At 38.8% G+C, this 72089-nt stretch overlaps 1 protein-coding gene across 1 annotated transcript; it reads right to left on the reverse strand.

Moving 5' to 3' along the window:
- Positions 1 to 29654: 29654 nt before the first annotated feature.
- mrps21 (mitochondrial ribosomal protein S21) lies at positions 29655 to 47867 on the reverse strand. The gene is made up of 2 exons (XM_028791708.2): positions 47724 to 47867; positions 29655 to 30146 (listed from the first exon to the last, which is right to left on the reverse strand). The coding sequence occupies exons 1-2, from the start codon at positions 47804 to 47806 to the stop codon at positions 29966 to 29968; spliced, it is 264 nt and encodes an 87-aa protein (XP_028647541.1). The 5' UTR covers positions 47807 to 47867; the 3' UTR covers positions 29655 to 29965.
- Between the last annotated feature and the right edge of the window lie 24222 nt (positions 47868 to 72089).

The raw sequence follows: 72089 nt of genomic DNA on the forward strand, positions 1-72089 counted from the left end.
ACTGTTTACTTTTGAATAGTCTTTCTGCTCACAGTAACAACTGACTGCAACAAGACTAAAATCAGTATTTATTCTTTACAGTACTAGTTATAGTGTACACCAACACAAGATATTTTAGATAGCAAAAAAGAACATAAACAGTAAATGCAAGCACTTTCAGTGCATGTTATAGCTCTAGGTATAAATAGTATATAAGTAAAGAACAACAGAACAGTATATTGGAGCAAATAAGTTGGCCATATAGAAGAATCAGTAGAATGTTTGTTACAGAAGTATAGAATTATGCCTCCTCCCATCATGCCTATCTTCACCAGAGCCAGTTTTAATACACATTGGTATATTGACAGTACTACTTATGAGACACTTATTCATTAAATATCCACAGGTATATTGTGTGTTTAGTTTATGCGCTTAAATATTGGTTTTTACTTTTTTGCACAATACTGTTATGTTCTGTGTTGCTGATAGACAGCTGAAGCAGAATCAATAAAGTATTTTCTGCCTATCTGAGAATATAACATAGTTTCTGTTAAGTTCTTGAAAATGAAAGAGAGAAAAGGTAAGTCTTTAAGTGTCATTTGCAGGAGATACACCAAAAGACCTACGGAGAGAGAGAGAAAGAGCGCCAGAGAGTGCGTAATGCAAAGCTCAATGAGGGCTCATCAAAAGTTGAAAAACAGGTGTTTGGAATTATGAAAAGGCAGGCATCCGAAAATCTCAGTTCTATATCAGACTGTCAAACTGCCAGTAACAATAACAGGTAGTCTGGGGATTTGGAATTGATAGCCTTTTAAGTCAGAAAAAGAGTTTTGATTATAATCATATCCTACAGGCAGCCAGTGTAGTTGAAGCAGATAGAGGGGAGATGTGCTTCTTGTGCTTGTGTCAGAAGTCTAGGAGTAGCATTTTAGTCTTGTTGCAGTCAGTTGTTACTGTGCGCAGAAAGACCATTCAAAAGTAAATTGCAGTAATCCAGTTGAGAAGTATAAGAGTGTTTCTGCATCAGGTAATGAAATTAAGGGTCACATTCTTGCAAAACTGTGGTAAAGAAAGATGTCTTGATGATTGCAGAAGTATAATTTTCAAAACTCAGCGCAGTCAGGAATAACCATAAGATTGGTGATGGTATGTGAATGTGAAAGAGTAAAGCTGCAGTGAGGAGGAAGCTGAAATAAGCCCTTTAATGTTCTCTTAGCCACTGTTATAGATCAACAACACCTCTTTTCACATTTTGTTATAGATTACAGTGCTATGCAGTAGAGTTTCTCATAATATACTTTCTCAAAATATTTGAGAAAGTTGATCATTTGACTCCGTTACAAAGGTCTCTTGTGTTTGTCAAGTATTCCCCACTCTTAAATTTTCTGCAGTCTATTTCAGATATTTTTTGCACCTTCTCAGCAAAGGCAGCTTGAAACACATTAGCACAATGTGTGACTTTTTGCTCTTACAGAAACATGATGTAATAATCCTGAAGTTAAGTTGAGAACAAGCTGTTAAGTGGATTATGATATACTGTACTGAGTGAGCACTGCAGTACTTGAAACATTTTTGTAATGATTCTGCTTTCTTTGACTAATTCATTATCTTGTATGTAAGTCCTAATCAGATTGATTTCTGAACATTACCATTGTGATAATTTAACTAAAAGTAATAGTAGTGTAAACTAATTTGACAAACAGACCTTAAAGTAAATGGTAGTTGTCTTTTCCATAAATTTATATAACCTTGTTCAGAGTGCACCATCACCAGAAAGTGTTTTGGATAAAGAATCTGTTTTTCAGACCCACTCAGACATTATTCAACTTATTTATTGCTAATCATTATATTTTAAGACCTAACGTATTTATTGCTAATCATTATATTTTAGCTTCTTCTTCCATTCAAAGAGCAGCACAGGGTTCATCTCACTTAATGACCCAATCATAGACTGTGATTTTTTCTTGTTATCCTAAAGACATGTATTGTTATGGTGATTGTCATGTCTAAATTAAACATTAAACACAGATAAGAGTGCGTATAGAGATGTGTCTGAATGTGCCCTGTCATAATGTTGTGACACATCCCGTATAGTTTTACGCCTTGGTTTTTATTGCCCTCAAACCACTGCTATATACAGCAGGATCAGAAAATGGAAAATGGGACAAACAAGTAAATGGACAGAAAACTATGATAAAGGAAATGGAGACTATGGAGAGTAAATGGAAAGAAAACTATGATAAAATAGACTTAAGTTTTGGCAGTATTCTGAAAAAATTAAAGTTGAATATGCTGTATACTGAATTTAACTGTGCAATGAATGATTGGTTATTGTGGTGGATTTATGGCAAATTGGTCAGTAAAGGAAAATATGTTTTCCTGCTTTGCTGTGAAGCACTTGTCATTATTGTCACATGTACACAGTCCAGTGAAATTCTTACTTTTGTGTGCTAATCAACATGTAACATATTGCCTGTCTCTGACATCATTAATTAGTGGACATATCTATCTATCTATCTATCTATAATAACCTAACCTGCAAATGTCTGTCTTCATTAGCTGAAATAATTAACTACTTATTAAAATTACAGGTAAAGCAAACTCCTTCAAATTAAAGCAAGTATTTTAAAATGTTATTTATCTGCTTGTCATACTGTTTTGATCCTTTTTACACTTTACTCCTTAATATTATATCATCTTAACAAATGTTTAGGACTCTGTGTAAGCAGGACAGCATGACAGAACTTTAAATTAAATGTGTCTTTATTTATGCAGCTGCAGTTTTCAATATGTTGCCTGTTTGGAAAGATTGTAGAGTGGTTTAGGAATGTGTGTATTTTTGTTAAATCTCTTTTTCATTACTAGTTTTTTATATTTTCAGTTGATACAATGAATAGGTTTTATTTTTAAATTTTAAAGTTATATTTGTTAGGGATTCATTACTTACTGTATATATGGTGGTGAAAATTACAACGTGTTTAAAAGAACTCTGAAAGGTGTGATTTAAAACAAACAAACAAAAAACAGCCAACCCACTAGTCACTAAGCAACAACTAGAAAGTTCCAAAAAATTTCAATGTGTGATATCCAGCTTATGAAAACATGAATTATGCATATCCTTACTTCATACTATTTGCTTTATGGTGCATTATATCATGTGTCTGCTTTCAGCACATAACTTTTAGATACAAGATTCAGTTCATTTGAATTTATTGTTGCCATACCTTTATTGTGCTGTGAAAAGCATTTGTTGTTAGTCTCACTAGCTGGCAGCAACAATTCAGTGCATTGTAGAATGACACATCATATACAAATGTCATTTAATTTATTCTTTGGAAAGTGTTAGTTCATAATAAAACCAGAGCCAGTTTCATTTTTCAAAACTACTTTTTTATTTGCTTCCAAAAGTAATATACTTTATTTAGTAAAGCTACCCTTTTACTCGAACGTGGTGTTCATTATGGACAAACTGTGACTAGCAAAGAAGTCTAATGATGAAGCAACACTCAGGTTCAGATTGTGTGTGCCATTCCTCCCAATCACACCCTTCCAGGTTTCTCACTTGTTAACCACATGAGCATTAGAGTCCCCAGCGGGAGGAACTTCCAGCACAAATCCCCTCCTCCTGGTCTCCAAGAAGGCCGAATACTCCAACCCAATTATTGGAGCCTAAGCACAGACAAGTGTCAGAACCCTAAATCCCCCCCAACCCAGGTGGCTACCATCTTATCCACTGAGGTAAACTCCAATGTACATATGCTGAGCTGAGCGGGGGGGTCTATAATTAAGCCCACACTGACCTGACGCCCATCACCCTGGGCAACTACAGAATGGAATAGAGTCCAGCACCTCTCCAGGAATCTGATTCCCAAACCCATGCTATATCTAGATAATACCATTCTACCTCCCACACTAGCGAGGATTCATTTCACATCAGAGAGGTCACTTTCAGTAGCCTTTCAACCACCACTCAAGCCAAAATGCATCAGACCTTTAAGGCTCCTCCTGCAGGTGGTGGGCCCACTGGAGGAAGGACCCATGATGCTCCTTCAGAATGTGCCCGGCCAGGTCCCATGGGTAAAGGCCCAAGTACCCCAATGTTAATTTTTCTGTGCAGTTTTCTTCCTTACTTGTATTCAAGTAATGACAATTAATGTCAAGTGGAGTAGACACCTGGGCAAGTGACTGCAGCTAATTCAATATTAGACTTACTGGTTTGATCATTAGTAACTATTGTGATTTTCCTCTGAAGATTAGTAGAGTTTATCTAATCTAACCTAAATAATGGATTAAATAAGCAGAAGACCTGGAAAAGTTGAATGGAAATCAGTGATGATAATGATGATGAAAATAATAAAAAAACAAGATTAAAAAACTATAAAGTATCTCCATGGGGCACACATAAATGCTTGCTACATTTTAATTCAAAGTTTTTATTGTCATTTTTTTTTTATTTGTCCTGATGTCTGCTTTGTTACTAGTCTACACCAAGGGTTTTCAAATTCAGTCTTAACATCTCTATGGCTGCAGGTTTTTATTCCAAACTGTTTCAGAATCAGTGAGTTATTTTCACCTTGAACTGAATTGTTTTATTAGCTCATTTTTTTGTATTTAGTATTTAAGAAAGTGTAGTAGAGATTTACATTTATAACAAGAGTTTTTGTGATAAGTGCTTAACTCTGTTTTGATATTTTTTTAAATTCAGGTTTATGATGAGGTTGTTCTCTTCATCGTATCCAAATACTGGCAACTAATAATGAGTGGAGCAAACACAGGTACAAATGACACTGAACACTAATGGGGCAGCAGCTGCTTCAATGTTATCCAGTTGTGTACTTCCTGGCAAATAACATCTCATATAACCTAGCATTGAAAAAGAACAAAATAGTAAACAGCAAAATACAAAGAATGAGTTCAGCCCTGTCTAACACACATAACTCCTTGCTTCACTCAATAATAATTTAGAATTACCAGTTTATTATTTCTGGATTTACACAAGAAAACACAGAAACTCCTTGCTTAATTAGTAGAAGTCCAATTAAAATAATAACTGGTTAAGATGAAAACTTGCAGACATGGTGGGAGGCAAAGCTGAACTTGAATATACCTGTGTCTAGAATAGCAAAACTAACATCAGTATTAGTTATAATAAGCCTATATATTAAGAAGAGTAACCTATATATTAAGATTGTTTTAAAAAACAATAAGTCACACAGCTGCAACACACACAAGGTGCTGCTGTGCACTTTAAGGAGAAAAATATGATTATTCAGGATTAAAACTGTGTAGGTGAGAAATTAAGATAACATCCCACCTGCCAATAAATAAAGTGTACTTATTAAAGCTGAAACTGTGAACTATGATGATTGTAACAATCTATTTTCTTTTTAAAAGTTTTTATACCCTGTAATTCATTTAAATTAACTGTCAAGAATCTCTCACAAGGCCTGACTGCAATTAGTTAGCATAAATGGCAGAAGAACAACAATATTATTAATAAGCTTATACTGTATACTCTATAATAAATGAGAAAACTTTAATGAAGTCTTAGATATCACAACAATGGATGCTTGTGTCAATCAGAGTAGCTTTAAGAAGAAACACAAAATTACAAATACTTTGGCTGTATGTGACTGTAAATAAGCAAATAGTTTAAAAACCGTTGCCTGCTTCATTTGCAATTGATTGACCTTGTATATTTGTAGCTCCAATACTGAGAAGACAGAGTGGTTAGCACTGTTACCTTACATTTCTAGTTTCCCATGTTTGAATCTCTGTACCTGTTGTTTTCTGTGTGAAGTTTGCATGTTCTCCCAATCTCGCCACCCTGAGGGATTTTTTATTATCGCTGGGGACTTCAATCAAGCGAATTTAAAGACTGTTCTGCCTAAACTCCACCAGCATGTTAAATTTCCGACAAGAGGAGACAATATATTGGACTTGGTATACACTAACACCAGGTCTGCATATAGAGCAACTCCCCACCCTCACATTGGACTGTCCGATCACATTACAGTAATGCTTACTCCGGCATATATGCCATTGCTGAAGAGAACAAAGCCGGTAATAAAGCAGGTCAGAACATGGCCAGATGGAGCTACTGAAGCCCTGCAGGACTGTTTTGAGAGCACAGAATGGAGTATCTTTAGAGAAGCGGTGACCATTGATCATCACATTGACATTAATGAGTATGCCGAAGCAGTGACAGGATACATTGACAAATGCATTGGAGATGTCACCGTCATCAAATCTGTCTCAACACGCGCTAACCAGAAGCCATGGTTCACAGCAGAAGTTCACAAGCTGCTGAAAACAAGGGATGCTGCCTACAAAGCCAACGACGAAGTGGCACTCAGAGCAGCTAGAACCAACCTGTCCCGAGGCATTAAGTTAGTAAAGCGGGAGTACTCAAAGAAAATTAGTGATCACTTCGCCTGCTCAAGAGATTCTCGTCGAATGTGGCAGGGCATCCAAACCATCACGGATTATAAGGCCCCACCGCATATGTGTGTTAACGACACCTCTCTTCCAGATGCTCTTAACACCTTCTATGCCAGGTTTGAGACACAGAACAATAAACCAGCATGGAAGACTATCCCCTCATCAGACAATCAAGTTCTGTCTCTGTCTGCAGCTAGTGTGAGAAGGACTCTCATCAGGGTCAACCCACACAAAGCTGCTGGACCAGATAACATACCTGGACGTGTGCTCAGAGCTTGTGCTGACCAGCTGACTGATGTCCTAGTGGACATCTTCAACATCTTCCTGAGCTAAGCTGTTGTGCCACAATGTTTTAAAAACACCACCATCAGACCTGTCCCAAAGACAGCTACAGCCTCGGAACTCAATAACTACTGCCCAGTGGCACTCACTCCAATCATTATGAAGTGCTTTGAGCGGTTAGTTTTGAGTCACATAAAGAATCAGCTGCCCCCCAAACTGGACCCTCTACAGTTTGCATATCAATCAAATCGATCAACTGACGATGCAATTTCAATGGTATTCCACCTGATCCTGTCACATCTGGATCACCGCAATGCACATGTAAGAATGCTGTTCATTGATTTCAGCTCAGCATTCAATACTGTCATTCCCAGGCAGCTGATCAGTAAGCTGGATCTGCTCGGACTCAACACCTCCACCTGCAACTGGATTCTGGACTTTCTCACTGAAAGACCTCAAACAGTACAGATTGGGAATATAAGATCTAACACCATCACACTGAGCACAGGTGCCCCCCAGGGTTGTGTGCTGATTCCGCTACTCTTCACGCTGTTGACCCATGATTGCACCTCCAACTCTGACACAAACTACATTATCAAGTTCGCCGATGACACTACAGTAGTGGGACTCATTGAGAACGACGATGATGCGGCGTACAGAGAAGAGGTGGAACGGTTGGCACTTTGGTGTAAAGATAATAATCTGTCTCTTAATGTTGAAAAGACAAAAGAGTTGATCGTTGACTTCCGGAAGACAAAGGCTGTCCATCTCCCTCTCAACATTGATGGCATCACAGTAGAGAGAGTGAAGAGCACCAAGTTCCTCGGTGTACATATCACAGAGGACCTGTCCTGGACCAAAAACACCAACTATCTTACAAAAAGAGCCCAGCAGCGTCTTTACTTCCTGCGACGACTGAAGAAGGTGCACCTCCCTAAACCCATACTTACCACCTTCTACAGAGGCACCATAGAGAGCGTCCTGACCAGCTGTATTACAGTCTGGTATGGAAACTGCTATGCCTCCGACCGCAAAGCCCTTCAGAGGATTGTGCGGACTGCTGAGTGCATCATTGGCAGCTCTCTACCCAGTCTGCAGGAGATCTACACCTCACGCTGCCTTCATAAAGCCACTAGCATCATGGCTGACCCCCACCACCCCTCCCACCAACTGTTTACTCCTCTTCCATCTGGAAGATGACTCTGCAGCATCAGGAGCAGGTCTGCGAGATTGTGCAATAGTTTCTTTCCCCAAGCAGTCCGGCTCCTGAACACCATGCTGCCCTCCTTCACACTGGACTCTTTACTCCACATAATATTACTTAATACTGTATATGTTTTTAGTTACATATATATATATATCTTGTGTACTGCACCTTTTGACTCTGGAGGACGATATTTCGTCCCACTGTGTAATGTAAGTATATTATTAGGATGACAATAAAGCTCTACTTGACTTGATTTGACTTGACTTGATATGGTAAAACAGTGATCCTGACTTAGCCCTGTCTGATTGTTTATGTGTGGGTGATGAACGGGCACACAATTTTGCCTTTCTTGCGATGCTTTTCTGCAGGAATAGACTTGAGCCCCCAAAACTTTGAACTGGAACAAATACGTTTGAGAATGTTTTGTAGAACAACAGAGGAATGAACTGAGGATAATCAGTAAATTTGACTTAAGTTAAAACAAAAAATGGAACTCCCATTCTTTCTCAGAAACACAAGTCAGAATTATTTCACTCACTGTTACCAGTGATTGGCAGAATATACTCCCACATTCCAGAGATGCACAGGTTAGACTGACTGGTGACCTTCAGTCAGCCTGGTGTGAGTGAATGAATGGTATATCATACACTGTTGTCCAATCCAGGGTTGGTTCCTGCCTTGTGACACGTGCTTCCAGAGTAGGCTTCAGCCTTCCTCAAAACTACACAGAAGAAGCATGTTTAGAAAATAAACAAATGACTGTAACACGTGAGAGGGATCAACATAGAAAGAAACAAAAAATACACAAAAATAAGAAAGTGAAAAAAACCTTTGTCTCTCTTGATGAGGCTTCATGGGAATTTGGCCATTTAGCGTCAAATATTGCCCACCACTTACAGTAGTGCCACAGAAAAAGCTTTCTCTCTCTCTCTGTCTATCTCTCTCTATGACCGTCCATTTTTACTTTTGTTCACTCTGACCATCTTTGCCCCCAGTTTTCCTTCTGACTCGTGACTTATTGAATCTTGGGTTCAATGTAGATTAATACTCCTTTCTGCCCAGTATTACTTCCGTGGTCAGGAGTGGCCCTCTGTGACTACAGAGATGAAAGGTGAGATCTATCCTTGTTAACCTGGAGCCCTGTCTGCCCTACATAGTGCCTATCCACTTTCTTAAAAGGAAAACATGGTCCGATATTTTTCATCTCTGAGACATGTTCAGACTGGAGGTTTCTGAGGCCTTTTGCCTAAGAGCAAAAGACTTATTCATATAAGCAATATAGCCTGCCCTTCAGGGTGTTAGTGTAATACTGTATTACCGCCTTCCTACCAGGGTGCTGCTCAATCACTCACTCTGGCACTTCTAGAGCTTTCTCTTCCCTAGAACACATGATAGATTCTGTCACTGTCATTTTACACTGAGATGCAGAAGCACACTGTTATTGCCAATGAGGGCCTCTGTCTCTCTCTCTGTGTCATTGTTTTAAACCAAGTTAGTTTCATTAGGTGAACACTCAGTAGTCTTTCACCAGATACATACACACACATCCACACTTACTCATACACAAACAGTTGTAATTAAATTGAAATGAATTCAATGAATGTTAAATTTGAAAAAAAAAAAAGATTTTGAGGAATGCCATACAGAATCAGTAGCATCCTCTCTCCTCTTAGTGACACACAGAGGTAAATACATTCTATTTATCTGCAGATATTTGTACATTGTAAAGCACCAAAGAACAGTGATTTTATTTAAGGAATATTTCTTTGTATAACTATGCTGTGCATAGTTTGCATAATCATATAAAAGGACCAATTTATGTGTCTCTGTAATTTTGCTGTCTTTATTGCTTTCTTTTTATAGTAAGTAATGCAGGCAATTTAGTTTCCACTTGTGGATTAATAGAGCATATTGAATTATATAACACATCATCAATGACGAACTGTCAAAAGCATTATTTTTCGGTATAATTCTCCCTACTCCCAAACAAAACTCTTCCAATGTTTTACCAGTTTTTATATGCATTTATTTATATGCATCTTCCTTCATCTCATGGATGTTGGAAAAATAACTACCAAACAAATGACAGTCTGTATGGTAAATATTCATGTGTTGTAAACTGGACATAGTTCAGCAATGAATTTACAAGTATTGCTGGGCTCCATTTATGTTAATCAGTTTCAAAACACGTTGTCACCTGCTTGGTTAAACAAAGCTGTGTCTTTAGGTGTACTCATTATGTAATTAGTAATTTGTAAAGTTGGTACTTGCATCTACTTGTGAACTTGTCACAGCACTCTGTGCCTATATTCAGTGAAGAGCGCTACACAAAAACAAACTGAATTGAATAAATAACAACTTGTGCTGGTTGTGTTTAATTTTTAATTCAAATTGCATTTCACATGTAATAATATGTATTTGTTGCCTCACCTTCTTTCAGAATGTGCATAAATTAGTATCTTTAAAACACAGCAAACTGGGTTTGACTGCACGTTGCACCTTTGCACTACATATATATGCTGATACACTGATTCACTACTTGTTGAAGGCATCTGTCTGATTCAAGATATTGCTTTAATATGGGGATACTCCATAATTATTGCAGTTTGCTATGACGGAATACATTTTACAATAAGCAAAAACCATACTTAGAAAAACAATAATTTTAAAGGCAGTCAAAAAAATAACCACATACAGTAGTCAGTATATGTACACATTCTTAAAATTGCTGAATTCAGTTCAGGTTCATTGAAGGCCCGAGTCTGTCCTGTCAACAAAGGATTAAAATCAGGAAATAATCCTAAGCAAGGCATCAGAACATTGCACGGCATAGTTCAAAACATATAAAGAATTAGATTATGATAAAACAAAAATGGGATGAAAAATAAAACATCACTATTGTAAAGATAAAAATCAATAAGTGGAATGGCAAGAATCTAAAAATACAAATTATTGTATTAAAATATATTGCTCAAATTATTGCTCATATAAATGTAATATTTACACTGTTTCAACACTCATGTAAATTTAAAAAAGAACACACGATAAGCAATTATACAGTTGTGCTAAAAAGTTTGTGAGCCCTTTAGAATTGTTTGAATTCCTGCATGCATTTGACCTAAAATGAGATCAGATCTTCATCAAAGTCAGGGGTGTCAAACTCAGACCTTGGAGATCTGCAGTGGCACCAGGTTTTTATTCTAGCCATATTCCTAATTAGTAACTAATTACTGCTATTAATGAAATGCAAAAGTATATGTTCACCCCTCCAAATTATTGAGTTCAGGTGTTTCAGCCTCACCCATTGTTAACTGGTGCAAAGAAATCAAACACAAAGCCACACAACATCCATTGACAAACACTGGCAGTACAATGGGTCACACAGAAGAACTCCGTGACTTTAAACTCGGCACTGTCTTAGCATGGCAATTTGCCACAAATTAAGTACATGAAATTTCTGTATGTGCTATTATTGTGAAGTGGAAGCTTCTTGGGCAACAAAGACTCATTCATGTAGTATCGACACTAAGTCAGAGAGTGGGGCCAATGAGTGCTGAAGTTTGTACCTTATAAAAACCACCTATACTCTGTTGCATTACTCATAACAGAGTTCCAGACTACCTCTGGGATCTACATCAGCTCAAGTTCTGTGAATCAGGAGCTTTGTGAAATAGGTTTCCATGGCCAAGCAGCTGCACACAAGCCTAAGATCACTATTTACAATGCTTTTGTACGTTGTAAAAGCACACTGCCATTGAACTCTGGAGCAGTGGAAACAAGTTCTCTGCAGTTTTGAATCACACTTCACTATCTGTCAGTCGGGTGTATTTCTCATGATTCCTTGTTTTTAGTACCATTTTCTATGTTGGTTCATGTTTATCTGTCCACCATCTGATGTTTTAATTCAAAGGGAACTTGATATTGTAGTTCTGCAATAAAACATGCTTATATTTAAATGCTTTGGCAGATTCCAGGAGAATAATACCTTCTAGACTGCATAATGCCTACTTTAAAGTTTAGTAGAGGACAAATAATGGTCTGGGGCTTTTATTCAGGGTTTGGGTTAGGGTCCACTTGGTTCCAGTGAAGGGTACAGTTAATGCTCCTGCATACAAAGGCATTTTAGACAGCTGTGTTTCCAACTTTGAGGCAACAGTTTGAAGAAAGCCTTTTTCTGTGTGAGCATGGCTATGCCCTTGAGCACCATACCAGGTCCATAAAGACATAGTTTGATGAATGAGTTTGGTGTGGAGGAACTCAAGTGGTCTGCACAGAGCAATGACCTTAGCCATGTCAAACAGCTTTGGGATGAATTGGAATGCTGACTCCAAGCCAGGTCTTCTTGTCAAATATCAATACATGTCCGGTCAAATTTTCTTATGGGGACAAATTCCTACAAACTCCAAAATCTTGTGGAAAGCCTTCCCAGAAGAGTAGATGCTATAATAACCACAAATGGGGGCCAACTCCATATTAATGCCCATGGTTCTGGAATGGGATGTCCAACAAGCTCATATGGGTGTGATGGTCAGGTGTCTACAAACTGTTTGTCTTATAGTGTACTTATTTTGTCATAATTTTAAATGACTCCATTTTTAAAATTGAAATGCTTTAATTGTTTTTTTCTTCTTTTGCTAGAAGCACAACATTAATGAGCAATATTTCTTCTATGTGTACTTTTTCATTTCCAATGTTTTAATGAAATAGATACTGTATGATGGACACATAGATACAAATAGGATTCACTTAGCTGGTCATCTGCTGGCTTGCTTTTCATTTCATTCTATAAAAGTCAAATTAAGACAAAATGTGTCTATTTCATTAGCACAGCAATTGATTCCTTATTAAGAAAGTTTCTGAAACACAAATCTGCTGACACTGCTACCCTGTTGGATCTGAATGTGATACCTGTGATCTAAGTCATAAATTACATATAGAAAACACAATTAAACAAATAACACACAAAATGTTATACTTTTTCATTCATTTATTGATTAAAATGATGCATATTAAATGCCCTTGTCACAAAAAGCATGTGAACCTCTAGGATTATCAGATCAATTATGGGGATAATTAGAGTCAGGTGTGTTGATCAATGGGGTAAAAATAAAGTGTGAGTAAGTTTGGGTTGCACTGCCCTTTTGACAAACATAAGCGTGAGTCTTCATTACCAAAGTCTGGTTTGCATCACACAGGTTTATGAATAAATGCCATATTTCGTTAATAGAGATTTTTAAGAACCTCAGAAAATAAACTGTCAGTGATTATCAGGCTGGAAAAGGTTCCAAGATAAATTCTAAAAGTTTTGGGATTTACCAATCAGCTGTCAGGAAGATTGTGTACAAATCTAAAACATGCAACACCATTGTTACTGTGGTGGCTCTGAGGCTAGGGATATGCCCTGGCAATCGGAAGGTTGCCGGTTCGAATCCCGTAAATGCCAAAAGGGACTCTGCTGTGTTGGGCCCTTCAGCAAGGCCCTTAACCTGCAATTGCTGAGTGCTTTGTGTAGTGAGAAAAGCGCTATATACATGCAAAGAATTATTAAAGAATTATTACTGTCCCCAGGAGTGTTTGTCTAACAAAAATCACTTCGAGAGCAAGCCATACAATATACCCTAGGGTAATATCTAAGAATCTGAAGGCCTCTCTTGCACTGCCTAATGTCAGTGTTTATGACTCTTCTATTAGGCAATCACTGAACAATAAAAGTGTGCATAGGAGGTTAGCAAAGAGTAAGCCACTACTCTCCAAGAAGAACACTTTTGTCTGTTTAAAGTTGGTTAAGTTGTATTTGCTAGAAGGTTGTTAGAAGAATGTTCTGCTGGTTGGGTTACTCAAAAATAGAACTTTTTAGCTTAAACTAATATAGTTAGGTGAAAGCCAAACACTGTATTCCAATATAAGAACCTCATTCTGAAATCTGAAAAGACAGTGGTGGCCATGTCATGGTTTATTTTGCTGCATCAGGACCAGGCTGGCTTACGATAATTGACAGAACTATGAATTCTGCCAAACGTCAGGGTATCTGCGAAATCAAGTTCAAGAGGAAGAAGGTCTGTGGTGCCCTGTGCAATGGCGCCGTTGCATAGTTTCAAACTCCAGGCACCTGGTGCTGTATCTGAGTGACGAAGGGCTGGGAGAACTGAGAAACAGACAACATCAACTGTTCAAAAACAAAGATTCTGGTTTATTCCAGATGTCCCAAAAATTATTTACAAAAATGTCTTGCATATGGATATGCAGTTCAATGCAAGAACATCAACAAAAACAAGGAAAATAAGTGCAGGTACTACAGTACATAAAATATGTACAGTGGCTCCAAAGCAAAAAGAGATGAAAAAACATCAACAACCAAATAACTTTTCTTCTTCCTTCTTCTTACAGATAGTTCAGGAATGACGAACAGAAAAATAATAAATATCAAAATGTGAAAAGTGAAAAATAACAACGAAGTCCTACAGTTTACTTCCACCCAAGATATATACAATCAGAAGTAAATTATCCTCATTAAAATATACTGTACAACATTCAGCACGTCTGAAGTACATCCTAGTCCGAAGAGACCGATCAAAAACCGAGAAGTGTCCAGCTGCAGTCAGGACACTTTTAGGCCTCTGACAGATCCAAGCACTTCAGACACAATGAGGCCTGGGACCTTTGTATCTGATAAACACGACAATGTTTATTTTTACCTCTTGCATAAGTGTACAATGAAATTATTTACTAATTGGATTCAATAGATACTTTTAATTCGATGCATCGCTTTACCTAGAAAATCTTTTTACACAAAAAAGTTACGTTGCCTTCTGAAGACACACACACACACACGTATATATATATATATATATATATATATATATATATATATATATATATATATATATATATACTGTATATATTATTTATTTAAAACCAATAACAAACAATAACAAACGACACATCAGTTCTGTGGTTTGGCTTCATGATGCAGAACTGGGAGATCACGACAGTTACAGTGGAATAAATGCTGAATACAAAGGCCTTAAAACTACCGAGTCCACTTATTTGAGAGCAGGAGCTAAAATGATCTGAAATCGACATGAGGTGCATGTAATGCAATAATATCCACTTGCAGGGCCACATCACCACCGGCAAAACAGGGGAGTAGCTCCTGGAAAGTGGGTGGAGTCAAACGACAGGGGAGTCATCTTATGGGACTCAAAATATCTCGTGTCACAAAGTCTGTCTCATGCTTCAAACTGACTCGCCTGCAGCTGGACTCTGTTGGGGTTCAAAAAACCCACACACTGCTAGCCCTTTGGCTAGCCAATACCCGCTCACGTCGTCCTGGGTTCCCCAATAATATACGACATTTGCACGTACACCACTTGTCATCCTCTGATCAGGTGTAATGCCACCTTTATGTGTATTCAAACTCGTCGCGCGCTTATCTGATTGCAAGCAATATTGCGCCTGCACCACTACGGTAAGCTACACAGTGAACTTTCACTCTGCTTACTTTATCAACCCATCGTATTCCTCTAGGCGGATGTTCTTTGCCGACAATTTTCTAAACTCAGCGCCTATCTCTTGTTCTCCCGCCACAGCTTCGGGCACACGTTTCGGCGTCAACCCGGTATGAAACACCGACGTGCAAATGAGTAGCTAGTAGGTCTCCAAACAACAGCCAAGCGCCTTCGAGCCCGGACGCCGGTACGACTTCGCTCGTCACTTTTTTATCCTTCGATGGAGCGCTAAAACAGCAGGTACATCACTTTACTTTTATAACTATGTTTGTAATAAGCTGTAAGTACCTACTTAAATCTTTACTTTTAAATTGTCTCAATACTCCGCTTATGACAGGGGCTTTGCTGCAAAACGACAACAATAAACATACAAATCAGTCTTCCAAAGAATGGTTGACGCAGGAGAAATTTTGCATTTTGCAATGATTTTCAAACCTTAAATCAAAAGAAATATGGTGGCAGGGCTAAGTGTGGGGAATTCTTGCATGAGGAATAAGCAGTTCTGTAAGGTTGAATGGTTCATAACTCATTTAAGCTGAAGGGTTAAAGTGATAAACAGTTACCATAAACGTTTGGTTGAAGTCATTGCTGCTCAAGGGGTTATGGAATGAATAGGTTTACATGCGTTTTCCAACAAACACATTTAGTGCTAGATGGTTTTGAGCAATAAAGGGATGAAAAAAGTGTAACATTTTGAATAACATTTATGCTCAGATTGACCAACTGGAAGGATAGGATTTAACCTGGGGTTCACCGTCTGTCATTGGCTGTTATGATATAAAAAATTAATTAAAATAGCCATTTAAATCAAAAGTGTATCTTTAATCTATGAAAAATCGAAATGTTTATTAAAATATTTACTGTTAAACATAAGCATGTTGCTTTGTGGGACTACTGTACAACATCAAGTTTCTTCCAAATTAAAACTTAAGTTTGTCGAGAGATAAACAAAAAAAGAAAAGGTGGTACTAAAAACAATAGATCAAGAGATTGTAAAATTTGTAGTAAAATACACTAAAATGAACAAAAATAACTGCTCTGTTCACCCCAATACTGTCATCTCCTTATACGCCAGCTAGTGCTAATAAGACGAAGTGAGAGCAGAATGTGTGATGGCAGCAACTCTAGCCAACCACAGCAGATGAAAGTGCTAAATGCGGGCAGTAAGGATTTGGAAAATATTTCAGTGCAGATTTTTTTGCCTTTCAAAATCTCATCCAGATGGGTTAACCTTTGTTTTTTTCCAGACACCATCCACACCAAATGTCTTCAGCTGCTGTTAAACACTTTTTCCTCAAAAAAAAGAGTAGACCACAAAATGGTGGCATTACTGTGAGGAAACGTCCAGAATTAAGCAAGAAGGACTTAGGAAATAAAAAATGACAGAGGAGTCTGCGTGGATACTTACCTATGGTCAAGCCAGTCAGAAATAGTTGGTTAGCTAAGGGACAATAAGCTCATACGTTATAATGTTACAGTGTATTGTTGGCACTATTCAGGTTATTGGGAAGTGACAGTTTAGTTACTGGCATACCTGGCACATTTCTGATCTGTTTAGAGCAGCAAAAGACCAGTTTTGTGTGTGGCATTAAATCTGATGCAGACATTTGCCTTTTGGGACTGTTGTGATCTAGGTGTCCCAAACACAAAGAGTTCCAAAGCATGTGTTCCCAAAGAGTTGCAATAATGCCAACTTGAGGGGCAAAATGGTGGCAAACCCTGGCTTGTAATAAGTGCAAGCACTGAATCTTTATAAAATACATGTTTATTCTCACAAAATGCACTTCAACAACAATGAAGGTCTTTGGAGTACAAGAAGCAAAGAAATTGTCTGAAAACAGTAAGGCAATCATATGCAAACCAAGTTACAATACAGTAATCCAGAAATGTAGTCAAACACAGAGCACGAGGGTCCAGAATATACAAAAAGCACAACCACAGCAAAAACATAATTGATTCGCCAACTCCAGAGCACATTCACAATGAACTACCAATAACTGTGGAAGATCATCCAGATTTATTAAGTAAGAGGGCAGTTTCTAGTAGGAGTTGAGATAGTCAGATTGAATTTTCACTCAAGTAAGTGGCTTGATTATGTCATTTTTTATACAACATGCAATATGTTCAGACAGTCATGGCAGATGAAATAAATAGACATTGTTAAATAAAGTAAACCAAATTTTAATTCACATATTTTCAAATATTATTCATCTCCATTGAGTATGATCAAAGAAGCAAACAAGATAGTCCCTGCACCTTTGATCCCTGGAGTGTGTGTAGATTTTTCTCTGAAAGGAAGTGGATGAAGTCATGGCAATAAATGTTAAGAAATATAATGACATAAGTGTTCTGTGCTCGCATACCATTATTAGAAAACAGGGTCTGCTTATAAAACATAGAAAATCAAAGAGTATTAGCAGAAAAATGTGGGGTTCCATGTTTATGCCTTACCTTCAGTGTACATTACAACACATGCACAACACATACTATATAAGATAAATTTGGATGTAAATGCTCAGGCTACATTCAGACCATGTCAGATCAAATTTCCTTAACAATTCCAATTCCGTCATCAAGACCTGATAGTGTAAAACTTGGCCTTGAGTGTGACCTATGTTTGAAAGCTTAAATTTGAACTGTCTGGAAATCTTTACTCCCCAACTAATTTCACCTTAGTGTTTGTTAGTTCTTTGTCATGATTCTGTTTTGTAATTTAAGATGGATAACAGTACTGATGCAGTGTGCCAAGGTAAAAGAAAGCAAGGTTGTGTACTTAATATGCTTTTGTAGCAGATGTCACCATCTAATACCATCCAACCAATCAGGTCTATTTATGCACTGGCCTCTTAGCATATGTACCCTAGTAAGTAGTAGTCCAATTGGTTACCGGAATCCTTAAATTTACTAAATGTAGAGTCCTAATCCAACCATGTTTGTTTCATTATTAACCATGTTTGTTTTATTATGTTGTCTATCTCTGTTTCTATGACCTACATGAATATTAGGTGAAAATGTATCAGGAATTCAAAATATCTAAAGTGTACATGAAACATTCTAGCCATTTTAGGTGCACAAATCCAAAACATTGTTAAAATGATTATTCATATCAAACATGAGTGTGTGTAGCTGGTAAATACTGTGTCAGTATAAAATGTGATCCATAGATTTTATTACAATATCAGCCATTGGTCATGCAGTAGATATACTGTGTCAGCAGAAGAAAAAAAATAGCTAAAAAAAAATCCATCCTTATCCTGTCACAAGTATATAGACACAATATACTGTATACAGACAAGATATGGTGTAAAAGGGTGCCAACAGAATAGAAGAGCAACACACAAATGAGTTTCACAAAGCAGTGACGTTGTCCCTGTTTCACTAAATGATTTAAAATTGACAGTCCATGACACTTTTTAAAATTTTTTTTTATGTACAATCAATAAGTACCAGTACGTACTTGTGGGCATGAATGGTCAAACCGGGGTTCCTCCTTTGGGTCATGTTTAAAGTGTTTTTTTATCTTCTTGATTTTTTTATTAATTGTTTTCCATTTTATAATACTGCGCTGTTAATTTAATGTTTGTTTAACTACCGGTATATATTTTCTATTAATTTTAATTTTCTAATTACGTAGTTATTTAGCTTCTGTATATGCCAGTTAATTCTGTCATGTTCCTTGTATTTTGTCAGTGGATCCCCAAAAGGTGAAGCTACCAGTGTATTATTGTTAAGGGACTGCCCCAGCCTTATAAATACAGACTAAAAATTGAAGACAGGTTCATTTTTTGTATATGTTTTGTTGTTTTGAACCCTTTGTTGTGTTTTACCTTCTCATTCAATAAATCCTGCTTCATAAAGATTTCTTGTGGCTTTGCCCTATACACATCAGGGGTTAGCAGCGATTCTCTCCCTCTTGTACCATTTTGAGTGTTTTTGGACATTACAGAATTCATTTTTGAACTTTGAGAGAGAAGCCAGCTATTTAAGTGGAAGTAAGGTTGCCTTTTGGTGTACCTCCTGTAGGCAGGCTTGTGGGATTCTTGCCTGCTTCCTTGGGTGTTTTTGAAGGCCTCAGACCAGTTTGGCACCTTTAGATTAAATCACAATGGATTGAATTAGAAGACCTTCAGTGTTTCCTATAAAATTTTTCTTCACCCTTCTACTTTCCTGTTGGTGGATTTCTATCACTTGCAGTTGTCGTGTTGTGTCCTGGGCTGAGACCATGACTTGTGTATTTTCATTTCCTGTGATATTTATTTTTCTTTAGACCTTATGATTTTGTGTATTATGTAATTAATTATGGTTTTGTCCTTTTGTATGTTATGTTTTTAATATTGTTTTGTTTAGTATTGAGTATGCATGTATTATGTTGAATTAGTGTGTTTAGTTATATTTCAGAGGGCGCTGCACCATGACCTTATAGCTTTCTAAACAGAAGGTCAGCTTCTCAAGATTAGCTTTTTGATTGATATTGTAGTCTGCATTTGTAAGTACTGTGTGACCGATGGACAGCCTGTGAAAGAGCCAGCAAGAATAGTTGGAGCAACAGCCAGGCTAACCTGTTTATTCGTCAGCATTTGAGTTGCAGAAAATTATACAAAAATTACATTTATTTCTTTTGTGCTCACAAGCAGTAGTGAGATAATGGCCAAATCGGCCAACATTAAGAGAAGAAATAACATGCTGAGTCAAAGAGAGCTTCATCTCCTTTGCTATTTGGTTCCAGAATGAGCTTCAATCCCTTGAGGGCATCACATTTTTATTGTGTCCATGTATTGCTTACCTCAACAGAGCCAGGAAGATGATCCCCAAGTGCACATGCGTGACAACAGCAGTACCTTGCTTAAGGAAGCAGATACATTCCAAGAAACTAGAATATTGTGAGAACTTCATTTCCCGAGGTAAAATTAAAATGAACAGAATAGGGGTGTGTTCTTCCATCCATCCATCCATCCATTTTCCAAACATGAATACAATGAACAAAAACTAAAATTTATTCTGAATGAGGTAAACATTAATTTTGTGTTGATTGTTTGGATTATTGTTTTCTTTCAAACAATAACTGCATATGTATGTGCATTATTGTCAAGTAATTTTGCAGGAAATTCCATTGTTGCTTCGACATCAGCACTTAAAGCTTCACACTTTAATTTAACACTCTAAATTCTAGCACTTTTTAGAACCAACCAAGAGATAATACAAAGTTTTCTGTAATTTCTTCAGTTTCTTATGATTTTAAATGATTAAACAAACTTCATGCTTTTTGTTGAATTATTGCCTGAGACAGAGGCATATGTCTGCCACATATCATCAATCCCAAGACTTAGGATTTTCTCCTTTTTTTTCTATTACACAACGTGAAATTATACACTTTTTATGGAAACAGTATGTTGCGACATTGCACACCATCTGAGTAATGGTGCACAAGTTTAGCAGTAGTCAGAAGTTAGCCTCGTTATAACAAAATTAACCTCCTTAGTGTTAGACCTGAGTGTCACTTGGACTGTATAAACAGTGCTAAAAGCATTAGTTCACTTTTGTAATGGTATAGATACTTTTCACGTAAGACCTGAGGTTTACTCAGGCTGTATAAGTGCCAATAGAGTTCGAGCCGAGCATTACTCGGACAACTGTATAGGCATGACTTCCGTAAGTGTCGGGCCCGAGTGTTATTGAGCGCTTTGAGTAGTGAGAAAAGCGCTATATAAATCTAAAGAATTATTATTAAAGAATTATTATTATCTGGGCAGCGGTGTAGATTTGTCTTCTGCTAGCCTTATAATTGCGTCTCATAAGAAAATCCTCTAATTAGCAGAGATGATGAGGTGAATCTGTCTTCAGGCAGTGAAATTGAAACGGACAGTGAAACTGAAAATGATTCTAAGAATCCGTAAGTGACACTTGTGGCACTCACATGTGCAGTTCATATTATTATTATTGCTCAGTATTTTTTGTATGATTATTATACTTTCTACACTTCTGACTTTGCACTTTTCGTGTTTTGCATGTTTTATAGTAGAAAGATGGGATTTAATAAAAATGTCATTTTTCAAGCCAAAAAAATGCAATACTTTTTACCTGCTTTTTTGAGAAAAAATCTAATGCTAAGGGTGTTAAGCAGGGTATTACTGTATTTGATTTTTTTTTCTGGTTGTCTTGATCTTTTGCTATTGTCTTGTGGTTTATGACTTTGGGATACAAAGTAGTTTTCATTTGTCCATGATTGCCTTTTAGGCACACCCTGTTTTGATAATTTTTTACATTGGCTTTATTTTTGAAAATTTTTTTCTTTTGTAATAAACTTTCAGAATTTTTAAAGAACTTTATTTTTTGAATGAGAGGTTTTCATGGTTTCCTCTCTTTCATATGAGTGTTTCTTAAGTATTGTTAAGGACTGTTTTGAGTCTGGGCTTTTCCCTTTTTCTGTCTTCTGGTTTAGAGAAGTTAGGCCTAGGATTAGAATTAAGAGGAATAAGTTGGGAACCTACAGGCAGGAAAGTCCAAGGTTCTATTTCAGAAAGTTAGGCCTCATTCTTACATTTTATTGTGTATTTTGTTGCATTCTGAACCTATAGCTTATAACACCTCTGGGGTACACTGAATACATTTCAGTGTAAGGAGAGCCTTTACACTTTTATTCCACTGATGTATTTATTTACCTTCTTCTGGTTTAAGAACCTACGCCCTTTTCATTTGCAATAAAAATGTTGTTTTCTTGAATATCTACATGTACTTCATGCTCCAGTGTGTACCATTGGAAAAATGAAGTGTGAAATGGAAGGGGTGCTCCTGTAGTGGTCCGAACATAGAATGGTGCTAAGTTAATTCATTAGGAAAAGCAAAGGACAGTAAGCAGCCAAAGTATGTACAAATAAACAAAAATAAACCAAAAATCCAAGTGCTTATCTGGACCTACCTTAACCTGTCTATAAGCCCTGTCTCACATGTGGGGTGGCTTACCTGCTTTCCGACCACAGTGCATCTCATTCAAAGACGTAGTCTCCTCTTGACTGCATAGTCTCTCACTAATGGTAGACCTTAAACTCAATCCCTGGGTCATCTCCTCAGAACCTTTCCTATTCTTGCATTTGGAATTAAAGAGCCAGATATCCAAGACAGCTGCCTGAAATATTTGAGTGAGTGTATGGTCCTGTGTATTCTTTCTGGAATTTTGCTCCCTCTAGCAACAAGATGGTTCCATTTTTTGTGTTTCCTCCTTACTCTCACTATTTATCTCTTAACATTCAGTCAGGCCAACCTGGCAATGGTGCATGGTTGTCTGTGTATTCTGTTTCTTTTTTTGACATTTTATTGACATTTATATCAGTTTTAAAGTGTTTTTGCAAAATGTAAATTTGATTTAATTTGTTCCTTCATTGTTTACATGAAGTGGGAGACTAGTCATATACCTGCGATAGTCGTTCTCCATATGTCAAAGGTGGTGACATTATAAAGACAAAGGCTTTTCCATGTTTTAGTATGTCTTGGTTGGAGAAATAAACAAAGACTTTAGCGTTGTTCGTTTCTAAACAACTACACCAAATGTTAAATTTCATTTCGGTTTTTGAGTTTCCTTTGTGCCACTGACTGTCGATTCTGCTGTTTGCTCTTGTGTCTTGTTTACTTAATCTCTCTGGCTTTGACCCCTTTTCTGTTCCACACTATGGTTAAACATATGTTTGCATCTCCCAGTTATCTATTCTTTTCTCACTGTAATACCTGGAGGTAAATGTCTGATTACAGGCAACTGCTGGGTCACCTGTCCCAAGTATCCTGGGAGGGCATTATATGCTTTCTTCCAGTTTGCTCATCTCCCTCATAAAAGTTGGAGCCTAACCTATGACTTTCATGGGTCAATACTACACTCGGTGGGTATAATGTCCCCTGCATATGTCCTGCTTTTTATACTGGCATGAAGCCATGTGTTACCAATGCTGGTGTATATTCTTTCTCACCTTGTATGGTCTTGTCCCTGTTTGGTGCCACTGAAGTGTTATTGGTAGGTCCAAAATCACAACTTTCTAAGGCATCCAATTTCTCTGTTTCTGTTGATGGTACACTTGTCAAACCTGCTCCCTTTGTTAGAAATCTTGGTGTTTTGTTTGATTCATCACTTAACTTTGAGCTACACATTAGGTCTCTTTCCAAAATTTCATTGTATCATCTCTGTAACATTGCCCGCCTCTGTCCATGTCTGTACTTTAATGATGCTCAAACTCTGGTTCATTGCTTCATAATGTCTCATATTGATTACTGTAATTCCCTCTTCATTGGCCTCACTGCAAAATCTATACAGAAGCTACAGTATATTCAGAACTCTGCAGCCAGAGTCCTCAACCACACAAAGCGTTTTGCTCACATCTCCCCTGCTCTCTCCCAGCTTCACTGGTTACTGGTTCCATCAAGGATTAAATTCAAGATTCTGCTCCTCACCTTCAAAGCCCTACATTATCTTGCCCCCCTCTACCTCACTCAGCCACTAGCTCCTTACACTCCTTGTCGCTCTCTCAGGTCTTCGAGCAATAATCTCCTTACTGTCCCACGCACCAGACACTCCACCTTGGGAGGCAGGTCCTTCAGTGCTATGGCCTCTCAACTCTGGAACTCTCTTCCTCAGTCTCTCTGAGTTTGCTCCTCTAACTGCACTTTTAAATCTCAACTGAAAACTTTCCTCTTCTACGAACTTTTGTCATCTGTGTAATTTTTTTTTTTTACTTTGTATGTAAAGCGACCTTGGGTTTGTGAAAGGTGCTCAATAAATGTTAAGTTATTATTATTATCCCACCCAAACCTATCCCGTTTTATTCCTTTGCAAAGCCTTCAACGTAACGAAAGTGAATGAGAACATGCATTCTCAAACTCAGTTAATCCAATTCAGAGTTGTAAAGGCTGATGCTCTACCTAGGGACAAAAACTTAAGTGTTTAGCTTTTGAATTGTTTTGTTCAGACATAAAAGTTGGCAGTTCTTTGAGAGTGACCCAAAAACATTCCAATATCCTGCTTTTTCTGAGCCACCTAACATTATTGTGGAGAAGAAAATCATCAAATGTTGCAGTAACTTCTGTCAGGAATGTGAGCAATAAACTCTACAATGGCAACTGTTTGTTTTATGACAAAGTGCACTGTTTTTTTTTTTGTTTTTAATAATGAGGGCATACTTTTCAGTTCACTCATCCCTAAATATGTGGTTTTCATTGTCAGCTTTCCTTTCTTTTTGAGCTGAACATTTTTGTACATACTATTTTTACTTTTGTTCCCATGAGTTTTAACTGTTGTCAGTTTACTAAGAATACTCTTGTTGCAACCTGCAGAATGTCAAATTTGGATGTTTAAGGCAGAGCTTGATGATAGTGTCTAAGGGCTATCGAAATCAGTTTATACTTCTGCATTGTGCCACACCTTAGGCACATCCCTGAACGCTAGTTGGTGGTGTTTGTAGTATGCAAGAAAAGCAATTTATCTATTAAAGTTCAGGCAGTTTTTACACATTGTCTTCAATAGGCAAACATATTTGTCCCTCCCATTTTTCCACTTTTTCTATACATTCACAGATTTCTAAACCGAAAGATGAACAGAAAACGCATTTCAGGAAGTACATCAGTTACCAAAATGGCCAATCTAGGTCATAGTCGTCTGCATATGGTTTGAGTTGATGCAATGTGTAATCCAAGCTTCACCTTAGGTATACAAAGGTATTAGTGTAGGTTCAGCGTAAATATAAATCAAATAAATATACATAAATTGATAGAAGTATAAATAGGCCTTAAATTGGCAGGGTGAGGTCTCATGCACTGGTCATTAGATTCATACACATAATATGGTGATACAAAAGCACCAGTAATGAATACTTTGAAGATAGTTTACAGAGCCCTATTTTTTTGTACTTACAACAAAAAAACAAAACTGAATTGTTGTTTTCTTCACAGACCAGATTAAATTGTGTTTGGGTCTGAGTCTAGTCTGCCTATTGAGTAACACTCACTATTGTGTTGTCTGTCACTCTAGTTTAATTTAAAATAATAAAAAAAGTCAGATTAGTGTGGCGGTATAATCCTCGTGAACTCCTGCTGTCCACTATTTAGTATATTATTTTCTTACAAGTAGCTTTCTAAATTATTTCTGATTATACTAAACTCCAGATAGAAGAAGGGCATATTGATTAAAGCATACAAAAGAATTCACTTAGACTTTTAAAAAGCCATTGATACGCAGTCCTACTTGAGAGTCATTCTCATGCTGGAAACCACTGGCATTAGAGATGATAAGACTGGATTTCAAGTTAGTTGACAGGATGCATACATAAGAGAAGAATTCTTCACTTGAAAAGAGGTCATCTGTGAAGTCCCTCAGGAGTTGGTAAAGTTTTTAAGAAAAATGAATGCAACTGATTCTGATATTGAGTACTTGGTAAACATTGTCAGATGACACAAAAAGAAGGATATCAATTATTGAGAAAGCAACAAAAGAAATATAAATTCAAAAAGAAATGGATAATCTCCAAAACATCTGAAAAATGCAGTTTAATGTACACTTAGTGTAAAGTGCTACACAAACATAAAAAGGACATTAATTATAAATACATATGGTGTTTTGTCATGGTGGGGTCCTAGTGTGACTCTGCTTTCTCTTTTAGACTCTTTATTAGGAGGACCTGAACAGAATGCCCCAAATCAGTCAGGAGAAAAAAGTTACACTTTTTATTAATAGATTATCTGAAGATTTCGAGTAGTGCCTAAAACATAAGCAGAATAAAATGACTTTGACAATAATATTAGTGAACCCTTGATAATAAGCAGTTTCATCAGGTGGTCCACTGTCTTGGTATGTTAATTGCTGTCTAGTCCAACATGGTCCAGGATGGCCCTTGGGTTAAATGGGAGAGACACAGCATGGTCACTTCATAGATGTGATAGCTGGGGCGGCAGCATGGTTTGTCTGCAGGAGTGGAGCAGCAGAGATCCTAAAAACCTAAATTTTTGCTAGTCTGGCTTCCTTGATGTATCTCCCTGACCAATGGAATGTTGTAATGCAGGAAATATCCTGTTTCATTCCAGTCCTGTTTAGGCACGACTCAGTCCCATTCCATCCCCGGCCTTTCATATTGGCCTCTTATATTCCCACAGACTGTCTTCCTGGAAAGGGAAGGGCTGTTCATTCATCTAAAATCTGATCTCCTTCAGGAGGATCATAAATTCTACTTGTACAACTAAACACATGCTTTAGATGTTCATAGGTAGAATATCAAAGCAACAACTTTGCACTCGGCTAGGGTGCAGGTTATAGCAAAACCCTCTTGTGAAATTGGTAATGAAGAGCTTTCAAGTCTTATGCCACAAATTGTGCACCTTCGAGAAGAACTTACCAAAAGTTATTTGTTCTAGTTTGGTCATAAATGTGCCTGAGCAACAACTGGCTTATCCAGCTTTCCCTTAAACATTATTTTTAAAATAAAAGTATGGCTAAAACTTATTCAATAAAGACAATTTTACTAAATATTTATAGTCGTATATGGTAGATATTACCAATTTTACTCTCCACTGCAGATGAGTAATGTTAACCTACATGAAGCAGTCTTGAAAGGGTATAGTAATTTACATTGCTATCAAAAATATGAGGTTATATTGTAAAACTAAGGCATGTTATACTCATACTCTATAATGCTTAAGTGAGACAAAACTACATAGGAGGGGTGAATGAAATGTTTTAAACCTGCATCTGCACAGTTTTGAAATGCATCATTGTAAATCGGAAAAGCTATTGTTCCCAGTGTTCCTAAATACTTTTCCTGAAATTCCAAATACATTTTTCCAATTTAATGGGTCTTTTGAGATATATAATGGGTATTGTTTACATCCTTGACATCATAAAAATTGAGCGTATGATCTTGCCAGCACTAGCTTAAATATTGAATTAGTTTGATGTAGGAGACTTGCACTATTTCCACTGTTTCATTTGTTGTGTGGTACTCCAGGTCATAGTAACATATTCAAACTTTATCACTTGAAATGTTTTTTTAAATTTCTTTCAGTTTTAATACATTTGCTTGCAGTTCTCCATGGAACACTAGATGCAGCCAGTAATGCCTCATTGTAGGAGTCAACATTCTGGACACCCATTTTGCGCAGACCTTGCTCCTGGTTAACTGTTCATTAAAAAAAAAAAAAAAAGTGGATTTAGCTAAACCAATCAATTTGTTTGCTGCTTCGCCCTCAGTCACTCATCGAGTCAATCCGCTGTGGCAAGATTTTCTTCTGTTGATGTCAAAGTGCAGTCAGGCATTGGAGACACTCCGCATGGTTGAATTGTGGAATCCATCTCCTGACTGCACTACATGAACAAGACTGGTCCTAATATACAAAAATTAATAGTTTCCAATCCAAGTATTGGGTGACACCTTGAGCTGCAGGTTTTTGTTCCCACCAATTTTTTAATCGGTAAAGTCATTCTGCATTTGGAAAAAAGCAGTATTGTGAGATTTACCTTCATAAGAAATTTTGAAATATTTGTATTTTTGAAATAGTTTTAAGTTTTAAACTTTCATCATTTTTCTATTTATGCACCTTTTTTGTGGTGTCAACTGACTTATTGTATCATACAGTGACAATTAACAATGACCCAAGTAAAAACTGAAGGCTGAAAGACACCAGGAATTCCAAAGCAGGGTTTGCTAAGTTTTATTTTATTAAAATTCAGCATACATTGTTTTTTAATCCTTCTTTTCTAGTTATTTTGGGTTATTTAATCCATTATTTACTACGGAGCACATTATTAGGGCTGATGCTGAAGTTGATGCAGCCTTTTGGTATTCTGTGTCATTTGCTTGGATGTCTGCTCCAGTTTCAAATAACTGTTAATATTTGGAAACAATTTGGACAGCAAACTTCAGAGAAGGTGAATTAATAGGTAAATAAGTATGACTGTTAGGAACTGAAAACTGTGACAAAAATACAAATGTTTCTAATTTTTTTTATTATAAATCTCACACCAATGCCCTATTCTAAATGCAAAATAAAAGACAAGTGAATTTAACAATAAAACAACTTCAACAGAAAACTGATTGGGAAACTGGGTGAAACAAAACCTGCAGCTCTGGGGGGTCCCCCACTACTAAATATGAAGACCATTGGAATAAATGTAATCTCTATAGGCATATTGTTTTCCAGTGTTCAGTAGCAGTGCAATATTTGATTTTCTCGTTTTTAACCTTAATGACTTAATATACACTACAGACCACAAATGGTAGACACTTATAATTCCTGTATTTTAATACACAGGAGTTAATATTAGGGAACTTACAAAATCAGCACTTCAGATAGGAAGCTGTATGAAACTGGGGGATAAGGGTAATCATACAGTATTTTGTATGTGTTACTTCATTGGTGCAGCAAACTGTTCTTTCAGATTATAATGACCATGAAGGATTACGTTTTTTTCTGGATTTCTGTTCTATGCCTCCTCATTCATGTAGTTTCATCAGGGTTGGAAGCCATCGTCTACATAATGTGCTCCAACAATTGCATCACGAAAGCACAAACTTTACATTTCTTTTAGGAGGCTGTCCACTGGAGACATTTTATTCATCACCATCACCTGCACTCTGGTACTAAACTGTATTTGTGTTTGCTGTTTATGATTAGGTGTGTATCATCTTGTAGCCTTTTTCATATCAGTGTTTAGTTAATTAGTTATCACCTGTGGGGTTTATTTGGGTGAATTTCTACATGGGTGTTATTTGTATCTCTTTCATTGTGTATTCAATATTGCCATTCTGAAGCAGATGTCTACACTACTAAGTACATAACTAAAAATAGTTTTGATAAGTGGTCTTATGCTCCTCATCAATACATTACTCATCAGATACAATTCTGGTAAATTATTCAGCTTAGTCTTGGCAAAAGGTGTAAAAGCCAAAAAAATAATTGTTTTAATCAAGCACAATTATATTTTTTTCTAAAATACTTTTATAATTGTAACATAGTTAGTAACAGTTTGTACTGGGCTGAGTGCCGTCTTTTATGCCTATGAAAGCGAAAGCATGAGCTGTGTAGAGGGGTAAATTGTTGTTTTGCTAACAAAACATTTGGACTGCCTTGACCAAAATGCTAAAAAAGCAGAATATAATGATCAACATGAATAAACTGAGAAACAAAATTTAAGCTGCTGGTGATCAAGAATAAAAAAATTTACCCATTCACAAAGTTCTGAAAAGAAAAAAAAAAACAAATGACAGGAAACCTTGCTGCTGTTTTATGTTTATTTTCACTAGGATTAATAATAATAGTCAATGCATCTTCTCCTTTCTTGGATTCTTGGTGAAATGGGAATGCTTACAGAATCCTGAAGCCACACAGACATTTAAAGCACTTTTTTTACGAAAGCAATGAATTATCATTTCAACTGAAGTAGATTTCTGTTAGCTATCCTTTGTCCCTTCAGTAGGCTTGGACTTCCAAAGGCATAAAAAATGACAGGTACAGAAAATGAATGGATACACAGTTCAAAAACAGGCAGGTCACTATGGTCATTTCATCTGTATTACTTCCACAGCTAGCAGCCCATCCAAGGGTCTGGTCTATTCTTCCTCATTAGAAAGGCAATCTTCCTTCCCATTTCCATGTTATAGATACGCCGACAAGCTTCATAGCTTTCCCTTTGCCGTTGTCGACAAGGCTTCTCATAATATCTCCTCCTTTTTGCTTCCTCAATGATTCCATCTGTGGTTAGAATCCTAAAGTGAAGCAGTACAGAAAGTAGTAAAAACAAATGTATTCTGTTTTGACATACTATAACTATTAATTTTTAATCAATATTTAAATTTTTCAATAGGCAATCTGCTTAAGGGATGTGGAAATTAAAAATGAAAATAAACGTGCTGTAAAAGGGAGACGGAAAAGAAGCCAGGAGTGCAAACTAATACAATGAAAAGAAAGCAACAGAAATCAAAATATGTGCCATTCACACTGAAATGTGTGGATAGATACATATACAGTAGCTTAGAAATAAAACCTTTCCAATGCACATTCATGTTTGATTTTTTCACAATACCATTGTATTATTTTGTTTACTGTTTTGTACTATATTTTATGTTCTGTGTTCCTGCCTTGTGCCCTGTGTTGGCTGGGATTGGCTCCAGCAGGCCCCGTGACCCTGTAGTTAGGATATAGCGGGTTGGATAATGGATGGAATGGATGGATGGATGGATGCTGCTGCTGGAGCAAATGAATTTGCTTTCGGAGATGTATTACGTTTTGTCTATCCATCAGTATCGTAAAAACATGTTTTCCCCCCTATGAAGAAACAGCAACATACTGCAGAAAATGGACATTTTTAAAAAATTAAGATCAAGTACAGTGGGGCAAAAAAGTATTTAGTCAGCCACCAATTGTGCAAGTTCTCCCACTTAAAAAGATGAGAGAGGCCTGTAATTTTCATCATAGGTATACCTCAACTATGAGAGACAAAATGAGAAAAAAAAATCCAGAAAATCACATTGTCTGATTTTTGTAGAATTTATTTGCAAATTATGGTGGAAAAAAAGTATTTGGTCAATAACAAAAGTTCATCTCAATACTTTGTTATATACCCTTTGTTGGCAATGACAGAGGTCAAACGTTTTCTGTAAGTCTTCACAAGGTTTTCACACACTGTTGCTGGTATTTTGGCCCATTCCTCCATGCAGATCTCCTCTAGAGCAGTGATGTTTTTGGGCTGTCGCTGGGCAACATGGACTTTCAACTCCCTCCAAAGATTTTCTATGGGGTTGAGATCTGGAGACTGGCTAGGGCACTCCAGGACCTTGAAATGCTTCTTACGAAGTTACCCGGGCGGTGTGTTTGGGATCATTTTCATGCTGAAAGACCCAGCCACGTTTCATCTTCAATGCCCTTGCTGATGGAAGGAGGTTTTCACTCAAAATCTGATGATACATGGCCCCATTCATTCTTTCCTTTACACGGATCAGTCGTCCTGGTCCCTTTGCAGAAAAACAGCCCCAAAGCATGATGTTTCCACCCCCATGCTTTGCAGTAGGTATGGTGTTCTTTTGATGCAACTCAGCATTCTTTCTCCTCCAAACACGACGAGTAGAGTTCTTTTCATCTGACCATATGACATTTTCCCAGTCCTCTTCTGGATCATTCAAATGCCCTCTAGCAAACTTCAGACGGGCCCGCACATGTACTGACTTAAGCAGGGGGACATGTCTGGCACTGCAGGATTTGAGTCCCTGGCGGCATAGTGTGTTACTGATGGTAGCCTTTGTTACTTTGGTCCCAGCTCTCTGCAGGTCATTCACTAGGTCCCCCCGTGTGGTTCTGGGATTTTTGCTCACCGTTCTTGTGATCATTTTGACCCCACGGGGTGAGATCTTGTGTGGAGCCCCAGATCGAGGGAGATTATCAGTGGTCTTGTATGTCTTCCATTTTCTAATAATTGCTCCCACAGTTGATTTCTTCACACCAAGCTGCTTACCTATTGCAGATTCAGTCTTCCCAGCCTGGTGCAGGTCTACAATTTTGTTTCTGGTGTCCTTTGACAGCTCTTTGGTCTTGGCCATAGTGGAGTATGGAGTGTGACTGTTTGAGGTTGTGGACAGGTGTCTTTTATATTGATAACGAGTTCAAACAGGTGCCATTAATACAGGTAACGAGTGGAGAACAGAGGAGCCTCTTACAGAAGAAGTTACAGGTCTGTGAGAGCCAGAAATCTTGCTTGTTTGTAGGTGACCAAATACTTATTTTCCACCATAATTTGCAAATAAATTCTTTAAAATCAGACAATGTGATTTTCTGGATTTTTTTTCTCATTTTGTCTCTCATAGTTGAGGTATACCTATGATGAAAATGACAGGCCTCTCTCATCTTTTTAAGTGGGAGAACTTGCACAATTGGTGGCTGACTAAATACTTTTTTGCCCCACTGTACATTAAAAGGGGCATGTACAATGTAAACAATGATGCAGTAGTCCCATATGGAAATACTGCAAACTAAAAAATGTATAAAAGAGAATGTCAGAAATAGGATCAGGAGGATTAGAACTGGTTTAACATAGTTATGTGCTGAAATGCCTTTGGAGAAGCCATCCTCATCCTTTTTAACTCTAAGTGACAGTGAGGACGACTACTGTGACAGCTGAAAGTTTATATCATTCCTAACTGTTGCTTTACCCCATTCTTAAACAATTTTGCTCTGCTCATCTGTCATGCACACAGCATACATATGTTGTTGAAAACAGCACAGTAGATTAATATGCCTGTTTTTCTACCTATGTGCTAGTTTCGACCAAAACCATATCAATATCCATTTGAATGCTGTTAAGGAATTAGCTTTATTATTTTAATGCCTGACTCTAAATGCTTCCAGATGGCAACACTGTTTGAGTACTGGAATTCATGGAAGAATTAACAGTAACAGTTTTAAAGAACCAGCTTCCACCAGAGTCACACAGAATTGAATATACAGTATGAGAAAAAAGTTTCTCAGCTGCTCAAACATTAGGATAGACAATAAAAAAAAAAATGGTACTAAGAAATGCTGCCTACATGAAGAGAGTAGGACTTTGTTTTATTTTTTGGCATTTTCTCATTGTCAACTTCCCCCTTTTGTTTAAAAAAATCCTTAGCATGGCTGTGACCCACATACAGTCAGTCATCCATCCATCTTCCAAAATCGCTTTGCCAGAGCAAAGTCCTATGAAAGCTGGAGCCTATCCCAATAAGCATCAAGCACAAGGCAGGAACAATCCCTGGATGGTGCAGCAGTCCATCAGGGCACATATTGGCCAATTTAGCATCTCCAGTTCACTAAATCCGCATATCTTTTGAACTGTGGGAGGAAATTGGAACAACTTGAGGAAACCAATGCAGACACAGGGAGCACCTGGGGCACAAACCCGGGTCTCCTTTCTAGGAGGCAGCAGCAGCATTACCAACTGTGCTAACATGTCGCCACTTTCAAATAATAAAGATACAGTACAAATTTTAGAATTCAATATAAACATTTTTAAACGTGATCTTAGTGAAACACCACCTAAGGTGTTAGTATATTTAAAGGTGAAACAATAAAGCCAAATTAAATTCCTGATGCATGACACTACATACATACATTTATTTACTTTTACCACTACCTTGCAAGTGCTCTTTAAGCAAAACAGAGTAAGAAGATCTTGTTCTAAGCACTTCTTTGCAAAGATATTGCTAAATGTGGCTATAGAACACTTTCTCAAACACAAACCAAGATTTATTATGTTATCATATTGGTATCTGATTCTCTCTCCGAACCCTCCCCTTTTTTTCAACCCAATAAATGCTGCTAAATGTAAGGTGCTAGCTTGTTAAGGACTGTGTAAAGGAGCCTTTGTCAAGTGAGCTTATTAGGGCTTTTCATGGATGTACTGAAACTACTTGTCCCGTGTTCTGTACCGTATGCATTTAGCTCAGAGACCCTCTTCTAAATTATTTTCCTACTACCTGTACAAAAGTGTTCTTCTACTGGGTGAACAGTATAAGCTACAAAAACATAATTTTGTCTTCAAGGGCTGCAGCAACTATTAATCTAAACATTTGTAAAGTAAGCCCAGTTAATGAAAACCCATCAAGCATCCCTAACTCTTAAGAAATTGCATATACTAATCGCTAAACCTGAACCTTAAAGCTGTTGCACTATATGAGGAAGGACTATGAGAAGGAACTGAGGTGCATTTGACAAATAGGGGACAGAGCAAATCTTAACTCACATTTCAAAAACGGTTTCCCTATTGCACTTGCTGAATGTTTGAAAATTCCTAATACACTATGTAACAGGCAACATATTCACTGACAGGGTCGGGAATCCTTTTCGGGAAGGGGGTTGGTTAGCTAGGACCACAAGGTTAAATCAATCAGGCAGCTTAGAGCGCTGCAATCCAACTGAAACTTATATGCACTCTGACGTAAGCAATGATGGGTGAAAACAATGAATGAGAGGCCTGGATCACATGATTCAAGTAGTGTGGCAAACACGTGTTAGGACTTTATGCTGCATCAACCACAACAGAACATGACATGTGCAATTGTGTGGAGGAGATTAGACACTAACCATTTCAGAACTGCAGACAGCAAAACATGGTGTTAATAAACACATGTTGCCCACAGTTTCAGTAGGACTGCTACACAGTATTGCAATATTTAATGTGCACCCACATATACACACATACTTATTTTTCAGCTTAAAGCAGATATCCAGAAGCCAAACTACTTCAGATAAACAAAATTGGACTACTTTTGGCAGACATTCTTGGGATGGCTCCGTGTTTATTGCTACTATAAAATATCTCATGAGACCAAAGTAATTACTGGCCTCTTTTTCTATGTAGAATTTGACTGATCTCTTCATAACAGTGCGCCCCCCACCAGTTTCATCCACATTCAAAATACCTGCATAACACAGTAAATGATGACTAGAAATTGTCAGGTAGATGCTTGTGTCCAATTACAACTGGGGAATGCTATAGTTCCCAGAAATCCCTGTAGCAAATTAAAAATGTGTTCTGTACACTGCATTTTTCATACATATGGGAAAAATGGTATCATTACACACAAAAAAGTCTCATGCAACATAACTGCCGTTTCAGAAATTCAGCTTCATGAAGTTGGGACCATTGGAGACAAACATCTAATAGTAAAATCATATCATAATTCTACAACTATTCTGATTAGTATCTGAATCTAACTGGTAACTGACTGGTGGGTTATTTTTGAAAACAAAACGACAAAAAAACTGCAGATTTTATAAAAAAAAAAAAAAAACTGTTCACGTACAGTTGGATATTTGATCGCTAAACTGCTAAAATTAAGGAACCTCTACTAAAACACGTACAACTATTTCGAGACTTTCCTGTCCCAACACTCGCTTCTGTTAAAATAGCCGTCTGCGTCAGCCGCATGCTCTCGTTGGCAGCCTTCTGACTAAACACGCTGCTCCGCCGCAGCAATGTGCCTCAGACATGGGGCTGGAGCACGAAGTAAGGCAACCTTACATAAACGCGGCGGTGACCCAGCATGCACGCAGCTCATTGGTGGCGGCAGTGTCACAGGATTTAGGAGGAGCCAGAGGCAGCTGGGATTGGCCTTTATCACGGCGATAGGCGGGGAAAGCCACGCGAGGGGACGTGGCCAACGCTCCATTGAAAAGCAGGCCTTGCGTACTCTTGCTATTCCGAGATAATCAGACCGCCAGCAGAAACATGTGCTGCCTCCTAAAGAAACATGATCCTCATTTAAATAACACACATGGTGTGCACACGCGCCAGCGTCTACAACGCTAGAAGGTGAATTCCCGGCCAATCGTCGAAAAGCTTTGACGCTGCACGTTATTTACAAAAGTGGCCACAGCAGAGCTGGCTGAGGAGTTCACTGTAGTAGATGTGCAACAGACATGCGAAAAAATCACAAGACTTAAGTACGTGGTATGGAGTTTTAGAAACAAAATAAGCCGAGTGTCACTGCTGGAGAATGGAATATATAAAGCCTGTTATAATTACGACGATTACAATGTCACTGAATTTGTGTCACTTCCTCTCAACGCAAAACAATCCAACAGAAAATAAACATACGAAATGGCAAATTCAGAATTACTTAATGCAAACTATATAGGTTTATAAAGTTACATTACTTATGTCAGACAAACTAGTGCTGTAACACCATTAACAGTATCCAAGCTGTGTGTAGAGGTGGTTTTCCCCAGAAAAATCTAGCCCCTGGGTCCGCTTGTGCCGAATTGGGCTGCTCTCCTACCCATGTATACACAGGAGGGGAAGTGACAGAAATGGATAAATGGATGGACAGCCATGACTGACTACAAACTGATTAACTGTAATTCCAGAAAAAAACTGATCTACCAAAGATGTAAATTAAACAAGTTTAAAATCATTTTTTATATTTTAGCCAAAATTGTGTTCCTAATAGAAATCCCCTTTCTAAAATAAAGAATACAGCCTATAAATTTAAAAATAAAACAGGCATTCCACAAAACTGGTACTCTTAACACAGAACAATTAATAGGATTTTAAGTAAGAATAAAGACATTGGGGCATGGCCAAGAATACATTTTGTGGGCATAGAAACGTACACAAATTATGTTCATGATCCATCAGTCCAAACTGAAATAAAATTATTTGGGGGATTCAAATACAAGGACTTGTCTGATGAATCCCAGCTGCTGCAAATTCTCACTGTACTGCTTTTTGAACAAAACACATTTGGGAATCAAAGGATATGGAGATTTCAGAGTATGTCCTTGTTTGACTAGTAATACTTCATGATAGTGCTACAGAGTGGCAATGTGTTTCTTGTCAGTCATATATAAATTAAGTGTGAATTTCATTGTACTTTGTACATATGCAACAAATCTGATTTTGATGTTTGTTTATTTCTTTCATATTTTGTTTACAGTAAATGCAATTTGCAACCATGTTTATTTATGAACTGAAGACGATTTTGATGTTTATTTTTCATATTTTGTTTACAGTAAATGCAATTTGCAACCATGTTTATTTATGAACTGAAGACTTACATGAAAACAGATTTGTTAAATGAGGCAAAATTTTGCTTTTTGTTCCTTAAAACATTTTTGACCTTGGCAAGTCAGCCTTCAGACATGAATTGAATAAAAGTTAACATACAGTATGTTATTTCTTACTTGTTTTGAAAGGAATTGTGCTGCAGAAACTTGCAATATTTTTTTCCTTATTTCAGCCAAACACTAAAGAGTTGCACACTGCTATTGTGTTGGGCATTCATGGTAAAAAATGACCACATATTTGATATTTTACCCAACAAACCACAGGTTATTTAGTGAGGGGTCTTTCTTCTGTTGCATGTACTTATTAATTTGTCAGTCAGTGCATTTATATACACAAACGGGTTAAACTGAATAACATGATTAAGGCAGAAACTGTGTTTCTTAGAAATCCATTTTTACATGCACAAGTAATGTTCTGGAGTTCTTTCTCCTTTGGTCAAAATGCTTCAATGTCGTCATAACCCACGTGAGTACGAAAGTACGCCTGACACCTGTGACCACTTCTTGTGTTTTATAAATATATTTAGTCACATTGATGCTTTATTTATAGGTGTCTGTTACTGGAATGCCCACAGCTTGTTTTTCTGCTTAGCTGTGAGATTGAGCCTTGCAAAGGACTTGGTACATGTGCTTCTTGCCTTACACATAGTGCTGCTGAAACAACAACTCAGGTATTTTTACTTTAATAAGTGCTGCTTCAGGCTACTTGTTACTTTAAAAAATAATCTATGTAACGTTCATTACCTTTAAAATGTTACCATACTGCTTGAGAATGTGTTGCAGTTTAGCACTGTACATTCAGCTCATCAGCATAATTTTACTAATTTCTGAAAAACTGAGACAGTTTAATTCAGCCAGGAGGAGGAATAATGTGAATGCCCAAACATTTGCCTCTGGAAATGTATTTTGTGGATGCTTCTATCCATGGCTGCTGAAAGAGTGTGCAAAGCAAATACATGCACAGGCTGAGAGAGAGCAATGGACATGTGCAGACTACAAAATCCTTAACTCTAACCAGTTTTTTTGGGGGGTTTACAATGCCACATAACTAGCTTGTTTGAGAAGAAATCTACCACTGTTAATCAGGTTTCTCATTGGCTAATAACCCAACTTCTTTAACCAAAATAAGAGTTTACATGACATTTTAAGAAATCAAGTTTATGTGAATAAACGGGTTATTGAAGCACATGTAAACGCACTGATTGCATTGGCCTAGTATATTGGAAATAAAATAAAACTGTTAAGCCCAGTGTCAATGTTATTTAAATATTATCAACTGAATCCTTACTGGTAATGCATCCAACCACTACCCATGGGTGATAAAGCCTACAAAGCAGCTACATCCAGTTTTTCAGACTGAGCCCAACAGTGCTATGTGAGCCACCTGGCCACCAGATGCTCACTGTCAGTATATCACTCTCTGGCCTGGTGCAGGAGTGGAGTGCATCTTTATTCTGGGCAAAGTTCTCTTAGACTTAGACAATTCATAAGTGTCAAATTATAGATGGTGCTTTGTAAGCAAATGTGTGAAATGGCTGGGTAACCCTGTCAAGTGCACATATTTCGTAAACAACATAGCTAAGTTCCACCGAGGTACACAAGCCCAACACGTCAAGGTCTCAAAACTAGGAAGGGACAACAACTCCACGTGACAGACTGAGAATCACAGTAATATAGGGGGGCTTAGAGTAGAATTGCAATTTCTCTGGATTGACAGGAGCCAGTTAAGGTGGTTTGGACATATAGTTAGGATCCCCATACAATGCATTCGCTCACTGAAAAAAGACCAAGAAGCAGGCCCGGGAACACGCTGGAGGGATTATATCCCTCGACTGTTCTAGAAGTGTCTGGGTATTCCACAGCAAGTCTAGTGAAAACAGCTGCCATTAGGATGAATTTGGTCAGTCTAATTCAGCATGCTTCTACCAAGGCAATCACAAGGAAAAGCTGAAAGAACTGGACAATGGTGATGCCAACTTCACAGTAGCTAAGTTTCCATCCAGTTTTTTGCGACGTTTTGTTATCGACAAACAGAATATACGTAAAAAAAATGTGCGAAATTTGCTGTCTCCAGCCTGTTTCCATGAAACTGGCTTTTTATCGATAAAATGGTGTGCGTGATGACGTCATCCCCCCCCCAAAACGAACTGTCGCATAACTTTTGTTGTATCGCGAAAAAAATCTGCCCTTGAGCCGTTTCCATACATAATTTTGTGTATGTCGCAAATTATCTACCTTTTGTTTTCCACGTTACACCCCCTCCACTAAACAAAGAAATGGAGAGATTATTCAGACAGTTTTTTGAAATTTGCCAGCTTACTGTTATTTCAGTTTCACAAATAATTGGAATTGTACATAATATCCGAAGACGACAGCAGAATGAAGCAGTTGCTTGTCTGAATAGCCCTAGAGCTCGAAGAAAGTACCCCAGTGCGACGAAACCCACGGGTATGGGAGAGACGATGGAATAAGACCTTCTGGGAGGAGGTGGTGGAGAGACACTTAACAGAAAATCTCTGGCTGCAACATTTTAGAATGACACGGCCGACGTTTGACATGTTGTGTGGATTCATCAGTCCTGATGTTGCGCCCATCACAGGTTGCCACCGACCACCGGTTCCAACCCAAAAGCGGATTGCCATCGCCCTTTACAAGCTGGCAACCTGTGCCGAGTATAGAGTAGTTGGAGAAACTTTCGTGGTTAGTAAAACTACCGTCCATCGATGTGTATATGCTGTGTGCACCGCTATTAAAGAAAAATTAATGCGGCGTTATATCAGACTTCCGACTGTAGCGGAGGCCAATGAAATTGCATACCGCAATTCCTTGGTGCATCTTGTGCCACAGATTTACGGTGCGCTGGATGGCACGCATGTGCCTATTCTTCCCCCGACGGAAGGCTACCGCGATTACATTAATCGCAAAGGGTGGCCATCTATTGTTCTCCAGGCCCTTGTTGATGACAGGTGCATGATACGAGACATTTGCGTTGGCACTCCTGGAAGTGCCCATGATGCAGCTGTGTTTGCAGCATCGGATCTGTACAGGTGAGCCTACCTTTCAACATCCCTTCACAGTGCGATAACAACTGAATTAACCTGCTTCCCTTAAGGTTTTTAATTAAAACTGAAATTTGAATTAATACAAAATAACGACGTTTAATCAAAAAAAAAAAACTCTCTTCATCAGACCATGCGGGCCGCTCCGCCATTCTCGTTTTGATTGCACGTGATGAAAATGTGACACATTTATTTGCGCTAAAGCCCTTTTTTCCGACAAAAACTGTTTCCAATGTAGTTTTTGCGACATCTGAAGTATCGACATGGAATTTATGCGCTAAAGTTAAACGGAAAAATATTATGTCGACATGTACAACATTTCATCGATAATTAGCATTTCCATCAGCTATATCGGTAAAAAATTTGAAGCGCTAAATATTTTTTCGCAAAAACTCCTTGGATGGAAACCTGGCTAGTGTTTACTGATAAACTGATTTAAATGATCTAAAACATAATCAGTTAAACTGTAACAGCTCACTAAAATCTAGCAAGATGAGACTAACAGTACTATCAACTGTATAACATCATGAAAAGTTGCTATTTTGATTAAGATATCATTCAGTGTTGCACAATTTAAAACTTGCACATAATCACAGGTTATGTTACTTTACTTGACATATCCTATAATAAAATGACAAATTCTAGAGATTATATAACACTTATTGGAAGAAAGTGAGCAGCACAGTGATCCACCTGAATGAGCTAAAATTAGATATAATTTTAGTAGCAGTGTCCCACTTTTATAAAGCGCATATAGACACATTCATTGAAACACACTACAATAGCTAGGTTGATACTTTTAAAATACATAGAGGGGGAGAGGAAATTATTTCTTTGCCACTAAAAATCATCTTGGGAATGACAAAACCACAATCTTTACTCAATTAGCTCTAAATCAGGGGCCCTCAATTATTAAAAGCACAAGCAATGCTTTTTTTGCAAGATTTTTTGCATATTTCATGCTTCCCATTTTTCCTGTTCCTCTACAAAATTTGACATTAAAATCATTAAATGTAAACCCACATCAGTTTGACTGTGCCTTCCAAGTGGGGAGGACAACATGACATATACATAGATTACCCTCAACATCATTGATGCAAAAATCCTTACAGTATCTTTTTTTGAACCTGCATAGTCAATTATGACTTGAGTCATCAAATTGATTTGATCTGGAGCTAAATTCTCGCACAGGAAATACAATTTGAGCCAGGCCCGGCTATAGCCCTCCACCTCATACATCTCACACTCTTCAACAAACACACTTCCTTATTCACTCCAGGAAACCTCATCTAATTAGCTATTCATCCACATGCACACAAGTCAAGTCTGCTTAAATCTGGCAAATTTATATCTGTAGTAGACAAGGAATCATTATGCATGTTTTGCATTGAATTTATTTCTGCATTAATATTATTCTGAATGAGGAATCTCAACAATTTAAATTTATTTTCTTACGAAAATCTACATTGTAACAATAATATAACTTTTACTGATTAGCTTAATTCTAATCAATAATTTTCTTAGGTTTACACAATGTTGCAGTGTGCAACCTTTTCACATTGACAAATGTTCACGGTGTAATGGTTAATTCAGGAAATGGCTTCATATTGCTCCCTCTTGTGGCAAGAGCGGGTAGGGTATGCATCACTAGCCCATTTCAGGGTGAACTGAATTCTGTTATCTCCAACAATTTGTATGACATGGTTTCTCATTTTTGTCCTATGTTTCAATGACTTTTGATTTCATTTTATGGCCGCGAACAATATTTTAGTAAGGTGAGAAATAAAGAGGAAAGTATTCCATCACTACAGTATCATTTTGTAGACTCAACTTTTTTGCACCAATAAAGGATCAGTTCAGTATTTTTCCAAGTTAAAATTTTTGTTCACAAGCATGGTATATATTAGTTTGTTACCTGAAGTCATGACCTTAACAGTACTAATTTTTTTATTCCTTTTAAAAATGATAAAGATAATTAATATCATGTGATCTTAGACAGGCAGTGTGATGAAGTGGTTAAGGCTTTGGACTTCAAACCCTGAGGTCGTGAGTTCAGACCTCACTACTGACACTTTGTGACCCTGAGGAAGTCACTTGAAAAGTTGAAAAACCAAAAGAAATGTGAGCAGTTGTATCATAATTGTTGTAAGTCACCTTGGATAAAGGTGTCAGACAAAAAGTAAATGTTTTTATGCCTGATGTAGCTGAAGCTTGACAGAGATATTCTTGACCTGTCAGCTAGCAACGCTGGCAGGGGCCTGTTGCCAGAAAGCCAACTGTTGTTAAAACCTGGATATGAATGTTGCACTCAGCACATAGTTCTAACAGAATGGCTCTTGGGAGACTAAAGTGGCTCATAAGCTAGCCATCAACATTGGCAAAAAAAAAAAAAATCGTGTCAGTCCCTAAACTCATTCCCTTCATATATGACCAATTACATACTTTTCAAGTAGTGCCATACAACCCATATTGCATCAAACCATTAACCTACGAATAGGTTATAGGGCATGAGACTTGTAGCTTTCTGTATGCAGGCAGTGAATCACACCTGTGTTTTTACTTCATGCAGTTATTAACAAGGAAATGTTTTGGATTCTAATCTTGTGAAGTGACAAGAGGTAGCCGATATAAACTCAGGAAAACCCAAGAAGTTCATTAATGCAAATACACAGCATTGGCCCTCTTAAAAGGTAACTACTATAGCCTATACATCATATTAGACAGATACTTTATTAATCCCAAGGGGAAATTCACAAAAAGTTTTTTTTTTTTTTAAATCACCCCTTCTAGGGTTTAATATGTTTATCACATTAACATTCATTATAATAAATAATGGCTCAGTGCTTTGAATTATACATGTGAGTCGTCATTTAGTTGGTTTGACTGTATTTACCTGCTTGATCAAGGGTGTCAGCATTTCCCACTTTTTCTGAAATGTTGTATACAGATGGGTCAGAGTTGGCAGAAATATATACAAATTCTCCTTTATAAATCCTGGCTTTTGTATGCAAAGTTGTGTATGCACGTCAGTCCTCTTGTGTGTACACAAGTTTTATAAATCCATCCCCTACCAGTTAAAACCCCATTTTAAAATTCAACATTATAAAAAAAAACAAAAAAACCTTTAAAACACAATTTCATAAGACAAACGAATATATACAGTGGAACCTCTAGATACGAGTTTAATTCGTTCCAGCACTGAGCTTGTATAGCGAATTTCTCGTATCTAGAACAAACGTCCCCATTGAAAATAATGGAAATCCAGTTAATCCGTTCCGCATCCCAAATATATTAACATAAAAATCAATTTTCCTAACAAATAACACTGATAAATTATATATACTGTAGTCTACCTTTAATAAATAACACTGGTAAATAATATAACTGATTATTAAAAGAATCAAAACAGGTGTCCAAAGTGCAGTAGAGCATTCAATAAATCTTTAAATAAATAATCCTTAAAACAGTTGTGAAGTGGAGGTTTAAAGTACATAAGAATAACAATCCTTTAACACGAGGTTAAAACGTCAACAGGAAGCAGTCTTCAAAAAACAGATGACAATCCCCGGTGCTTCTTCTCTGTTAGCGTCTCACCTGCTTCTCCCATGCGGGCTCTGCAACAGGCGAGACACTTAATGCAGCTGACCTTCTCTACACCGTCCTGCTTCAGCTGTTTGGCTCGCCTGTACTCGCTCGCTCTCTCGCACCGACTTCCTACTGCTGCGGATTCCTGCCTCCTCCTGCAACCTCCGTTCTCTCTCCTCTCCTCTCTTTTCTTTTACTTCTTCTCCCCCTTAACCGGCTCGCGCTTCTCTATATATACGGGGAAGACATGGCAGCTGCTAGGGTTACCACTTTTAATACAAAAAAAATAAGGGACGCATACGTATTGATTCAAAACGGGACGCGCAATTTCATTCTCAAATACGGGACGATTCCGTATTTTAAAGGACGGGTGGCAACCCTGCCCAGCCCATCAGCCACAGGACAAATCATGGATGTGGGCAGTTTCCCACCTGTGCACTTAGGTGAGAAACGCAGACACCGCAGATCGCCCTGCGGCTCGCTACAGCTACCACGCCCCCTCGCTAAGCCGCGAGCTATACCCACAGCCTGGCTCGTGGCTCGTTACGTGAGCCAATGCTCGTATTTAGATCTGAATTTTTCGCTCATACTTTCCTCGTATTTTGAATTTCTCGTATACAGAGGTGATCGTATCTCGAGGTTCCACTGTACCATGAATGTGAAGCAGTAACTGACTTTAAAAATACTAAACTTATACTTTGTCTTTTATATAAGTACCAGAAATGTTTCTTGAAAGTTGTTTTCTAACAAAGCAATGCCATTTTCAAAAAACTGTTTTGAGTTTAAGTGCTCTGAAATAAAAACAGAGTGCAGGATTTGTCATATTGTGAAATTAAGTATTTTAAGGGCCTACACAACTTTACATATTTATACTTAAAAAAAAAAAATTATACTTTGTGTGTTTGTTATATGCACAGTGGGTATAGCAAAGAATCACCCCCTTTGAAAATAATTACATTTTGTTGCTTTACAGCCTAAAATGAAAACACAAACAAAAATATTTTTTCAACTTTATTTACCTGATGCAAGCTATAACATCCAAGTGAAAGATATAATAGCAACAGTTTGGAAAAACAATAAATAAAAAAACAAACCACTGATAGTGATAAAGGATCACCCTGTCCCAAACAAGACTTGTAAATTCAATCAGGTGTAAGCAATCACTTTCTCCATTGCACACCAAGGCTTCCACTTGTGATCACTTATAATTGGTGTAATTAGTTTAGTATGCAAACAGCTATTTCTGAAGCATTCCAGTGTGAGGTAGTACAACTGAAAGCAAAGAATTGACTATGGGTGGCAAGGCACTTCCAAAATATCTCAGGGATAAACTTGTAGACAGGCACAAGTCAAGAGATAGATACAAAAAGATTTTTAAAAAGTGTTTTCAATCCCAAGGAGCCCAGCAAAGTCCATAATCAAGAAGTACAAAATGTTTGGTACTACTACAAGTAGGACCCTCCCTGGATCAGGCTGTCCCTCCAAATTGAATGGAAGAGCGATGAGAAAACTGGTCAGAGAAGCTACCAAGAGGCCAATGGCAACTTTGATGGAGTTACAGGACTTTACGGCAAAGAATAATCATTGTGTGCATATGACAACAATATCAGAAGCACTTCACAAATGTGACTTGTATGGGAGGATTGCAAGAAAAACGCCACTCCTCAAGAAAGGCCACATTATGTCTTGTTTGAGCCTTGCCAAAACGCACCTTGAAGATTCTGAGACCAAGTGGAAAAAGGTGTTATGGTCAAATGAGACCAAAGTCAAACTATTTGGCTTCAACACCAAACAGTAATGGCAGAAAGCCAATCCAGATCACCACTCAAAACATACCAAACCTACAGTAGAGCATGGAGGTGGTAGCATCCTGTTGTGGGTGTGTCTCTTTGCAGCAGGGACTGGGGCACTTGTCAAGGTAGAAGGAAAAATGGATTAGGCAAAATAGTCAAATTTTTGAAAAAAACCTGCTACCTTCTGCCAGAAAGCTGAAGCTTGGAAGAAGGTTTACGTTTCATCATGACAATGACCCATAGCACACAGCAAAATTGGGCGCATGATGGCTTAAGGAGAAAATAACTGAATGACCTTGTGTGGCCTAGTCAGAGCCCAGACTTAAACCCTATTGAAAATCTATGGAATGATTTGAAGCTTGCAGTCCACCAAAGTCACCATCCAATTTGACTGAGCTTGAATTGTTTTGTAAAGAAGAGTGGGAAAATACTGTTCTGTAGAGATGTGCCAAGTTGGTAGAGAAGCATCCCAAAAGACTCATGGCTGTAATCAAAGCAAAAAGGTGGTTCCACAAAGTACTGGCACAGTGGAGGTGATCCTTTATCAATTCAAACTTTTTCAGTTTATTTATTATTATTTTTTCAAACTGTTGCTTATTTATCATTGACTTAGATGTTATAGGTTGCATTGAGTATATAAAGTGGGGGAAAATGTGTTTTTATTTTAGGCTTTAAAGCAACAAAATGTGAATATTTTCAAAGTAAGTCATTCTTTTCTATACCCACTGTGTCTGTGTATACATATATACTGTGTGTATGTATGTGTATATACTGTATATGTACATACACACACACACACACACACACATATATATATATATATATATATATGTAATATATACAAACACACATATACATACATACATACATACATACATAAACAATGGAATATGGATCTGGTTGCTATGTCTGTCATTCCAACAGATGGCACATCATTACAGATTTTTATTACAAAAAATGTTAACATTATGCCCTCTGTTGGAATAACCAATGCAATGCACCATTCCTACATACACTACAAAATACATTCCAATAGATAGTGCACTGCAAATGAGAAAGACGAGGTCTAAGTTGATGAGTTAAATTTCAACCCGACTTAAGAGGGGTAGCATGGCTATATCGAATTCTATCTAAACACAGTATATTTATGACAAGAAGTATGTTTTTGTTACCACTAGTTAAGCAAGAAATGACTATTGAACGTCTTTACTATATTTTACAGTAGAGAAAAGCCAAGCAAAATGACACCTTTTATTGGCTAACTAAAAAGATTACAATATGCAAACTTTCGAGGCAACTCGGGCCCCTTCTACAGGCAAGATGTGAAGAAGGGGCTTGAGTTGCCTCGAAAGCTTGCATGTTGTAATCTTTTTAGTTAGCCAATAAAAGGTGTCATTTTGCTTGGCTTTTCTCTACATTCATAATGACTAACACGGCACAACACCCTAGCCTAGTACTATATTTTACATTAAAGGCTAGTACTGTACTTTTATGAAACAGACTTTTGTTACTTAATACGCTCTTTGTGAAAACAAAGTCTCTATAGGGTAGTAACAAAGTCACGAGTAGCCCAAAGATTCCTGCCTAATTTTTTTTTGTATAAATTTCATCCATCTACTTAATTTTGTCAGCTTATCCCAACTCAATGTTATTAAAGATAAATGGGGATATTAAATGATTTATCCGCATTACTGCATTTGTCCTTGAAATGTCCCATGTTGAATGCTGAGGCATTGTACAAAATTTCACAATATCTCCAAAAATAATTCGTTTCTTCACATTTCTCGACTGTAAAACACACAGTAATGGGCCATGATTTATGCAGACCTTTCCATTCCCACATGGGCACTGTGCCCATAAGAAGTTGCCATTGTAATACATTTTCCCCACCAGCTACGTTTTTCGCGGTCACGTTAAAATAATCGTTAAACAGAAGAATAACGAGACACCAGTTCGTATGCAGGCACATTTATTGGTAATCAAATATTGTGCTTTCGCCTACGAATATGACACAGAAATACAAACTATATATTTAACGCCAGGCAATACGCTTTGACCGTTTGCGAAAGGATATTCCGTTGCCGTGAATACTCCGATAAATGTATAATTTGGGTTCCTTATAGTATTCACATACGGTAGTCACGCTTGTTCGTGCATCTGTACGATTTATAAACTGCCGAATGTGAAATTCTAAGTAAAGTAGGCCCTGGTTCAGTCAAGTACTATCAACGAAAAAAACATTGTACATATATATAGATTTCCATCAGTACAATTTTTTTCTACACAAATACATGAATCACAGCAACTCTACCTGTTCAACGTCTTATAAGCGGCATCTACATTTCCATTCTGCACCATTACTGTCCGGGCCACAAATTTCAAGTGAGACGCCATTATTGGAGGTGCAATACTTAATAACGTCCTGACAGCCTACGGCGCACTAGACGTAGTGTTCCGACAAGCGGGGTTAAGAGTACAGACAGAGGCTCTCAGTAAAGCTGTTGAGAACAAATAGTGTAAGCATAGACACGTGTTAATAAAATGTATTTAAGAAATAATAAAATATTAACAAACTCATAACAGTCCGTTAATATTTAAATTTCAGTATATTTACAATGTAAAGCTCAACGACCGCATGTCCTGCAGAGGGCAACCATGCGCTTTCAGAGTGCAGTTCTTCTACGATTCTGGTTCTGAAATGACGCTGTATTTACTGAAATGCCCTGCGCGTTTATCATTAGCTCGACTGTAGCATTCGATTAAAACAGTGTTTTTATTACTGTCAAAAGAGCTCCAGGTCCACGAGTAAACAATTATTTTATTTGTCTTGTATTGGGTAAAATGAAATAAGCCTGTCAGAGCCTCTCTTAATAAGAGAGTAAGAATTAACAATAACATATAGAGCCAGGCAACATTATTCACAGGGTCTGCATTATTTGGTCTAGGTGTTAAATATTTTTGTAGTGCTCATTACTACAGTGTAACTTGGCAAATCAAGCAAAAAGAATCTAGCTCAGAATATATTATAAAAATGTTTATGTATGACCTCTAATTATATTCTTTATATATTCAGTTACCCTATTTTTTAATTTAGTATATGCTCGTTGTCGAGTTCCCAGGGTCAGGTCAGGTCAGGTTGGGGAGTATGCGCTGGTACAGTGTGTTGCCACTCCTACCACACGGTGAAACAGCTTGGGATCCTGGTTGGCAACCCCCCAGGCAGACACGCGGTCCAGGCCCACTCTCCGAAAATGACCATCTATCTGCTGCAGCCAGGTGTTATATGGGTGTCCGCTTGGCCTGGTCTAGCCACTCAGGTCCTCAACAATGAGGATCTCGCGAGCTGGATCACACATGGCAGTAGTGGCGTATCTGTTGCCCCCTCGCAATGCAGGTAATGTGCCTGATTTGGAACTCTGTGAGCAACTGCTCATTTGACACAAAGTCAAACCAGTGGTACCCAAGGATTCTCCGACAAGACAGTGTTGTGACCAGAGCAGGGTAAAATAATTAGCCAGCCATGGATAACTCCGAACATTAACTTCTTTATTTTACGACAGCCACGCAGTGATCTCCAATCATTCAAGACTCCTTTCCTATTCTTTCAACAGGTAATACATTTTTTAAAAACTCCCCCTAGCGTTCTGGCAGAAACTACAACTGAACACAACACACGGTGCCAAAGGAGTCCAGTCTTTGTCTCAGGTCACTTGATAGTGTCCATGTCTCGCAACCATATAGAAAGACAAGAAGCACCTCATGACCCCGCAAGCTCTCCCAGTCCGTCTACTGACTTCATAGGAAGTGTCACCAGAGACATGAATGATGCTACCAAGGTAAGTAAACCTTTCGACAAGGTCAAGACTCTCTCCACAGACAGACATGCTGCTGTTGCCTGTGCCAGGTTTTTAACAGCCTGGATCTTGGTTTTTATCCAGGACACTCGCAAGCCCAGACACTTAGTCTCCCGAGAACCCTGATCAGAGCCTCCATTGACACTGCGAAGATCACAGCATTGTCAACAAAGTCAAGATCAGTGAATCTCTTTTCACCAACAGATGCCCCACGACCTAGCCTAACACCCAGTCCATGCAAACATTAAACAGAGTAGGAGCAAGAACACACCCCTGACGAACCCCAGAATCAACTGAGAAAAATGCAGGGGTTCTGTCTCCACTCTGCACAGCACTCACAGTACCAGCGTACAGGTGATAGCCATGATATTCAGCAACCTTTAGGGGATCCCGCAAAGTCTCAGGATGTCCCACAGGGCAGCTCAATGAACTGTGTCGAACCCTTTACAAAAATTGATAAAGGCTGCAAAGAAACTCTGCTGATATTCACATTTGCGCTTCATGAGAACCCTCAGTGCCAGGATGCAGTTGATGGTAGACTTCTTAGGCGTGAAACCAGACTGCTCTGGTCGCTGGTAGGTGAGCAAGTGATCACAGATCCTATTGAGGATGACCCTAGCAAGGATCTTACCCAGCACCAAGAGCAGTGTTATCCCTCTGTAGTTGACACAATCCAGGCGATTACCCTTCCCTTTCTAGATAGGGAGGACAGGTCCCGTTTTCCAGTCAGTTGGGATTATGCCAGTCTCCCAAATAGAAAGAATGTTTGCTTGCAATGCCAGGAGGACAGCCATACCACTAGCCTGGAGAAGTTCACCCCAGACACCACAGATCCCTGCAGCCTTCCCTACCCTCAGCTAGTTCACCACTTGTGCAATCTCATTGACATTGGGTGGTTCACAGCAAATTAGAGGATCAGCTGCAAGAACCGTGGATCCAACATCCAAGCCAGAGGATCAGCTTTAAACAGCTGCTCAAAGTAGCCATCCCAGCGGGTCACAACTGCAGTGTCATCCGTAAGGACCGTTCTATCAGCTGCCCTGACCGCGACTCTCTGTGAAACAGATTTGGGTGTGCGTAATGCTTAGATTCCTCTGTAAGCAGGACATGGATCACTAAACCATAGATGGTGTCTCACTTGCTCACAGATTCTTCTAAGAAACGCCTCCTTATCTACCCTCAGAGTCCTCGCAGCCGTCATTCTCAGTTCCTGGTACAGTCCAGAGTTGCTATCAAGCTGTGTGCTGCGACTCCTTTCAATAATATCCAGAGTGCCCTGTGTGATGAAACTCCTCTTTCTGGGAACACTAGTAACACTAACACAACCCTCAGCAACCTTCAGGGTCTTGTCACGGAAAGGTTTCCCAAATTGCATTAGGATCAGCGGTCACACCCAAGTACATAAGTTCCTCAAACAAACTGCATGCAAACTCGTTAGAAACAGCCTGATCTTGAATTCTGGCTAGGTCCAGCCTAATTTTCCTTGTAGGTGGTAGCCTACTGGATGAAGCTGGATCTTCAGAGTAGCAACATCAAGTACTTTATGTGATCATAATTCACAAACTGGGGACTTCTGTAGACCCTGTATTTTTGTAACAGCCTCCAGCATCTATCCACGAGGATGTGATCAATCTCCTTCACCACACCAGCAGTACTGGAGTATCAAGTATAACAATGCAGCTCAGGTCGCTGGAATGGGGATGCAGCAATCCACAGCCCTTGACCTTTTGCAAAGTCAAGGAACATGGAGCCAGTTTCACCATGGTTGCCTGACCCATGGGGACCAACACAATCCTCATAGCCAGCCCAGTCAGTGCCAGTGGTCACATTGAAGTCACCCATGACCAGAAGAGTGACACCTTGCAGGCACCCATCAACCAGTGAGTGAAGTTGCAAATAAAATGCCTCCCTCACTGAGACATCACTTACCTAGGGAGTGCCTTAATCTGAGTTTCATAATATGTTTGTTGAAAGGAATGACATCGGACACCATCGGAAGGAGCTGATTCACCACAGCAACAGCTACTCCCTTTGTATAACAGTCATCAGAGCGACCAGACCAAAGGTGGACCCACCTACAGAGATCTGGCCAGTCCAAGGTCTACGCACCTCAGAGAGTGCTGCCATTGAGATGTGGAGTTTACGAAACTTCTCCAACAGCAGTGGAAGATGATCATCATGTTGGAGAGACAAGGCCTCAAATTGGGACTTGAGTGCTGCCATGCAGCGGGCAACACCACAGCACCACACCAGTTCTGATCCCCAACTGGCCTTGACCCCATTTTGACTCTTCCAGGGGATGGGGCTCCCAAGGGCTTTCCTCCATCCCCTTCATAATGTGAGCATCCTTCCTGTGGGTGGCTGCAGTAGAGCTACTCCCGTGGAGAGCAAAAAGGAGTCCTTTCTTTCATTTCATAGCTGCGTGAAGTTTTTCACACAGTTCCCAGTTTACAGTGATTCATTTAATACTTGTAGCATGTGCATGTCTGTAAAAAAGATTGAGGACTGAAATGAAGGAACATGTTTTACAGTAGGTAGCATTCTCCTAAATGAATACACTGAAGGCATAAAAGTTTCAGGTTTTTATCAGACCCACAGTTACTGCTAGTTTACATGCCTTGTGATCTTATGGTACCAATATATATGCTGTACCGCTGTACACAAGGTTTTGGGAATGCTACTCACTGTAAAAATCACTGTATATTGACTGTTTACATTTTATTGTTTTGTGACTTTTCATTGCAATGTAAGTAGGTTTCAAACTTTAATAAAACTCAAAAGGCTCATAACCTGCGGTGGGTTGGCACCCTGCCCGGGATTGGTTCCTGCCTTGTGCCCTGTGTTGGCTGGGATTGGCTCCAGCGGACCCCCGTGACCCTGTGTTCGGTTGGATAATGGATGGATGGAGGCTCATAACACATTCACCTTATTTAAAGAAAGAATGTCTTTTGAATGTGTGTAAACTAAATTATAAAAGAAAGCAGCATATTTATTTCATCATTTCAGGGTTTTGTTGATCACTTTTTAAAATAGTTAATTCAATAAAAAATTAATTGTTTTTCTAAATTTGTCATTAAGTGGTTGCTAAGAGTCTGAGCCTATACCAACAACACAGGACACAAGCCAGGAAATAACTTCGAGTGCCATGAACTTGCAATGCTTTTTCTTTCACAATTACTTTGTTTTGTCATAGGAAACTGGCAAAAAATGGAAAAAATCCAGAATAAAGGTGTGGGGAATGTGCAATTGCACAAAGAAAGCGACAAAACAGGCATCATATCCAAATTTATGTAGCAGCAAGCTAACAGTGTTAATTACAGCATGGTGGTGTTTTGTCATAGGAAACTGGCAAAAAATGGAAAAAATCCAGAATAAAGGTGTGGGGAATGTGCAATTGCACAAAGAAAGTGACAAAACAGGCATCATATCCAAATTTATGTAGCAGCAAGCTAACAGTGTTAATTACAGCATGGTGGTTTTTAATATGTAGCATATACTAGTTGAAAATTTCTAAAATTTAACATGCACTTGAAATTAATTTTCTTTCATTCTGTATTATTAAAATGATACTTAATTTCAATTCTGGTGCAAGGAGGGGACCATACTGGGGTCAGATTTATAAAACTTGACACACACAAAAAGATGCTTGAAATGTGTACATGCAGCTTTCCGCACAAATGTCGGGTTTTATAAAAGAAAACTTGACGGGAGAACATGCATACATATATATCAACTCTAACCCATCCATATGCAACATTGCAAAGAAACTGGGAAATGATGAAACTCTTGATCAAGTAGGGAAATGCAGCCAAACCAGCTAAATCACAGCTCGCGTATATAATTCATATTACTGAGCTATTATTAGACTGTGCATTGATGTGGCAAACATATTGCTCCTCAAAGTAATAATTATGATGTACAGACTGTGTTATAAATCCCCTTTAAAGTGTGTGAATGCTGCATATTTGCACTGAAGAACTTTTTTAGTTTTTTCATCGGTTTATATCTGCTACCTATTGTCACTTTTCAGGGAACTGGCTAATAGGTCAGGAATATCTCAGCCAAGCTTCACTCCATCATATCCATTGTGCTGGAAGCTATTAATTGAACAATGGGGTGCTACGTCCATTTTTCGCATGATGTGGATATACATACTTAATACATGTTTTTGCCAACATAAAAAGGCAATTTTCAGCAGTGTCCAGTTCTCCTAACGTAATCGGATCTCTTTATTGCACTCATATTGCAATAAGGGAATTAACTGAAAATGTAGCTGCTTTTGTTAACTATACGCTGTTACATTCCATTAATGCACAAGACATCTGTGATTCCAAGATGAGGCTGACAAACATCATGTCTCTATGGCCTTGGCCAACCTGTGATTCATTTATTTTGAGGCAAAGTAGCTTTGGCTGGTGTGATGGTGCTGTATACTTGGTGGCTGACTTGTTGGTAAGGCAATTGGCAGAACTCAGTTTTTCACATGGACTGTACTATTCATTGTAACATGTGCCAGTCAATAGATGGGGGCCTTATGCCTTTCCTCAGCCTCCAGAATACGCTATAATGCCACACATGATCTTGCCCAATTCATTGTGGAGCACAGCCAATGGGGGGAAATTGCTGTACCAGCCAATGATGTTCTGCAGCACTGTGACTGCAGATGTGTGAGGTTGACTAACAAAATGTATGTGTGGTTAGTTTGGGTGTCAACCAGGCGGAATTCAAAGCACATACATGAATACACGCTTACAAGATGATTGTGATTTATAAAGGTAAATTACATAGAAACATGCATATGCCAGGTTTTTTGGCATACATATTTTCACGGTTCCAAGTTTTATAATGAGACCCTTAGACATGTCCTATCACAGGACAAAACCCCAGATCAAGCACAAACCCACAATCACCCACTTCAGGTTAATTCAATGATTTTTCCTCTGTTTGTAGTACTTTACAAGTAATTGATGGTTACAAATACAGTTTAATTAAGAGTTACTGTAAATTTAATGAAATCAAATGCTTCCCCACAGTGTCAGAGATGTGGGCTAACATATTATTTTCAAATTCAAAATACAAAAATGCTGAATGTAATATTCTGGATTGAACTTCACCCTTTAGAACTGAAATATCTTTACATGTAAGTGTTAGGGCTTCATTACTCCACTAATTGGCTTGAAATCTGTTTTCCCTGCATGAGACTGGCACTTGCCCACAGGCTGAAAGTAAGTTATACTGCATGATAATGCCACTCACAGACTGCATGTCAGCCTATGCCTGGGAAAACCTTCTTAATATTTCTTCACTACCCCTTAGTCCAGCAGCAAACAGGGCAACACAGAAGGGATGAATTCCATTACTGATATGAATGGTTTTTTTTAGGTGTCAGACACGTCATATCTCAGACTCACCACACAAGTTTCATTCTCAGAGGTTGTGTTAATGCTGTGCTGTTTACATTGTTTGTTTCCCATTTGATGTCTCCTCAATTTCTGGTGGATATCTTTAGTGCCTCCCATTGATTCTGTAATGCTTTGTGAAACTGTTAGTCATAGACGATCCTTGTTAGTTTCTGTCTATTGTGGGTGCCCAGGGAGACCCCAGTGTGTTGCCATAGATGAAACAAGATGAACTGTTTAATTATTTTAGAAAATATACCAGGATATGAAGCAAAAATCAACCCAGTTCAAAACAGAGAGATAATCAAAAACCAAAAATTCCAGAGCCTAATATGGTGGTTAAAGGCAAAACTGAAAAAAGCGAAGCAAAATTCCTTAGGGTCAGATTTTTGTTAGCTCCTGATTAGACAAGATTTTTTTAGACTTACCCTGTAACTTGGATACTATTGTTAGCATGTCACCATCTTTTATACTAGCAGCACGGCAATACAAAGTGTTATCAGTTGGATTATTAACAATAAAACATGAGTGGAGGACTAAAGCAATATTGCCTGTGCTAGAAAATAATATACAAAATAGTGGTACAATAACAAAAAATATATGATGATAAAATTTAGAACTTGCTCTTGTATAAGCAATATAAACTAAAATTAAGTTCAGGAATTGATTATGTGGATGAAAAAAAAAAACCCTAAGATCATGATTGGATCATTTGCTGTAGAGGTCTGCATTTCCTGTTTAAATCCTGCAGTACTCACTAGACTAACTCAAGTTTTTCGGTGCATAACTAAATTTAAAAGATGGAAGTGGACTTGGGAGGCTAGACTTTATTCATGTCCTCAGGAGCGGGTGGACACGATGTAAATGTACCTTTGAGAAAACAGCTTCTTAAAAAGTAAATAAACTCTCATTAATATTAAAATGAACAGTTATACTGTAAAAGTGGAGAAAGAATAAAAAGTGTGTATGTGTCTCTGAAGCAGTGACTTTTCAAATGAATTATTATATTGTATTAAAAGTAAACTTTTTAGTTAGCCAATAAAAGGTGTCATTCTGCCTGACTAGCCATTCTGATAATGGCTAACACAATACAACACCCTAGTAATCCAAAATAATTATTTCAAGCATTGTGGTATATGTGGATAGCAGTTTGTAAAGGCAGATGGATGTTGGTAATTACTGGTTGGAGTGTTGTTTTCTTTTTTCACCTCCTTGTAGGTTTTGCTGCTTTAAAGACCTTCTTAGGCTATATGCCCAATACAGGTGCCTGGGGAAAATGAGTATGTTCAGGAACAGGAGAAGGTGGGCAGGAACAGGGAGAAACGGGATGGGACTTTTATGGGAGCAGGATTGAAAACTCAGTACTGTGTAGACCTCTAGTTTTGGGCACCTGAACAATCTAAAATCAGGTCAGAAAGGTTTGCTTTTTACCATTGTTCGATATAGTTACAAGTAGAATTTTGCAAAACTTTCAGAATTACTTGGATTTCTGCATTAAGTACTCTTAAAAATATGATACAATTTTCACTTTAATCACAATTGTAGATAGCTACAATCTAATGAAAATACAGAAATAAATGTACTGCTACTTTTCAACACTGAACATGTTGTTTAGTCATTAACAAACAATTTAATAAAAGCTGAAATATTGAGAGGTGATGGAACATGAAATCATTTTCATCCCAAGAAAACCTCTGAGTCCCAATAATTTTCCTTTCTCTTTTAAACATCTGCAATTTCCTATTACTGTCTGCTTCGCTATGACAATAAACAAATCACAAGATCAGACACTGGAATTTGCAGGCGTTGATTTAAGTACAGATTGCTACTCTTATGGCCAGCTTTAAGTTGCTTGCTCACAAGTGAGGTCAAACATGTCTTTGCTTATATACGCTCCAGGAAATGCAATTGAATGACATCTCTCAGATGACTTTTATATAAATAACAACATATTAATTATTTTATTTTAATTTTACATTTTCATAAACAATATAACAGGTTAGATGATGAGTGACATGACTGACTAAACAATAGAAGAATATTTATATGTATTATAAGGTGGAATTTGTATTTATTTATTAAATAAATTAAATACTGTTTATTCTTCTAAAGTTTTGAAGTTGTAATCTATGGGTAACTCAGCTTGTTTAAAGTACAAAACTGAAATATGACTGACACAAGTATTCAGACTCATTACTCAGTACTTAGTTGGAGCTTCTTTGGCAGCAGTTTGACAGCCTGGAGCCTTTTTGGGTATGACGTGACAAGCTTTGTACATTTGGATTTTGGGCTTTTATGCAATTCTTCTCAAGCTCTGCCAGGTAAGATGGAGACCATCAGTAGAAAGGTATTTTCAAGTCTCTCCAGAGATGTTTGAATGGGTTTAACTCTGGCCTTTGGCTGGGCAACATTAAGCCACTCCTGTATTGTCCTTACGTTGTGCTTAGGATCATTGTCCTGATGGAAGTTGAACCTTTGTCCCAGTGTGAGGTGCTGAGTGCCCTAGAGCAGGTTTTCATTAAGGATGTCTCGGTACTTTGGTCCATTCAGTTTTCCCTTCAGCCCCTCTAATCTTACAGTCCGTAACACTAAAAAGCAACCCCACAGTATGTTGCTGCCACTACCATGCTTCATTGTTAGAATGGTATTGCTGGTGAAGCAGTGCTGGGTTTTCTCCAGATGTACAATTGATATACAGTTTATAGTTTGCATATTTCTGTAATTCCTGTGTTTATCAATAAATTGTACTATTGTGCTTGTTAAAACAATTGTGCTTCAGTTACCTTGATGCAAGTTTATACTTGAAGAGTAGCAAGTTTGAACCATATTAATAAACTATCTTCCAACCCCCATTCCTTGCAAGTTCTGCTACAGAAGGGCCAATTCATACAATCAAAGTAATTTTCTGCAGCCAGATCTGCAATTTTAGCACATTTCGAGCAAGACAGGCCATTGACAAAACTGATGGTGAGAGTGCTAAATGCACCTTTAATAGCCATCCAACCAATGGCTGACTCCTCAACTGAACCACTTTTTAGGCCAGGTTTATACTTCACGCCAGGGGTAGGCAACGTCGGTCCTGGAGTGCCACAGTATGTGCAGGTTTTTGTTCCAACCCAGTTCCTTAACGAGAACTCTATTATTGCTGATGAAGCACATATTGCTTAAGTGACATTTTAATGCTTCATTTTAGTGGTCTCACTTGTTAAGGTTCTCCAACCTTAATTGCTTATTTCAATCTTAAACTGCTGCATTCAGTGTTTTAATTGCTCCTTATTAGCAATAAGATGTAAAACAGGGGTAGGCAATGTCGGTCCTGGTGAGCCGCAGTGGCTACAGGTTTTCATTCAACCCAATTGCTTAATTAGAAACCAATCATTGCCAATCTCAGACCTTATTTAATTTTATGGCTTGTTAGTCTGTGCAATGTAAGGATTTTATATCGTAGATTTTTTTCCTTTCCAAGGATATCATTCAAATGATTTGAAGCCTAAAACAGATCATTTTCAGTCTGTCACATTTTTCTATTAAGTGTTTTATTAAATCAAACCGTGCATGATGAACACACACAGATGTAATTGGAAAAAAGCTAGCTGGAGAACTGCTGGCTGCTTTGTCTTTACATCTTATTGCTAATAAGGAGCAATTAAAACACTGAATGCAGCAGTTTAAGATTGAAATAAGCAATTAAGGTTGGAGAACCTTAACAAGCGAGACCACTAAAATGAAGCATTAAAATGTCACTTAAGCAATATGTGCTTCATCAGCAATAATTGAGTTCTCGTTAAGGAACTGGGTTGGAACAAAAACCTGCACATACTGTGGCACTCCAGGACCGACGTTGCCTACCCCTGCTTCACGCGACGCGACGCATGCTCCAGCGGACGCTACTGCTACGCAAGCGTTGTACTGTTTATACTTGCGCGCATACTTTACGTAAATCTGGAGGATTCCACCAGGTGGCAGTGCGAGATATCATCACGGTGAGAAAATGTTCAGCTTCGCTATGTTGTGAATTGCCTAAAATATCCATTATATTCCGAGCTCACTTTGTTGCAATATCTCTGAAAAGGATGTTTAATGATTAAATCCATCAATTCAGGGATGCACCCATTCCAGCTAACACTGGGCATGAGGCAGAAACAATCCTTGGACAGGGCATCAGCTAATCGCAAGGTGAATGCAAGCACTCACATACACTATCGTCATTTTAGCGTCACCAAATCCTCAAATCTGCATATTTGGAGGGAAATTGGAACACATTATGGAAACCCAGCAGGAAAACATGCAAACTCCAGGCAGGGAACACAAGGGACATGACTCCTTGCGAGACAGCAGCGCTACCCCTCCGCCACCATGTCACCCCATCTGTGTAATTATTAACAGTATTCATTATTAAATTAAATTATTTATCTGTACAATGCATTTCATCATGAAAGTGATATCAAGTATAAATGCAAGGATTCTAAATGTGAAGACAATTGAAATATTTAATGTGTTCTGTGTAGTGATCTATTGCTGCTTGCCGCTGCTGTCAATGCAGAAGGAAGCCCCAGAAGCACGTAGCGATTAACAACTGGGTCGGTTTTAAGATGACGTTTACGACGGTCTACTTCAATGATAAAGCCAACTACGAGATTAAAGTGGACATTTCAAGATTAAAGCCATAATTTCCACTTTAATCACAAAATACAACTTTTCTCTGTGTCCTTATTTTTTTTCCTCTGTGGTTCAAATACAGTGCTGTACATTCTGTTGCCATTGTGAAGGTGCAAAAGAAAAAAGACACCACAGCTGGGCCGGCTCTACACTGGGGCAAGAGGGGGCAATGCCCCCTTAAACAAACGTCCTGCCCCCTTAAATCAAACTCTTAGATGTTGAGAAAGAAAATAATAGATTACCCACAAATTGAATATGGACATGATTTACTACAGTAGCTGAAAAATCCAATGGAAAAGGCACAAATGAGATGATAGGTTTCACCTCTTCTTCGCTCTTTCCCTCCATGCTGTGTTTGTGTGCAGGCTCACACAGCACTCGGCAGAGATCCCCCCACTCACCCTCCCCCCCACCTCAACATCCAATCACTGTTAGTATGAAAATGACCCGGTGTCAGGTTTCTCAGTAGGCAGGGCAGAGCAAAATGAGCTGCGCAACAGCGGGAGGCTTTGAGAAAGCAGCAAATCTCTGCCGTCAGAATCATAGCGACTCGTGAGATAATTAACAACTAAAAAAATACATCAATATTTGTACAGTCAATGGGGAACTAGTCCATTGTTCGTCTCACAGTTTCAGTCTAGTAGAGAAGTGTTTCTTTCTCGATCCCACAAACACCACTGTGAGCCTGTCTGCTGCATAGAGCCGACTGGAGGACCTGTGTCTGTCAGACCCCGACACAAAGCCCCGCCACAGCTTTCAACTCTGCACTCAACAGTTTTCTCGTTTCATATACTGATGTAATCACAGCGATTTTAGTAAAGCTTATTCACTTTCCACCCCAGCTTCCAGCAGCTCACAAAGGGAAAGTTAATGCTGTGAGATGCATCCTTTTTTCCAAGCTTTTATAAAGTGTGGTGCTGCTCCTGCCTGTACCAATAGCAGTAGCAATGATGCTGCTGCTGGTACATCAGAGAAAGCAGCTAGCATGTCTACTCCTGTGGCATCAACAGGCACTGCTTCTCCTGTACCTCTGCCAACAATTGCTGCCCCAAAGCAACCTGCTTTGCTACCCAGTGACTTAAATGGCAATACACCATCCCAGCCAATACTGGGTAGTTACTGTGACGCTGATCTATTTATAGCACGGATAGCTACGAGGCAAGACTTTCAATAAGTTTTGTACTAGCGGGTTTGCAATGAGAAAAAAAAGGGAAACTTTTTTTTTCTAACGTTTGTAAGATATTTGGTCTTACCATCTGGTTGTTAAGGTTTTTTTTTCCAGAGGATTCGCCGTAGGTTTTGAGCGCAAGACTCGCGCGTAACATATCATTTTTACCGACTGGTGTTTTAAAGGGGGTGCAGATGCTAAACGTAGTCTCAGGTGCCTGAGAAGGTCCAACGATAGCTGTAAGAGAAGTCCAAATAGTATTAGTAGCGTACGTGTACCGTAATGTTTAAATTTGTATGTTAATAACCTCGAGGTTAGGTATAAATGTTTTTGTTGTTTTGTTGTTTATTGTTTTATTAGGTATATGTGGTTGTCGGATATTTTGATTTGTATTTGGATGGTACGATTTCCCCGGAAGGTCTTAAATGGTATCTCCCTATGATCAGGTAAGCCGGTCCTGCTAATGGAAAAGGCTTTATAAGTACAGTTGTGGCTGCAATGAGGGGGATCGTGTGGAGAGAATTAAGAGGTGCCGGAGCGCTGAGCTGTTGGTTGCTGTAAAGGAGTGTGGTAGTCTTCTAAGGACCAAAAACGACTCCTGAGATTATTTTTTTTTTGAGGAGTTGTACTGGGAACCTGGACTGACACAGAGTCCAATTTTGTATTATTTTAAGGCTGCTGATGCCCTTGCATGGACTGGAATTGAATATATATATATTAGGGTAAGAGCCTTTGTGTTTTACAATTTTTATTTTTTTGTCCTATTTTTTCTTTTTCTTCCCCTTCTTCATGATTTGATTTTGCTGTGTCACTGGATTATTTATACATTTTTGCATCCTTTTTTTTTTCCATCAAAATTAAAATTACCTTTGGTTTTGAACATCTGCCTCTCTCGTGCCTCTCTTATTACCCCCTCAGTCCTGGTCGGTCCCAAACTACTAGCAGGCCATCTGTTTTATTAGACGGCCTGTGACATTTTGGTGGCAGCGGTGGGATAGGCTGGGGGGCTTGGAAGTTTTTAGAGAGAGCAGAGATGGCACCCAAGAAGGTTTCTGCATCCGTTCCAGCTTCCTTGTCAGGTGAAGAACCACAGTTGCAGTCCCCAGAGTCATCAGAAGCAAGGTCTAAAGAGGCACAGTCATTGGAAAGAATGTTCCAGCAGTTTCTACAAGCACAGGAGTACAAGGAGAAACAACAAGAGCTGAGGTGGAAGTCGTTGCAGCATCAGTTTAAGTTACTGCAGGCGGAGGTACAGCGAGGACGCGAGGGAAGTCCTTCAAAGAACCCTGAAGTGGCTCGTTCACCACCTGTAAGTCCTAATCTAATGTCTACAGAGGATGCGGAGGTTAACACCAGTAACTCTGCTGCAGGATCTACCAGGTGGGTGGAAGGTCCAAAGCTCCTCCCCTATAAGGGAAGATGAGGATGTAGAGATATTTCTTGCCACATTTGAAAGGATGGCTGTTGTTGTTTCATGGCCAAAAACTGAATGGGCAATAAGATTAGTACCCCTATTAACTGGCAAGGCTCGTGCAGCTTTTGTGGCTATGGATTCTTCTGAGTCATTAGACTATGAGTCACTCAAACAAGCCATATTGAATAAATTTGAGATTAGTGTAGAGAGTTATTGTCTGTGGTTTAGAACTGCAGAATGGAAGGAGGGTGAATCTGCATTAGAGCTACAAGCCAGATTAAAGGATTTATGCACTCGTTGGCTTAAACCTCAACAACATGATAAAGAGATTATAATTGACTTTATTATTTTGGAGCAGTTTTTACAGGTGATGAAGCCGGAGCTGAAGACTTGGATTTTAGAACATCGGCCAAAATCTTCGCGCCAAGCCGCAGAACTGGCAGAGGTCTTTCAAACGGCTCGAGGCCATTCCAGGAATCTACAAAAAGTGACTAAAACTATTAGGGCCCCAATGACTTATCCAATCCTTCCTGGTGCATCCAAGGTCGTGGTAGGTCATGGTTCTCTTACCTCTAAGAGTGGGAGGGATGGGGGTGTAGTCGGTGTAATATGTTATCTTTGTGGACAGCGGGGTCATAAGAAAATACAATGTCCTAGGTCTAAGAGTAGTGCAGTGTGTGAAGAAAATAAATTCTGTTATGTTCCGTGCCCAATTCCTTTTAAAGTAGTGCAGAAGAATCAAGAAAAGGTAGTTAAAGTAAAAATAGCTGGTCGAACCAGAACAGCACTGATTGATACTGGGAGTACCCAAACCTTGGTGAGAAGAGATATTCTAGATGATAAATTGCTGTCGACATCCAAGAAGGTGGTTCTGAGATGTGTCCATGGAAATGAGGTTTCTTACCCACTGGTGAAGATGTGTATTGAGATAGGAGGCCAAATGTATGCAATGTCAGTGGGCATAGTGGATGACATGCCATACCCTGCCTTGCTTGGGCTGGATGTGCCAGATATAGATGGCATATTGCAGCAGAGCCTGGTGCAGGAAGCCCGTGTCTTGACCAGAGCTCAAGCAGCTGCAGCCATAGAAAGTGACCAGGTGGACTGGAGCACTTTGCCTTTTTCCCAAGGGAATGAGGACTCAGTCTGTAAGACCCGCAGGCAGAGGAAACAGGCGAAAATTTTGGGCACACCTGCCCTGGATACTGGCATTACTCTTGCCTCTGGAGATAGTGACTGCTCACCTTTCATTACAGGGGAGATAGGGGCTTTGCAACGAGGCGATCCCAGTCTGCAGGCCTGTTTTGTTAAAGCCGAAAAACAACATCAGTCAGTTACAGGAGAAACCTTTGTGTTAGACCAGGATATTCTTTACCACCAAGATGAGCATGGCAAACAACTGGTATTACCTAAAGAGTTTAGGGACGAGGTGTTAAAAATGGGACATGATATCCCCTGGGCCGGACATTTAGGGCAAACTAAGACGAGTGATCGTATTGCTAAACATTTTTATTGGCCAGGTTGGTCTAAAGATGTAGTCAGTCATTGCAGGAGTTGTCCTGAATGTCAACTTGTAGGACCTGTTAAGAAAGGAGACAGAGCTCCGTTAGTGCCAATACCTGTGATACAGGAGCCTTTTAGTAAAATGGCGATGGATATTGTAGGTCCTTTACCACGTAGTAGTAACGGGCATCGTTATATACTGGTCCTATGTGATTATGCAACGAGATATCCAGAGGCATTCCCATTGAAGAAGGTCAAGGCTACTCAGGTTGCTAACGCCTTAGTTCAGTTGTTTTCCAGAGTTGGCATCCCTAGGGAAATGTTGACCGACCAGGGGGCTAATCTTACAGCAGGGTTAATTAAACAGGTATATGGTTTGTTAGGGATCCAGGGTTTGAGAACCACACCTTACCATCCACAGACTGATGGCCTAGTAGAACGCTTCAATGCCACTCTGAAGCAAATGCTAAAAAAGTTTGTGTCTGACACTGGGGCAAACTGGGATCAATGGCTGCCATACTTGCTCTTTGCTTATAGAGAAGTCCCTCAGGCATCCACAGGATTCTCGCCATTTGAACTGGTCTATGGGCGAAATGTTCGAGGCCCTTTAGCTGTTCTGAAAGAAGCATTAGAAAATGGCAGTGGTCCAGAACATATGAATATTCTAAGTTATGTTATCAGAATGAGAGATCGACTGTCAGCAATGTCTGAGTTGGTTAAAAAGAACATGTTGCAGTCACAAAAGAAGCAGAAAGCTTGGTATGATCAAGCTTCACGTAATCGTAGTTTTCAATCCGGTCAGAAAGTCTTATTATTGTTGCCACTATCGACTAATAGTTTGCTGGCAAAATGGCAAGGCCCGTATGAGATTGTTTCACAAAAAGGCCCAGTAAATTATGAAATTTATATGCCTGACCGGTCTAGAAATAAGAATCAGGTCTTCCATATTAACCTGTTGAAAGAGTGGAGGGAAAAAGCTAATCCTGAGGTACAGCTTTTGATTCGTAGAATTCAAGATGAAGATGAATTACCAGAACAGTTTCTGCCTGCCACATCATCTTCTGTAGATCTACCAGCATTGGCCCACCTTTCGGAGAAGCATCAGGAACAGTTAAAAACCGTGATTCCGGAGCATCTGTTCAGTGAAATACCTGGTAGGACTAATTTAATAGAGCATAATATTTGCCTTACATCTCCAGGTCCCGTACGACAGACATGCAGTAGAGTTCCAGCTCGTCTGAAGGAAATGCTACGGAAGGATGTACACTCCATGCTCCAATTAGGTATAGTAGAACCATCTACTAGTGAATGGTGTAGTCCAGTGGTACTGGTTCCAAAAAAGAATGGACAAATTCGCTTTTGTGTGGATTATTCCAAACTAAATTCTGTTTCTGCTTTTGATCCATACCCTATGCCAAGGGTGGACGAACTAATAGAACAACTGGGTCCAGCTATGTTTTTATCAACTTTAGACTTATGCAAGGGATACTGGCAGGTGCCACTAGCAGAAACAGCTAAACCCCTCACAACATTTAAAGTGCCTAGCGGACTGTATCAGTTTAACGTCATGCCTTTTGGATTACACGGAGCTGCAGCCAATTTCCAAAGGTTGATGGATATTATTTTGAGAGGGGCAGAATCTTATGCTCAAGCTTATATTGATGACATTGTAATCTACAGTGAGTCTTGGCATGAGCATTTATCACATCTTGCTGATGTTTTTCACAGGTTAAAACAAGCCGGCCTGGTGGTAAACCCGGCTAAATGTGTGTTAGCCAGATCTGAGGTACAATATCTGGGATACACCATCGGAGGAGGATTTGTAAAACCTCAGGTGGACAAGGTGATGGCTGTGCAGGATCGTCCACGTCCTAACACCAAAAGACAAGTCCGGTCATTTCTAGGACTGGTTGGATGGTATAGGAGGTTCATTCCACAGTTTTCGGAGATTGCCCTCCCACTTACTAATCTCTTACAGAAGAAAGAGCCCAACCGTGTGAAATGGACTGAAGAATGTGAAAAATCTTTTGCTAAATTGAAAAATGTAATATGTTGTAACCCTATTTTGAAATGTCCTGATTATAATTTACCTTTTTGTTTACAGACAGATGCATCTGGAGGGGAACTGGGTGCTGTATTGTTGCAGGGTGAGGGCGAAGATAGACACCCTGTTGTCTATATAAGTCGCAAGTTGTTTCCTAGGGAAATGAGATATTCCACTGTTGAGAAGGAGGCACTGGCAGTTAAGTGGGCAGTGGACTCTTTGAAATATTACCTGCTAGGTCATCCTTTCGTTGTGGAGTCTGACCATCGTGCGTTGCAATGGCTAGCACGGATGCGTGACTCCAACGCTCGAATTTCGCAGTGGTATTTGTCCTTACAACCATACAAGTTTACAGTGAAATACATACAAGGGAAACAAAATAGATGTGCCGACTTTCTCTCTCGAATGCATGATATCGAGGGTCTGAGTGAGGGGGTGTGTGACGCTATAGCCTCACCGTGACGCTGATCTATTTATAGCACGGATAGCTACGAGGCAAGACTTTCAATAAGTTTTGTACTAGCGGGTTTGCAATGAGAAAAAAAAGGGGAACGTTTTTTTTATAACTTTTGTAAGATATTTGGTCTTACCATCTGGTTGTTAAGGTTTTTTTTTTCAGAGGTTTCGCCGTAGGTTTCGAGCGCCAGACTCGCGCGTAACATATCATTTTTACCGACTGGTGTTTTAAAGGGGGTGCAGATGCTAAACGTAGTCACAGGTGCCTGAGAAGGTCCAACGATAGCTGTAAGAGAAGTCCAAATAGTATTAGTAGCGTACGTGTACCGTAATGTTTAAATTTGTATGTTAATAACCTCGAGGTTAGGTATAAATGTTTTTGTTGTTTTGTTGTTTATTATTTTATTAGGTATATGTGGTTGTCGGATATTTTGATTTGTATTTGGATGGTACGATTTCCCCGGAAGGTCTTAAATGGTATCTCCCTATGATCAGGTAAGCCGGTCCTGCTAATGGAAAAGGCTTTATAAGTACAGTTGTGGCTGCAATGAGGGGGATCGTGTGGAGAGAATTAAGAGGTGCCGGAGCGCTGAGCTGTTGGTTGCTGTAAAGGAGTGTGGTAGTCTCCTGAGGACCAAAAACGACTCCTGAGATTATTTTTTTTTTTGAGGAGTTGTACTGGGAACCTGGACTGACACAGAGTCCAATTTTGTATTATTTTAAGGCTGCTGATGCCCTTGCATGGACTGGAATTGAATATATATATATTAGGGTAAGAGCCTTTGTGTTTTACAATTTTTATTTTTTTGTCCTATTTTTTCTTTTTCTTCCCCTTCTTCATGATTTGATTTTGCTGTGTCACTGGATTATTTATACATTTTTGCATCCTTTTTTTTTCCATCAAAATTAAAATTACCTTTGGTTTTGAACATCTGCCTCTCTCGTGCCTCTCTTATTACCCCCTCAGTCCTGGTCGGTCCCAAACTACTAGCAGGCCATCTGTTTTATTAGACGGCCTGTGACAGTTACCCCAAACGTGTATTTGGTGGTACAACATTAAGATCATTCAATCCTGCCTGGTACCGCACACAACCATGGCTGGAGTACTCTGTTGTGTGGGATGCATGCTTCTGTTTCCCCTGTCAGAAATATGGCAGCACTGTTAATGAGAGGGATGTAGTTTTTACCTTAACTGGTTTTAACAACTGGAAAGCTGCACTTGATTGAGACAAGGGGCTACAGAGGCATGTGTCCAGCCACAACCATGTGCATGCTTCAACCATCTGGACTGAGCATAAAAGCAGAGAGGCCACTGGGGGGGGGGGGGGGGGGGGGGGGGGGGGGGGGGGCGTGGCCGTGTGCAAAAAGATTTTTTAGCCTATCTAGTTCACGCTACAACTTTTTTCTCCACCACTATGTGCTCAATAAACATGATGCACCTTGTCTAAAAAGGCTGCTTGAGATCAGATGGACAAGCCACTATGAGGTGACAAGGTGCACTGTGGACAATCAAGAACAAATCCTTAGTATCCTATCTGAGATGACAGAGGATGATGATGCTGCAGTTGACCTGTGCACTGAGGCATCAGGCCTGCTATGCCAAATTAAGAGGCATCACTTCTTTGAGATTGGAAAGTTCTTAGTGCGGGTGCTTGGTGTCTTGAAACCAGCAAATGCTATTCTACAGTCTCAGTCAGTTGATCTGTGCAGTGCTTCTGAGGTTGTTAGTGCAGCACTGGACTCCTTAAAAAACATCTGCGTGGATGACTGTTGGGGAGTGTCATCTCTTGCGGAGGATGAGTCACATCCAACAAAGAGAAGGAGAACAATGAGCAAACACCTGGGTCAAAGTGTTGTGCTTACCCCAGAGATATTATTATCATTAGATGCAGAAAAAGCATTTGATATGATTGAATGGAATTACCTTTTCACTGCATTGGAGAAATTTGGGTTTGGCCCGAATATATGTGCATGGATCAAACTACTGTATACCAATCCAGAAGCTTCAGTTTGTATTAATAACATTTGCTCAGACTACTTTAAACTAGAACGTGGTACCAGACAAGGATGTCCCTTGTCGCCACTGTTGTTTGCAATCGCTATTGAACCACTGGCGGTTCACTGCCGAAATTCTTATCAGATAAAGGGGATTGTCAGAGAAGGACTGGAACAGAAAATTTCTCTATATGCAGATGATATGGTCTTATATATATCAGACCTAGAAAACACTGTCCCTGCTGTTTTAACAGCACTAACAGAATTTCAAAAGATATCTGGTCTTAGAATTAATCTGAATAAAAGTATACTCTTTCCAGTGAATTCACAAGCATATAATATTAGATTAGACACCCTACCTTTTACCATAACAGATCAGTTTAAATACCTAGGGGTAAATATCACAAGTAAACATAAAGCTCTTTATCAACAAAATTTTGCCATCTGTATGGAAAAAATTAAGCAAGACTTGCATAGATGGTCAACCCTTCATCTCACTCTAGCCGGAAGAATTAACATTGTTAAGATGAATATCCTTCCTAAACTTCTCCTTTTATTTCAAAACATTCCAATATATATCAATAAATCGTTTTTTAAACAGTTAGATTCAACAATAACCTCATTCATTTGGAACTCAAAACACCCACGTATCCGAAGAGTGACCCTACAAAGACCTCAGGCAGAAGGTGGCATGGCTTTACCTAATTTTCAGTTTTATTACTGGGCAGCAAACATGCAAGCCATAAAAACCTGGACACAAATAAATGAACATACACAGGCTTGGTCCGCAATAGAAGTAAAATCCTGTAGTACTTCTTTATACTCCTTGCTCTGCTCTCCAATAAATGCAAGTTATCGCAAATATACTAATAACCCAATTGTGCTTTACTCACTCAGAATATGGAACCAAATTAGAAAGCATTTTAAGATGGAAAATCTTTTATCAGTGGCACCTCTGCAAGAGAACCACCTTTTTCAACCTTCGCAAGTATATTCAGTTTTTAATACCTGGAAAAGTTTTGGGATTAAAAATGCTCAGAGATCTTTATATAGACAACATATTTACATCTTTTGAACAATTACGTTCAAAATTCAACCTCCCAGCTACACAGTTCTTTTACTATCTTCAAATTAGAAATTTTGTTAAACAGAAATTGCCCGATTTCTCCCACCTTGCACCCTCCACAATGCTGGAAAAAATACTGCTCAATTTCAAGGAATTAAACACTATTTCCGCATTATATAAAATCTTATTAGAGTCCCTACCTTTCAAAGATCCAAGAGGACATTGGGAAGAAGATCTATTAATCAATATATCAGAAAAGGAGTGGAAGGTAGCAAAGCAGAGAATTCACTCGAGTTCTATATGCGCAAAGCATAGAATTATTCAACTAAAAATTATATATCGAGCTCATCTGTCTCGCTTAAAACTGTCCAAAATGTTTCCAGGGCAGGATCCAACCTGCGAATGCTGCAACCAAGCTCCTGCCTCACTGGGTCACATGTTCTGGGCCTGCACCAAACTAACATCATTTTGGACAAAAATTTTTAAGTGTCTTTCAGACAGCCTTGGGGTCACAATCCCTCCTAACCCATTAACAGCTGTGTTCGGTGTTCTTCCAGATGGACTTGAATTGGAGAAGGACAAGCAAACGGTGATTGCATTCACTACACTTTTGGCACGCAGACTTATTTTGTTAAATTGGAAGAATCCTAATTCTCCTCTTATAAGTCAGTGGGAAACCGATGTTTTATATTATTTGAAATTGGAAAAAATCAAATTCTCAGTTAGAGGATCTGTACAAAATTTTTTCAAAACCTGGCAGGATTTAATCAATATTATTTTAGAATAAGAGAAAATAACTATTACCGCATTTAATTCCCTTCTCCATCTCTTATTTACATATATATTTACTTCACCCTTTCCTTTGTTTAATGTTGCCTTATTAAAAAGCCTTAAGCAATTTTCCTTTAGCTAAGCTCTCCTTCTCAGGGGTGAGGTTTGATTTGTCTTCAATTTTGTTGGGTTATAAATTGATCTATTTGTATGGAATGATTACAATGAAAATTAATAAAATAAAAATACAAAAAGTGTTGTGCTCTCAACTTTGGGCCATACAGACTCTGGTGACCCTACCCTTTCACCCCATCAGTCTCTGAAAAGATCCCTGCTCAACATCCTTGACAGGGCCATTTCAGAAATGGAAACTAGATTTTCACACAAGAATATTGACCTGATGAGAGCCATATCTAGTCTTGCACCCAAATCTAGCGCATTTCTAGATCCCACCCTATTGCACCCTCTGGTTGTGATGGCTGGCACTGTAGCAGATGTTGTAAGTCTGAAAAATGAAGTTCTTGTGGCAAAACAGATGCTGCTCAAAAAATGTTCAAAGGAAACAGACCTGTCCACTGTGTGTAAACTCCTGCAGGAGTACAAGGAAACCTTTCCTGAGTTGCATAAATTGTATGCAACAGCCCTGGTAATTGGTGTGTCTTCAGCATCATGTGAGAGTTCCTTCTCCACTTTGTCACGGGTCCTAACCCCCTATCGTCGCACCACGTTACATAAAAGAAAGAGGAATTTGGTGATCTTGGCCCATGAGAAGTCCATAACAAATAACTTGGATATGGATGAATTTGTAAGAGTTTTTGCAAAGGGAAACAGGAGACTGTTGTTGTAGAGTGGATTGAGGAGAAAGGAGAGTGGAGCTGGTCAGTTGCAAACAGAGAGTTCAGTTGCTGGCAAAACAAACAAGCTTAAAACACGACAAAAAGAGAAAAAAGAAGAAAAAGTTCAAATGTTCTGTTCTAAATCTGTTGTGTTCTACAAATTAGTTTCAGAATTGTAGGAAAAGACTTGGTGAATTGTTTTTTTTTTAAATTACTATGCCAACCCTTTTTAGTTTTGTAAATATTGGCTATATTGAGAGGTCTTAGTTTATTCTTACTTTATTTTGCAAATTTATTTGAGAATTAGGCCATCCAGTTAAGATGAATTTTATGTTGTTGGTTGTAAAGATCTGGATGGATATTTTATTACATTCTTTATTTTATTTTTTTTATTCTATTTTTCAGTTTTATTTTTCAAGACTTGGTGAATTGATTTTTTTTTTTTTATAACTGGGCCTACCCTTTTTAGTTTTGTTAATATTGGCAATAGTGACAAGTGTTATCGTTGGGTTTGAATATATTTGAGATAGGCCATCCAATTAAGGTAAATGTCTTGTTTTTAGTTGTTATAATCTGATGAGGAATAATTTTTTTTTATGTTTTGTTGTTTTATTTTACAGTTTTCCTCCTGAGGGATTGCCACCTTATCGTGGTCAGGGTGTTTGCGTGCCTCAGTGACCCTAAGAGCTACACCAGCAGAAGCTTAGCCTTCAGGTGGGACACCCAAGTTGGACAGGTCTTAGGGTAGAGGCCTGGCAAAGTGCAATCCAATTACATGACAAAAACAGTTATCCAGAGCACCCCCACCCCTCCACTTTCCCGCCTCCATCGCCACCATGTGCCCCCTTCACATTTCTGTCTGCCCCCTCAAATATGCCTGTCTAGAACCGGCCCAGAAGGCCACACAGAAATCATGAAACGCTCTGAACAGAGTGGCTGGTGGACAAGACCAAGGAAATGCACGCTGACCCTGCTGAACACAAGAAGGAACCTTCAAGTCCAGCGACTCCACCTGATTGTCCTCCAGAAAGAACAGCGCTGGACAATTGTGAGGTCACACCAAGAGCACCACCCGGCGGTGGAGGGTTACCATTCCAGACAGCTTATCTCCCAGACATGGAGGAGAAGCAGGTGAAGTGACGTGCTCAGCGTCACATACTGTCATTGGAAGGGTCTGAACACACCGCTTCAGGGTTTGAGGTCCAGAGCCTTATCCACCCTGCCTCACTGCCAGATACCAGCTGTGCCCACCTCAAAAATGGCTTAGAAAGTTGGGGAGCTCCAGATGGATAATGGATGAGGACCCCCAAAGCATTCTCAAAATTCACCAAGAAGTGGAATGTTTGGCACATAACCCCCATCTGATCACAAAAAAGAACCATCCAAACGGCCACAAAATGCTAAAACCCCTCGATCCCGATCCACTTCAGTCACCAGTACCTTGAGGGACAAAAACAGAGCCACAATTCCCACATCAGAGGCATCAACACCCACAATGGCCAGTAGGAAGAG

The sequence above is a fragment of the Erpetoichthys calabaricus genome, chromosome 2 (genome assembly GCF_900747795.2).
Source record: "Erpetoichthys calabaricus chromosome 2, fErpCal1.3, whole genome shotgun sequence".
NCBI classification, from domain to species: Eukaryota; Metazoa; Chordata; class Cladistia; order Polypteriformes; family Polypteridae; genus Erpetoichthys; species Erpetoichthys calabaricus.

What these genes read in the sequence shown, in the direction of transcription:
- mrps21 (XM_028791708.2), bottom strand. Translation starts at nt 47,806, where the DNA reads ATGGCGTCTCACTTGAAATTTGTGGCCCGGACAGTAATGGTGCAGAAT. An exon ending in GCTTATAAGACGTTGAACAG is followed by an intron (nt 30,147 to 47,723) that starts GTAGAGTTGCTG and finishes GCTTCACTTTAG; the next exon opens with GATTCTAACCACAGATGGAA.